This window comes from Talpa occidentalis, unplaced genomic scaffold, assembly GCF_014898055.3.
Source record: "Talpa occidentalis isolate TD23 unplaced genomic scaffold, MPIMG_talOcc4v2.1 talOcc4.13, whole genome shotgun sequence".
Lineage (NCBI taxonomy): Eukaryota > Metazoa > Chordata > Mammalia > Eulipotyphla > Talpidae > Talpa > Talpa occidentalis.
Genome location: NW_023601322.1, coordinates 93,263,048 through 93,335,136, shown reverse-complemented (window position 1 = coordinate 93,335,136; position 72,089 = coordinate 93,263,048). Strand labels below are relative to the sequence as shown.

At 39.5% G+C, this 72,089-nt stretch overlaps 1 protein-coding gene across 1 annotated transcript; it reads right to left on the bottom strand.

Moving 5' to 3' along the window:
- Positions 1-11,718: 11,718 nt before the first annotated feature.
- Positions 11,719-71,011, bottom strand: ARSJ (arylsulfatase family member J). The gene is made up of 3 exons (XM_054694544.1): positions 70,108-71,011; positions 13,234-14,591; positions 11,719-13,126 (listed from the first exon to the last, which is right to left on the bottom strand). The coding sequence occupies exons 1-3, from the start codon at positions 70,503-70,505 to the stop codon at positions 13,101-13,103; spliced, it is 1,782 nt and encodes a 593-aa protein (XP_054550519.1). The 5' UTR covers positions 70,506-71,011; the 3' UTR covers positions 11,719-13,100.
- Positions 71,012-72,089: the final 1,078 nt, after the last annotated feature.

Sequence of the window (72,089 nt, the reverse complement as noted above, 5' to 3'; positions counted from 1 at the left end):
ATTAAAGATGGTTCTAGCTCCCTGGGAGACAAATTTAGAAAAGAATTTGGGATGGGTTTCTGCTATTGACAGAAGATGACATCACCGCAGAGAAGAGAGAAGTTGCATCTGTATGCTCACAAACATTTTCAGACACTCACATCTGTTGTCTTTTAGTACTGACTTCAGGCGAAGTCAGGGAAAATAAATAGTGTATGTTCATGTCCACATTGTCTCAACTGCTATATATTTATTAGAATCACTGCTGGGTCTCATTGGTCAGGAACATTACTAGAGCTTATTTTTCTACTTGCTGTGAGGAAGATTTGTGCTGGGCGCTCTGCTCCCCACTCTTACTAACATGAGAGTCCAGACATGTGCTTGCCTGCAGTGATCCCATTTCTTTCTTTTTTAAAAAGATTTATTTATTTATACAAGAGCTGGGGTACAGACCAGAGCTGTGGGAGGGTGAGAGAATTCACCAGAGACAGAGCAGGGAGCAAAAGAGGCAGATGGACCTCTTTTGAGGGGAGCAGTGGGCAAGATAGGAGAGGTCTGCCATGCCATTGTGGATATCCCCAGCCCTTGGCTGGCCTGGATAGAACCCGCGTTGCAGAGGCTGCAGACAGCCTCACAGCATTGCGCTCAACCTACTGCGCCATTGGGGAGGCCCATTTCTGTTATATTTCTTTCAAGACCAGGTAACACAATGTCTTCCGAGTCTACCACATTCCACAGAAGACAGCACTAATTTATAGAAAGTTCTTGCTTATTTTGAGCTGAAATTTGACTTTCAGTAATTTGATTGTTAGTCCCAAGTTTGCTTTACAGTGTCACCGTAAAAGCTGTTTAATTTATTCACAAACTCTAATGAATTTAAGCTAATGCCTCATAATGCATTTAACATTATGTTTTAATAAATCTTTTAGTAATTGCACTTCTATTATTAACCATAATAATATAAAATACTTCTATTATTTGTAGAAATAATAATATCCTGTTATTTGTAATTATGCACATATCATATCATATATTTGTAGACAAGAACAGTAATTTTTCTTGGTTGTGAGGTTCACCAAGCTGAGAATAAGTGTAAGATATGAAAGTAGAAGAGAGGTTAAACTCATTATTCCATTGATTTGATACTTTTTATTGTTAATCTGCTATTTGGAGCATAAGGAGGACACAAGACTCAGGTGATACAAGCAGTGCATCAAAGCCTAGGGAATTAGTGACAGTTATTTTTAAACACTATGATTTGTAAAAAATTGATTTTGCCTTTTGCTATCTGCTTTGATTTAGTCCAGACTATTCTTATAGAAAATGAAACTCTTGTCTAAGAGTACATCATTTTCCTAAAAAGTTTTCATATGTCTCATCTTGAAAATAAAATGCCTGGACCAATACAACAGAATGCATTTCTTGTTTTTCCTTGTAAAGCCAAATTTTGTATTATTTCATGGTGTCACATGAAGTCTCTATGCATATATTTTTTAATGTATCAAGATTGGTTGTGTGATCCAAAGAAAGTGAGTAAAAAAGGTGGAGTGACTGACATTTTTATGAAATAGGCATTCTCTCTCTTTTCACATGCCATTATATGAGTTTCATTTGGTAAGATGTGTTTAATTTCTTACTAGTGGAGAATTTCACAGCTGACATCTGTTGCGAATTTAAGGGGGAACTGGGTGAGTGGATTTAGAATTGCAAATTCCACCTTATGAGTCATTATTTATAAGATCCACTCTTGGCTTTAAGGCTACTTCAAGGTGCTCAAAAATTAAATAATAATAGTAACATTATTAATAATAAATTTTCTGTAATAAAGAGATGTTAGACCATTTGAACAAGGGTTGAAATTTATGTGTTCAGGTTCCTTCACTCTGAAACTGAGAAAATAGGTTTTGCAAGTTAGATTTTGGAAATTTACATTTTATTTTGTTTTTTTTTTTTTTTTTTTTTTTTTTATAGAGGCATGCTTTATTTATTTATTTATTTGTTTGTTTGTTTTGTTTATACATGCACTGGGTACAGTCAGAAGCGCGGGAGGGTGAGAGAATTCACCAGAGCCAGAGCGGGGAGCAGAGCAGGCAGAAGGACCGAAGTACACTGCTGAGGGGAGCAGCGGGCGGCAGGAGAGGTCTGCGCGCCATGTGGGACCCTCCTCCAGTGGCCGGGGAGCAGCCGGGGATCGAACCGGCGCCACAGAGGCTGCGGGCAGCTTCGCAACCCAGTGCTCAACCGCTGCGCCACCGGGGAGGCCCGGAAATTTACATTTTATACATTAGTAGTGGATGCAATATTTTCTAGGGTAAGAGAAAAGACAGGCATTGATAGGGAAAATTTTCAAGGATTTCTTGGCAGTATTTCATGAGTGTGTGCAGCATCTGAATTAGCCAAGGAAATGCCTTGGCTGCTTACAAAGGAATTTTAAAGATAAATGTCAAAAGAGAGAGATGCTTTAAAGGGCAAACAAATTATGGGAACAGATTAGTGTTATTAACAAGTGATAAAGAAATTAGAACATTTTCATTCTGACAAAAAGACCTCCGAGACTTATATTTAACAATTGTAATGGAAACAGAATAATTCTTGGTAGAAAAATGGTTTAAAACCATGTTTAGAAGGGAAATGAGGAATTACATGAAATTTATTGAAACGATTACTTTTGATTTTAATAAAGTGGTTAGCTGAAATTTATGTAACTCAGCAAATGCCTATTATTTCTTTAAATTTATCAGTCAACTTATGACAATCTAGAATAATTCACAGTGTAGTGTACTAACATTGTCCCATAACAGCATGGAAGGTAATTCAGCAAATGCATCAATGTTCAAAGTTAGTAGGATATAATTTAACAAGCTACTTCTTGGTTGCAAGGATTAATGTAGTTTGTTAGAAAATGGTCACTCATCATACTGTTCATCATACTGTTCATTTAAATCTGACATCAATTTTACTTACAAAAATGATAATCAAGATATTGAGAATTCAGGCAAATAGAAATAATCAAATATTAACAACTCACAAAATAGAGCCTTCGTTCTTGTTTTATTGTGCAGAGTATAATGTGAATCTACTTAGAATTAACGTCTTGTCCATATATGCCTTTTCCTCTAGGAAATAAAGCTAGGCACATTTTTGAGCTGCAAATACATTTTTAAAATGTGTATCTGCTGTATTTAGTTCTAAGAACTATAATTCAACCTCTGTGTATATGCATAAAGGTACCTCTGAATCTGGTAATAGTGAGCAAAGTTCTCTATCACTGAAATGTGATCACTATCTTTATAGGTAAGCAGACTTTTTAAAACACAGGTGCACAGAACTAACAGAAGTCAGTGTTGAATGGCAATAAGTGTGGTTAGGTTTTAGAGCTAATACACAAATTATATTTATTGAAAGAGAGGAAAGATAAGAATGACAAAGACAAAGAAGCCAAAGAGGAGAAAGAGGCAGATAAACAAGGAGAGGAAATACTGGTGGGCATGGACTGAACAAGACAGAAATAGAAGAAATTTCATCACTGAAAAGTGAAGAAGTGGGAGGGATTCTAGGGGATTGCATATTTTCTCAGTAGCATATCCTCTAACCAGAAAACCATATATGAAGTACCCCTGGTTGTTCTTTTTTTTAAAAAAAAAATTCCAAATTTACATTTATTAGTGACTTTGATTGGAATTGAGTTAGATGTACTTACTGGGCATAAATCAATTGTGTATTAAATGCACATGTAGATTTGATTATAGTCACCATTCACATTGTGTCGGTTTCATGATTTAATGTAAAGATATTGGATTTAAGTCATTAAAATGCAAGACACTCTGCTAGGTACAGTATACAGTAATAGCGTCCCTTAATACCCTCCCCCATGGGTTCTTGGAAACTGAGATTAAGCAAAATGACGTACAACAAATATCAATTTTACCAACGGTAAATTAATATAAGAGTTAGTTTCCTATATCGTATTTCGGGTCATGAAAGTATCCCTAAAATAGTTAAGTTGTATGCTGCTAATTGCCCAGGGTGGGGAGCACTTAGATGCCACCAAATGGAGGGCTAGTCAACACTCAGGTCCACTCCATGCAAACCGGGTGTTCAGTCAGCGCGGTTCTGATTGGTGGAAAATTTGTCTAGTGGTGACTGTTCAAATTTTGATCCTAGATGGTTGGTGTGGGCTCATTTAGCTTGAGCTCCTTCCTGGGGGTGCCTATGTCTTAGCATGGTTGGGCATGTCTGGATATGCTTGGGGCTGAACCCTCACTAGCCTCCTGTCTCATTTATACGTGTGTGTGCATGCATACACACACACACATCTCTGAAAGTGGTAGTATTGGTGAGAAGCATAACACCAATACAAAAAAGTATACAAATCAGAGGTGAATGGCTCAATGAATTTTAACCAAGTGAGCACACTCCAATAAGCAGAACCAGGTAGAAACAGTAACAGAACTGCCCCACTTGTGCCTCTTCCAGGAATCTTTCAACACTTCTCTATGGAATAACATTTTTTTACAGGACTGTGATACTGTGATATAATAAGAAGTATATATTTTAGTATTCCTCCTGGTTCCTGGCCAGAGCTCCTAAAACCTTTATGATCTCCTAAGTGAGAAGAACCATGGGAACATCTTTTGTTATACTATTTGGTTTTTGTCCCTAGCTCCTGAAATAGCTGCAGAGCCATAAAGGTGGAAGATGAATCCTCTCTTCCTAACAACGCCCTTTCTAAAACACTGGAGCTTAGTTAACAAGAGGAGTTCAGGAAAGCCCCCAAGGATGAGGCTGGTGCATGAGGGATGCAACCACACTCAGAGGGTTGAAATTTTCAGCCCCACTCTCTGGCCTCTGGGAAGGAGCGAGGGACTAGTGGCTGAGTTAAACTCTAATGGGCAGTGGCTTAGTTGATCACGTATAAGTAACGTGGCTTCCATCAATAACCTGAAGTGAAAGGATTCAGAAGCCGGCTGTTGACACCTCGAGGCACTAGGAGGCACAGTGCACGCGGGCCTTGCAACCCTTCCCTGACCTTGCTCTAGGCAGGTATCTCATCTGGCTTTGCCTGAGCACTGAACCAGTTGGATCTACGGCAGTTTGTGTCAGAATCAAGTTTAATGGTAGAATGCCCAGGGCCTCCCTGGTGGCGCAGGCAGTTGAGTGCAGCACTGTGAAGCTGTCCGCAGCCTCTGCAGCGCAGGTTCAATCCCAGCCGGCCGGCAAGAATCCCACATGGTGGGACGGACCTCTCCTGTCTCTCCCGCTACTCCCCTCAGCAGTGTATTTTGTCAGTCTGCCTGTTCTGCTCCCCGCTCTGTCTCTGGTGAATCCTCTCACCCTCCCGTGCATCTGGCCTGTACCACAGCATTTGTATAAATAAAAAATAAATCTTAAAAAAGAAAAGGTAGAATGCCCAGTTAGTGTCCATCAAGAATTGGAGAATTGCTTAAAGTGGAAAATGCAACTTCTGGTGTCATAAGTATTGGTAATAGAGTAGAACAGAATTCTTTCTTTTTTATGAATATACCACCATTTATTCATTCTGCTATGGAGGGATAGCTAGGGGCTTTCTGTGCTGGACTACTATGAATAGTTATGTGCTAAGTACACCCTTTGCATGACTCTTGGTGAATCTATGTAAACATTCTCTTGGGTTTAAACCTAGGAATCAATTTTCTGGGTCATAAGGATATATATGTTCAATTTCCATGAGTACAACAAAAAGTTTCTAGCACCGTTGTATCTATTTACGCTCTCACCAACACAGCTCCCCAATTGCTCCACATCCTCACCAACATTTGATTTTGCCCTTTGTTCATAGTCTCTCTGGTGGATGGGGAGTGGTTTTGCATTTCAATTTTAATTTGCATTTTCTTAATGCCTTTTGAGCACATTTTCATGCATATACTGGCTATTTGGGTATCATATCTTGTGGGGGATCTCTTTACATTTTCTTATTGATTTAATATATGCCCATTATTTTATTTATATATATATATATGATATTTGATTCATTATATGGTCTGGAAAAAGACCTTTCATTAAGTTATATTTATTATAAATATTTTTCCCCAACTGTGACTTGCATTTTATAGCTTTATGGAGGGATAACATACAGTTTGTCAATTCTAAGTATATATAATACATTGATTTTTAGTACTTTATGCAGTTGTGAAATCAACCCTGCAATTCAGTTTTAAAATACACCCTTCACTGCAGAAGGTTCCTCATATTCATTTGCTGTTACTCCTTGCTTCAACCTCTAGTCACAAGGAACCCATGCTCCGTGTCAGGAAGTGAATATGTTCTTGATTCTCTAAAGTAAGGGTTTTAAAGTGAACATTGTTTAAAGGATAAAACATGGAAGGTGAAGAACGGTATTAGGCCTAGGACCACTGACTCTCATTCCCAGAGCAGGGACACTTACCTCTCCTGGAGCCAAATGCTGCGTGACACGGGATACAGACCTTTCCTTTTCTCTTTCCAAGAGAATTTATACCTGGACAATAGGAACTGACCAAGGAGCAACGGTTTCTCTTTCCCTCTGAAGGGAGGAAAGCAGTTATCCTGATCCTATAAAAACCCCAGATTTGTAATTTCAGAGCTCCTCTCTTTGATGCAATTGCTGGACGAGTTTAGTCCTGAACATGACATCACCTGCAGGAAACTGGAGCAGACATGGCTGTGATAATAATGCGCTGGATATCTGGCAAATGCGCTGGATAATAATTCTGGATATCTGCTCCAGAATCTGCATGGTGCTTTCGGTGTAATGAGCAAGAGTACACATATCAGTTTTGCTGACAAGGATGGCACGTCCCCGTCGATCCGGCTGTCTCAAGGTTTGGGAGTGGGCTCAGGACTTGTCACCACGTGATGAGGAACATTACACACCCCTCTATATTGGGGACCATCAAGAGGGGTTCAAATGTTGATAATCTGTGGGAAATGGGTGTCTATGTGGCCAGTTCTGTAGCAGCAGGGCAGGTGGGATGTAGGCGTGAATAATACAGGTGCCAAGATTACAAAAAGTGTGGCCATGGTTGCGTGTGAGAGGACAGGAACAAATAGCCTGAACGTGGCGCTGCTGCTGGGCAGTGCAGAGACATGGAGGCAGAGGGCAAACACCGGGACAAATCTCTCTGCTCAGCACGCTCGCCCAGTCTGTCCAGCAGGAACTCCTTCCAGCAGGAAGAAAACAGCTCCCCCAGACATTTCTAATTTTTGAGAAGCTAGTTACCTCTTAGGGCTCCGAGCAAAAGTTGAAAGAGAAACAAGTTTAATACAAAGGCTATTTTATTTTTGCATCTACATGGGACACTTCAGAGGAAAATGAAGCCTTACAGAAGTAACTGAAGCCCACAACTCACATGCTGGGTAAGCGGGTTGTGAAAATAGAACGAGACAAAGGGGTTTAAACTTGGGCAGTGAATCATGGAGAAGGGTTGCAAGGCCCGCGTGCACTGTGCCTCCAAGGGCCTCGAGGTGTCAACAGCCGGCTTCTGAATCCCTTCGCTTCAGGTTATTGATGGAAGCTGCGTTACTGACACGTGATCAACTAAGCCACTGCCCATTAGGGTTTAACTCAGCCACTAGTCCCTCGCTCCTTCCCAGAGGCCAGAGAGTGGGGCTGAAAATTTCAACCCTCTGAGTGTGGTTGCATCCCTCATGCACCAGCCTCATCCTTGGGGGCTTTCCAGAACTCCTCTTGTTAACTAAGCTCCAGTGTTTTAGAGAGGGCGTTGTTAGGAAGAGAGGATTCATCTTTCACCTTTATGGCTCTGCAGCTATTTCAGGAGCTAGGGACAAAAACCAAATAGTATAACAAAAGATGTTCCTATGGTTCTTCTCACTTAGGAGATCATAAAGGTTTTAGGAGCTCTGGCCAGGAACCAGAAGTAATCATGGATTGGGTTAACAGGTTTGCTTGTATAGATTTTTTTGGCTTCAGCTTCCTTCCTCAGGTGATAAGACGTCTTCCTCTTTCAGGTACAGGGACAACAGCGTTCACATTGGAGTTTTATCTCCTACTTTTGGGGCGGGGGACCCAGAATGACCCTCTTGCATTACCATTTTCAAATGCCTTTAACACAATCAAAATAATCAATATACCATGGTGTATTTTGGGGTGACATGCTCTGAACCCTTACATTTTCTTGCTACTAACTGTGAGTGTATAGTTATATGCTTATAATTCCCTAACTTTTGGGTGCTAATGGGGACTGATTATTCCCATCAGGAAAAGCTGAAAATACAGACATGTTAGTGGGATGTGAATTACAGACAGAAAGAATATCAATGATGGATGAGTCAAGTCATTATTTTTTGCTTAAAAGGAGTCTCAGGAATCTCGGATGATAGTGACAAGTGAAAAAACAGTTTCAAATACAAAATAAAATGATTTTCCTTTTAAACTTTGTATATAAAAAAATCCTTCTCATAGTGTTTATAAGGGTCAACTGAAAGTATTCTCCAGTCATTTACAATTCTCAAGCATGAAGGAACTTTAATTCTTAAAGTATTGTTTCTAGAAATGCAATGCAAATGATAATGAAAATTGGATTTGGATTTTTATTTTGAAAGACAAATTTCTCCATTATTTGGTTCATGATGATTATGATCCCAATTATGATTATCAAGGCATTTCAATAAGGAGTGGATATTTAGACATTCCCACAGAACCAATATTTTTTGCTTCATTTTAGTTGGAGTTGATTTTATTCAAAATTTCATAAGCCAACTGACAAAGTATATAATAGGATTGTAGTGAATTTATGAGGCAGGAAAGTTCAAATCACAGCAATGAAATGAAAATTTAGGTATGCATGTTCAAATCTGCCTAAATCCCAAAGGGTAATATTTCGTGTTCTGCAATTAATAATGGTGTATCTATGCAGGGGGTCAATGAACTTTATAGAGATGCTACAATCAATAAAATGCTGAAGAAAAACATACCTTTAAAGAAGCAGAATTCCTGATCTGCCACATTGTTGAGATTTGTAATAAAATACCCAAGGATGTGAGGTATAGTCCATTTGGCTTCATAATTCTATGAAGGCATAGAGGTTTATTTGTTATTTCTACATTTCCCTTTCACAACTTGCTACCAAAAAAAAGGTCAAAATTTAAGTCCCCCATCTCTCTTTTCTAAAAACAGCCACTTAAGTTAATATATTTTGTATAGTCAAATAGTGTTACAATATCTCAGGACTGCCCTGTTAGGAAAAAAGAGAGGGATAAAATTCACTCTTAATTTTGTACAATGGTTGCTTGGCTTTGGGTGTAACCATTTTGTTCCTGTAACTATGCATGTTTAGAGTTAGTTTTTTACAGTGCTGGTTATTTCTTCATTTCATGTCATTGCCACTTCATTATAACCAAAAGTCTCAGGGATGATTAATTCCAACTTTTAGCAGTGGAATTCTTATACAGGAATGGAAAATAGGAATCCAGGCAACTCTAGAGGAATGTATGGGATTATGTGATTATTTATTCAAAAAATGTACTGAGCCTCTGACTAAGAGCCAGGAATTGTTTTATATGCTGGCAATACAAATGTAGATGGAGCAGACATAAATCACTTTAATTATGGAGCTTGGTGGAATGAGACAGAGAATACAGAAATATGTAAGTAAAATATGAAATATATTAAAGAGTGACAAGTGTTGTGGAGGAAGACAAATGAGGAAGGTTCCTGGTGGTTGGGTTATGGCTGTGTCTCCTAGGAGATGTGTCCACTACCCAGACACAGGCCCCGACCGACCCCTGCGTCGATCATTACGTATAGCACGTAGCAAGCTACAGAGATAAACCTGCTTTGACAGAATCCTTCTCTCATCCTGATCTACTCTTTCCTCCCACACTACTCTAAATTGTGGGTAATTAACTTATTAGTTATATTATTTTCTACTTACTCGGCTAGCACGTAACCTGCACAAGGGTAAGAATTTTTATCCATTTTGTGCATTCAGAGGTTCCAAGCACCTAGAACATAGCCTGAAAAATAGTAAGATTTAGTAAATATTTGTAGAATGAATTTTAATAAGTAATTTGTGCTTAACAGGAAACAATAAGGTATTAACTAATGACATAGGATTTTATTTGCTACTTTGGTCAGCCGGTGTATTCGTATTGACCACACACACTGATTACTCCTGACAGTCTCAAAATTTGTACAATCAAGAATCTCATGGATAAAATACTTAAGAAGCAAATCCCGATGCCAAATTCATGTGCCTTGGAATAGCAAGTGATAACAGTTATTAACTGTATTCTTGTTTAGCTTTCAGTGGCTCAGTTTGTCAAAGAATGTTAAAAGGGGCCTGGTCAAGAAAACATGACATTTACTCAGTTTTTAGAAAAGCGTGAAAGACTTTCACGTGGAGGTGAAACAATTCCTTTTGACAGACTTGGGAAGCTGTTTTCCTTGAGTGAAAGGCAACACAAAGTTTAGTTTTTCCTTTGAATAAAATGTTTTATCGCTGTTCATACCCAGGACACACAGTCAACTCCACACATTCTTTTCTGACAAAGCTAGTGGTATGTTTATTTTTCAATCCAGGAGTTTCCTCTGTTATCCAAATAAAAGGATCAGAGGTTGAAAAGAGGTTTACACTTGAAAGAGCCACAGACAGCTCTACAAATGCAACTGGAGAACCACCATTTAGGAGAATGACATTGAGAACAAATGACCAAAATTAACATAGTTTTAATGATCAGTGCATAACAGTCCAGTGCTCAGTGCTTTCCTTCCTGGCCACCTTGAAATACCTAGGGGTTTGCTGTCAGCATTTTGAAAACTCTCTGTTCATTATTTATATATGACTGCTACTTTGGATTTTAGTTTCTTTAGGGTAAGACACAGATGTCTTAAATCACAGCCGACACAGCACCACGCACAGGTGGCAGGTACTCTTCTTAAGACTGTGAATAACATCTGCGAAGCTGATTCCAGGTAGAAAACTGGGGCTAACCTATTTTCATTGAGAAAGTACTTTATAGGGAACTTCAAATTACACCATATTGCATAATACCTGCTGGGCTCAAATGTGAGTAAATTCCTAGGAATTTGTGTTGCTAGGAACTTCCCAAGTTTATATGGACATTTTTAAAATCTGTTGCACTGAACCCTCTTCCTGGGCATTGCGTATAGGGAAGGGTTTGATGGTGCAATACGTTAGAAATTAGTAAACAGTATAAAATTTTCCTCCTGTTAGAGATTTACAAGACAAAGCAGGATTTTAAAAAAAAAAAAAAAACCTCAAAGAAAATCTGCATTACAGTGTACCCTTTAACTATAGCTCAAAATTATTTTTTCTTAGAATTTTTTAGTGTAATGATGCTCTACTTTTTGACTTGTAAGATACTATCTATTGGTCACATCATTATATTTTGGGCCCCCAAGAAAGCAAAACACTGACAGTAGGCCTTTGATTGTTAAGAACGATGTAAATACACAACTGACAAAACACAAACTTCAGGAAATAATACTTTATCCTAGAGAATAAAATGGAAGTATGTATTCTAAAGTGAAATCATAAAATTTAGAAATTTTAATCATTTTGCCCATCTGTATATAAATGCTTCTGCACAAGTTCATAAACTATGACAGGCAGGCCTTCTTTTGAATTCTGATGGAGATGCACTTAATTGCATGTTGCCATGCCACCTCGCATATTTGGTTAGCACAGTTGGGAATTCACACATCGTTCTCTAGCAACCTATGATTTTTTTTTAAAAGCAAACTATGAGAACTCGAGTCTTCTGCATCAGAAGGAACACCCATCACGGCTTGTCGGTGACCCGTGATCATCCTCATGACAGATCATTCTTCCTTACTCCTCCTCATGGTACTTGAGTGTGTGAGTTCTCACTAGATGTTTAACTACACCAGGAAGGATCGGAATTTTTATTCCTCTGTATCGCCCCATTTTTTCCACTATTTATAAGAACAGGGTCATTATAAAGGTCAGTTATTAACAAGAGAACATTTTCCTCATGCGACAGCCAATTGGAAGCGTCTCTTATTTGTAAAGTTCCTACAACAGTAGGAACTATTGTTGTCAGGAAACATAACCTTCAGTAGCCTCTCTGTAAAGAGTTTTGCTGAGGTGAATAAAAGAGTTTTAACTAGGAGTCCAATCACAAATGCAACACTAAACTTGCTAGTATCATAAAATAAGTCATTTTAATAAAGATACATAAATAAAATGCTTTTGATAGAAGCAATAAAGTTGTCTCTCGACTGTACAAACATTGAATTTCCAACTATTATTTAAAGCATATATTTATCTTAGTACATTCAAAATAATGGTTGAACAATGATCATCATTTTTTTCTGATTTTCTTTTTATAGTCCATGAATTCATAGAGCATTACAGTCATTTAAAGTATTACAGTGCTTGGTAACCTTGAAGATATGAAATAAATCTCTTCTAATGCTATGTATAAAATAAAAATAAAATAATTAAAAGTCATTTGCAAAACTTTTATGAAGGCAAAATAATTAATCTTTTTTTCCGTAAAAATAAATTACGCACTTCGTACTGAAACATCATTCTGTTAAAGCCTTTAGAAAACAGGTACATTCATGCTTTGGCTGTGTGCTCACTCGTATTTGCCATCCCCTCATGCGTGATAAAATGAGGTACAAGCTGTTCGCATGTGAGAAAAACAGCTTATTTTCACAGGAAAGGAAATGATACATGAAATAGAATTAATTAAAAGAGTCAAGTGTCCTATGATCGAAACATAGAAATTCATTAAGAAAATACATTTTTCAAGGTCTTTATGGTGTCACAAACTCTGACTACATTTTATCCAAGAAGGGAGTTTTTAATCAAGCTATCCTGAAATTTCCATCAAACTAGGATGTTCATCCATTGCAGGTCATGGTCCCCGGTTATAATTTAAAGCATAGATTTGGTCGACTGACTGAAGAACAAGGTTGCACTCGATACTGACCACCTTCTGTGCAGGAGCAGGAGAGAGAGCAGCTCTTCCTCCTCTCGGCGTGGCTGGCTCGAGGCATCTTTGGCAGGTGCAGCTCGGGGTTCCGGGCGGGCAGGTGGCAGAACCACTGCTGGCACAACAGGAGAAAGAGTCCGATGCTCATGGTGGGGATATTATTGAGCCAAATTTGCTGTTTTACCTAGAAAACAGATGAAAGACTAAGAACCAATTAAAGTTTAACCAAACAGGAAAAAACTATTTGCCCTGAACCAGGTATGACACCCCCGCGACAACTGGGGAACCAACCTGCTTTCTGCTGTTTCTTCTTGGTCTTACTTTTCTTCTGCTTTTTCTCAGCCTTATTTTTGCGTGGCCTCTTTTTCTGGTTCTCTTCTTTATACCATGGTCCCCAGACTCCTCCGTTGAGCCGAGGGTTACTTCTGGGGTCTTTGGGGGGGTACCTGACAGGCACTGCGGTTTTGTTGAACTGGGAGAGCCTCCGGAGGAGCTGCTTCACGATCCCGGGGTACCTGCTGGACAGGTCCACTCTCTCGTACGGGTCTGCTGTGATGTTGAAGAGCCACACCGTCTTGCCAGTGGACAGGGTAATCCGCTCGTTGTGCCACCGGTTGGGCCCCAGGTTGCTGAAGGACTGAGGGGGAACCCAGTCGCTGTAGCCGGGGTTTCCAGTGAGCAGTTTCCAGTGCTGTACCCTGATGGCTGACTGGATGGCCGTGTTCCAGATCCCATAGCCTGCTGCCCAGGAGCCATTTTTAGCCTTGGTGTAAATGGGGTCAATATTGTGCAAGATATCCATGCGGGGGGAGCGAAGGCCTTCACTGATGGTCTCCCAGATGTCGTAGCCATCCAGCTGGATGTCTTCATCAATCTGCCCTTCGGCCAGTGAAATCAGAGTGGGGTACCAGTCCGTGATGTGCACAAGCTCTTTACACACTGTGCCCTTGTTTTTCAGAAGTGGGCTGTGCACAAAGCCAACAGCCCGGACGCCTCCTTCCCAGTACGTTCCCTTGCTGCCTCTGAGAGGCCAGTTACTCCCTCCTGCCGTGGGCTGGCCACCATTATCTGAGGAGTAGATGATAATGCTGTTGTTATAGAAACCATACCTCTGCAGAGCCAGGGTCACATTGTTGATCGCTTCGTCTAAGCAGGAGAGCATGGCGGCATACCTCCGCCTGTTTATGTTGATAATGGACCGGTAGTGTTCAAAATACTTGCCAGGGGCTTGCAGTGGTGAGTGAACCGCTTGGTAGGCAATATATAAAAATATGGGCTTCCTGGGGTCATGGGACGCTAAGATCTGCTGCACTCTCTGGGTGTACATCTGTGTGGAGTAAATGCCATTGTCATAGTCCCAGGCCGCGCTGTCATTCTCGTACAAGTCATAGCCACACATGCCGGGACTATCACATTTGTAGTGTGTGTAATAATCACCACTGCCCAAGAGGGAGCCAAAAAAGGTGTCAAATCCTCTCTTGGTGGGCATGCATTCTCTTCTATAAAAACCCAGATGCCACTTGCCAACCATATGTGTTGAATATCCGACCTCCTTCAGCTTCTGAGGTAGGGTTGCATTGTCCAGAGGTAAACAGTTGGGTTGGGTAGGTCTAATGATAGAATGCTGAAGGCCGGTGTGGATCTGATACCTTTGCAAAAGAGTGAAAGTTTTATCAGTACGGAATTAAAGCAATATTCTACAGGAAGCAACGATTCTTTACTCAATAATGTTTCTATGAAGACAAACTGCACCCCCTATAAAATATCACTGATTCAGCATTTCTACCAAAGACTTGAAAGTCGTACCTTCATTAATTTTGTATTTAATATATGACATATACTTGACTAAGTCTGTACTTTTGAAACTAAGATTTCACTAGTCACCTCAAGTATTTTTTAAAGTTTTGGCAACAGAATTAATTTGGACAAACAATCTTCTAATTAATTATATGACATAGAAAACAAACAAGAGAAAAGAAAGGATATAAATCTCAGAGTACTGCTATTGTTATTCATGGTCTAGGGAACTCACTTTAGCTCCTAAATCATTTTCTACCATTATTATTTTGAGTTAATTCTGAAGTACTAAAATATATATACAAAAATCTCCTTTTTCATTGTCAAACTATATTTTACTTTTAGTCCCCAACTAGTACTTCTCTGTTAAGAGAAAAAAAAAAAAGTGTTTGATTCACAATACATTACAGTTGAGAAAAACTTTTACAGTAGATGTTTTAGCTGGTCAAAGGAGAAATTAAACTTTCCATCAAAATAGCAGAAAATGAGGTCTTTCATATGTTTTTCAGTGTTCCTTTTAAAGGAAAATTACATTCATTTTTGATATCCTTAAAAAGACTTGGGGACCCTTTCTATATATTAAAATTAAGTGGATGTTAATTCCTCACAATATTCTTCTTATAAGATTGTTTTGCCAGGGGCCTCCCAGGTGGCGCAGCAGTTGAGTGCTGGGTTGCGAAGCTGCCCGCAGCCTCTGCAGCGCCAGTTCGATCCCCGGCCACCAGGCGAAGGTCCCACATGGTGCGCAGACCTCTCCTGCTGCCCTCTGCTCCCCTCAGCAGAGTACTTCGTCAGTCTGCCTACTCTGCTCTGCTCTCCGCTCTGCCTCTGGTGAATTCTCTCACCCTCCCACGCTTCTGACTGTACCCAGTGCTTGTATAAATAAATAAATAAATCTTTAAAAAAAAAAAAAAAAAAACATTGTTTTGCCAGGGCTTTTTGCTCAGAAGTGTATGAATTTTTAATTGGGTCAAGATGTGCCTATTACTTTATGACATTTTAAGAGTATCTACTGTTATTATATAAATAACTAAAAGAATCTATATAGTTACTTACAAGATTCTATACTTTATATATGCTCAAAAAACTTTTTAAATAGAAAACTCAAAAATTCTTAAGAAATAAAGGTTGTAGAGAGGGTCGGCGTAAATATGAAAATATTCTTGGAAGTAAATTACAAGTGTAATATCCAAAAACAAATTTGTTTTTTTCCAAATTAATTTACACTGAAAAGCCAACATATCATCTATACCTCAGGTAAACAGTTCAATTTTTTTTAAATGTTCAAATGAGAGTACACACTGGAGTGTCAGCTGCAGGAATGTCCTGCTGGTCTGTCAGAGCTTAGTGCTACATGGTCCCTTGTGGTGACATAGTGTTCACACTGTCCTGTCCACTCTGAGGACCTCTCAGCTGTCCAGGCTGCACAACAATCCCAGGCATGGTCAAGTATGATGCAATCAACCTCAGAGAAGCATCATTTAGCACCCAATGCAGAAGATGGTGTTATAGTCCTTGATAACTTTTGGTCCAGTCTGAACTTAAACCATTCACTGAGAAGCCATTAACTCTGTAGAAGTAGTTGGCAAATCAGCAATATTGTCATTGTCAATGCTGAGGAAATTTCAGAAAGGAGAGCCCTATATGGATAAGAATTTGGGGAGGGGTTCATAGGTGCGAACTATTAACTAAACAATTGTTCTGTGCAGAAAATGTAAATGGCCAGGGTGTCTATTCAAGTCATTCAACAGCAGACATAATTCAAGTCTTTCTAATTAAATTGGACATTTTCTCTCCTCATACTAAAGACAAAGGGATCAAGAAGTGTAAACTACAGGAAATGTTCACACACATTAGAGTAGCAAAGAAGAGGTCTGCAGCTTTCAGGAAATCTAGTGTTAGTAGATAAATAAGAAATTTCTACTAATCAATTCAGCTTTCTGTTTGCACCAAATAGAACGGCTTCATATTGGAACTCGCCACCAATAAACAAAAAGTCTGGCAGCAGATTACAACAGAAGGGAGATTTTCAGGGAAGTTCTTGTGTAAGTGAGTTTGAACCTCTGGTGCCAAATGGGAGAGTGTTTGGGGTAGAATTTGGCATGTGAGTTAAGAGTCCAAGTTTGGGGGTCGGATAGACAGGGATTTGAATCTGTTCCAACGCTTATGAGCTGTGTGCCTTTTGGCAATACTTAACCCCTCTGATCCCCAGTTTCATTATCTATAAAACAGGCCAGGAAACGCACATATCAACACATATCCTGAGGACTCTGAGGTTAAGAGGAGGAGGGAGGGATGGGGACAGGGATCCAGGGGATGGTGGGCGGAGAAGGGAAGTCAATTGTTTGCGTATCAGTTATTTAAGACTGAAAATGGATCTGGGATGTTGGCTATATCAGATTATAAATTGAATAAAAAGTCAAAGAGAAAAATGGAAGCTCAAATGCTAGTAAGATGTTACATTATGGAAAAGGTACTGTGCAAAGGCTATTTTTGAGAAGTAATATCCTACTCTATGCTAACTGGAACATATGTGAAATGCAGTATTCAATATTTAAGCACATACTCCCAATAAATATGTATTTATTTATGACTCACACACATGTGCAACTGTACTAACTTACGAATGTGAAAAAACATAATAGAACAAAATAGCGATTTAAAATGATGAGATTAAAGACAATATAAATAGAATTTCTGGTATTTCTTCCTGTATCCTAATGAATTATCCTGTGTTGCCCTGGGTTCTTGTGCTCCAATTTGACCACTGGCATAAAAAGTAGGCTGTAGAGACATGACAAATGGAACACAGAGGTTGCCTGGAAGATGATTAATGCAGTGTAGCTCAAAGACGATGGTGGCTTGGACTACCATCTAGTGGCAGGACAAACGGCAATAAGTGGATAATCCAGGATCAATGCCTCTTTTGGGTTTATGACTGGAGGGCTCAGTGGATGATGGGAGGGTGGTGGGAGAGGAAATGAAAAAAATCAAGAATGACTTTCAGATCTGTGGTTTGTCCACACTGGTGAGTGGTGGGCATTCAGCTGATCTCTGTTTCATTCCAAAGTATACAATGGGACTAATGGAAAAGAGTACACAGAGGCAGATTTCAATTTAATGCAAAAAGGGAGGTTCTGAAAAAGAAAAGAGAAGAAACAACCTCCCACAAAATAGATTGAATGATCATCTGTAAAAGATATGCCTCTTAGGTTCCTTCTTACTCTAGGAATCCACGGGTCAGGGACCCTGGGTGAATATTTTCATAAAGAAATGCAACCTCAGGGGCCTCTCTGGTGGCACAAGGGGTTAAGATGCAACCTATGAAACTATTCACAGCCTCTGCAACACGAGTTAGACCCCTGGCCAGGGAGGTGACCCACATGGCGCAGCAGACCTCTCCTGTCTTGCCTGCTGCTCCCCTCAGCAGTGTATTTCACTCAATCTGACTGTTTTTTTTTTTAAAGATTTATTTATTTTTATACAAGATCTGGGGTACAGGCCAGAGGCACAGGAGGGTGAGAGAATTCACCAGAGACAGAGCAGGGAACAGAACAGGCAGACAACCGAAATATACTGCTGAGGGGAGCAGTAGGCACGACAGGAGAGGTCTGCCATACCTCAATCTGCCTGTTCTGTTCCCCATTCTGTCTCTGCTGAATCCTGTCACTGCCTCCCCAACACCTCTGGCCTGTACCCCAGTTCTTATATGCATAAATAAATGAATCTTAAAAAAAAAAAGAAATGCAACCTCAGAGCAGTTTTACAAAATCAGGTTTATATTATTACATTTAGGTATTTGATAAAGAAGTTTTCACCACGTGTCACTAGATGTTTAACAACATTCTTTACATAATATAAAGGTAACTTTAAAAATAGCTTTTCCACATAATATTTTGTGAATGTTGTCATCTCATTGGCTCAAAAATAAGCTAACTTTGAAATTCAGTGGCTTTTTTAGTCACTTTTTGGCTACCATTAAAGAAAATCCCACAGGAACAATAGCAAAGCTAGAGTGGATGCCAAATTTATTAAAATCAATAGTTATTATTCTCACTTTCCCATCAAGAAAAAGAAAAAAATGTGAGTTGTGCCGTTAGTGTAGCAGTTTCTATATTCTCCTTTGTCTAATACATGAATATTGTTTTAATACAATTACATATTTAATGCATCCTTATAAATATGAGATATTTATAGGGATAAAATAAGAATCTAATAGATTCATGCAGACTCTGAACTTCAGAATGGTTAGAGAACGCAAAATCACCCAGTGGTGCAGTAGAAATTGATATTTTATTTTATTTATTTATTTAATTATTTATTTATAAATATTTATTTATTTGTTTATACAAGCACTGGGTACAGTGAGAAGCGCGGGAGGGTGAGAGAATTCACCAGAGCCAGAGGGGAGAGCAGAGTAGACAGACTGACGAAGTACACTGCTGAGGGGAGCAGCGGGCGGCAGGAGAGGTCTGCGCGCCATGTGGGACCCTCGCCGGCGGCCGGGGATCGAACCGGCACTGCAGAGACTCTGGGCAGCTTCGCAACCCAGCGCTCAACTGCTGCGCCACCAGGGAAGCTCTAGAAATTGATATTTCAAAGGGAAGGATGCAGGTGCAAGAGATTATAGCTTACAAGTCATACATCATGCAGGTAAATTTCAGGTTAGAAAAATAGTATTAATTTTCGATATTCTGAAAGGTGTGTCTTTATCACTTCCTTCCAAAAACTCTTGTTTCAAAGACTGTAATTCTAATTATAGACCTCAGTTTCATCTTTCAGTTAACTAAATCTTCTGACAGGGGTAGATGTAGGGGAGGGGTGTCACAACAAATCTATACCTAGATTTCTACCTCATGAATAGGTGCTCATTCATGAAATGGAAAACCAGGTATAGTTTTAAAAATAAATTACTTAGTTGACACTTCTTCACCTACAATGGGCCAGATACCACTAGGTTTGGGTGTTTCTAGCCTAGCAGGATAGACAGACAGAGAATTAAATGCCACACCAGAGACAGGGTCTCCAATAGCACTTAGAAGGGCCCTGTTTGATATGTACATTCACAAGGACAGCTGGGTGAACATGGAAAAACAGATTATTTCTTTTTTTGTATTTATTGAAAATATTTTTGTTGGTTTACAACACTGTATGTGATTCAAAAATATAGACTCACACTGCCCTTACATGTATGCTACCACTCTACACCCACCACCCAGGTACCCACAGTCCCCCATCATACTCCATTTGCTTGCTCCACACTTTGCTCTCTCTCCTTCACTTCTACAAGCATCAATTCTACAGCTATATTTCTAGGTTATGTTATTGGTTTGGTTCTGTCTGACGTTTAGTTTTGTTTCTTAGTATTCCACATGTAAGTGAAACCACTTATATGCTTTTCTTTCCTTCTGGCTTATTTCGCTTAGCATAATCCCCTTCCAGTTCCATCACGTTGCCACAAATGGCTGTGTATTATTTCATCGTGTATATAAGTTACATCATCTTAAACCACTCATCAAGGCAGCAGGCACAAAAGGACAGATTCACAAGGGAACCTCAGTCTGAGTTGATTTGTGAAGCAGTTGTCGTACAGGTGAAGAGCTGAAGAGAAGGCAAAGAGAGTGTTTCACTAAGAGGAGCAGACTGTTCAAAATCAAAAAGAGAGCTAGGGTTTGACCCTCCATGGATTAATAACTCAGAATATTAGTGAGATTCACACATGTCTTGACAGCAGTTGAGACTACAGAGATAAGTAGGTACCAAATTACAGAGTTGTGTCACAGCATATAGGATACCCAGATTTTTGTACTCGATGTAATACTCAAAGGAAGCCACAGAAATACATTTGAAAAGAGAATAACACAATAGAAGGTTTGCATTAGAAAAACCACTCTGATTTTAGTATGAAGGGTGGATTGTAGCAAACTAAGACATATGCAGAGAAATTTGCCCTAATCTAAAAGATAGATGATGCCACTTAAAACTGAGATGGGTGGTAGTGAGAATGGGTGGTGATTAGCCTTTAGAATGAGGGACATTCGATAGGGTTGCAGACAGTAAGTGAAGTCAGAGAGAGAAAGACAGAAGCTGCATGTTCTAGCTTACATGTGGAACCTAAAACAAATAAAGATGGGTGGTTACTAGGCAATAGAGGGGATTTTTTAAGGGGAAAAATGGGTGAAAGGGATCAAAAGGCACAAACTTCCAGTTATAAGACAAATAAAGCATGGGACATGATGTATAGCATGGCAACTATGGATGTTAATATTGTATTGGGTGCATGAAAGTTGCTCAGAAAGTAGGAAAAAAAAAATAGTCCAAAGTGTCTGCTCTGAATAGCTGGGTGAAAGGAAGATTTGTGCAATAAATTAACAAATCCAGGAAGAGGAATAGGAATTAAGGGGAGGGTGATGAATCCTGCCTGCGTTTAGTCGGGGCACACCTGTAAGATATCTATCAGAGTGTGTGTAGGATGAAATAACTTAAAGAGTTGAGATCCATTAGCAAATAGGTGGTAGATGAGTTCATGGCAGTACATGAAACTATTTAAAGACAGACTGGACACTGAAGGGGGCTGGGGTGGTGGTGGAGGGGAAGCAGGGCAAAGACCTACCAGGAAATATCACCATGTAGGAGAAAAGACACAGGTTCCTGTGAAAGAATAGTGCATGAGAGATTTAGAGAGTCCATCATATCATACACTGTAGAGAAGACAAGGAAGGTGAGAATTGTAAAGCATCAACTGGACTTGGCAATAAGCATGTATGACCTGACGAATCATAGTTTAGTAGAATGGTGTGCGGAGGAATCTAGATTTTAGTGTGCTCAGTCATGGATGGGGAGTGAAAAAGCATAAATGGTGAGAAGAGACTATTTCGAGATATAAAGATAAAAAAAGAGAATTGTACACTTGTGAGTGCTGATGTGGAGTGTTTGTGAAGTATTGTTGGGTGAAGGGACAGCTGGGAATATTTTTTAAAAGTTTTATAAAAATGTGAGACTCTCACGAGGATAGCCATTCATTGCTCTATCTGTATCATCTTGATCAATACATGGTTCTTAATAAAACAGCAGTACATATTTGTTGAATGAAGGAATGAATATATGAATGAATGACAGTGTACATATATTCATAGAGAGAGAATGAGTAAGATGAAATTTAAAGAAAAGCTGTTAGACATGATTATTTCCAGGACAAATGATTGTGGGAAAAGTGGGAGCTTTTACTTTTTGTTATATAAATTTATGTATATAGGGGCCTCCCCTGGTGGCACAGTGGTTGAGCTCTGGGCTGGGAAGCTTCCCGCAGCCTCTGCAGAGCTGGTTCAATCCCCGGCTGCTGGCGAGGGTCCCACATGGTGCGCAGACCTCTCCTGCTGGGCCCACTTCTCCCCTCAGCGGTGTATTTCGTCAATCTGCCTGTTCTGTTCCCTGCTCTGGCTCTGGTGAATTCTCTCACCCTCCCACGCTTCTGACTGTACCCAGTGCTTGTATAAATAAATAAATAAATAAAATAAAAAAATTATGTATAAATGAAATTTACATGAACAGATCTCAAAAAAGCTGGCTTATTCTTATTATGTAAAATACTGATTTTACCAAGGCAATTAATTTTTTAAAATGAAAACAACAACAAAAATCACAAAAGACCTTAAATGCCAAATAAAGCAGACGTATATATCCAACCAAGGAATGTTCTTCCTAACAGGGCTACCTTCTCAAGAGACCACCTTTAGACCAGAAGAAAGGGAATAGGATGAGCTCCATGAGTTCTGTAATTATCCCCTCAAATCTAGAGAAAATGTTCCTTTAGTATTAAACAAAAGGATTTGTTGCCAAGTAGCTTTTAAAATTCCTTTCTTTGAAGACCTACCACTTGTCCCTGTAATTTTCCTGCTCATCCACAATACGTTAATATTTTTACATCACTGATCAGATGTTCTTGGTCTCATTAGAAACCTGGCTAAAAAATCACATTAAATCTCTTTCTGGAAATTTCATTTGTAGTCACTGTTTTCCCTCATGGTTTCTTTCTTATTTGCAATGATTCCTATGAAGATTTACACTTTCTATACACCACTAAAAAAAAAAAAAAGACATAAAATAGAAATTAAAAACTGCCAAGCATCTCTAAACGCATGTTCATTCATCATTAATAGATTTCCCAGCTGTAGAATTATTTATTTACACAGTAAAATTTAAGAGGAAACTCTAGAGATGTGTTAAAATGATTTAATTTACAGGGGCTGTTTCAAAGACAAATAGTTCATAAAGAGGAGCATCCCCCTACTGTGAAAATAAAATTTCAATTTTCCTCGCTATCCTAACCACTACCACAGAGTATTATTCAATCAACTTTTTAAATGTGAAAATGTAATCTCTATTCTAAACGGAGAGGTATTGAGAGGTCTAGGCCAGACTGGAGCTAAATTTCAAGCTACATTTCACGTTACCAGTTTTGTTCCAGAAACAGAAAACATTAAGGAAACTATCTTTAATATCTTATTGTTATTAGTAAAAAATCTCAAAGTAAGATATAGATTCTGAAAGACAAATTTAAAAATCCTTTTACTTATTTTGAAAATATAATCTCTCACTTTCGTCTGCCATCCATCCATCATCTTTCAATTATTCCCCTAGGGATAGGAGGTAGAATTAAGAAGGCAGACATTTTCCTTGGAATTCTACTTTCATGAAAGAAAAAATTATGAAGTGCTCAAGATTTAGGTTTACCAGGGGGCTTCTCATGGAATTAGCCCAACAAAAAAGTATTAACATTCTTACATTCTTAAGCAGAACTACAGAATTATTTCCTCTTAACTTACCCTGCAGTGCTGGTTCGATCCCTGCAGGTGTCAGAGCAACCCACATGGCACGCAGACCTCTCCTGCCTTGCCCGCTGCTCCCCTCAGCAGTGTACTTCGTCAGTCTGCTTGTTCTGCTCCCCGCTCTGTCTCTGGTGGATTCGCTCACCCTCCCGCACTTCTGACTGTACCCAGTGCTTGTATAAATAAATAAATAAAATCTTTTTAAGAAAAAAAAAAACAAACTATCTTTCAGATACCTGGTATCTTTTCATCTGAAATGAGGCATACATAAGTGAAAATATTTTTTTTTGTCAAGCTCATGTGGAACATAATCAATATCTTAGCTGTGGGCCATGTGAAACAAACTGAAACTCAGGACGGTTACTAGAGAAAAGGATGGCATTCTCCAGGGAAAATCCCCAGACTCAATTTAACAAAAACTGCATTTATTATATTACAACCTGACCATATTCTAGGCACTGTACTGTGGGGGAGCATAAAGGATGTTGAAAGCTTATGATAAACAAGTTTCCAATGTTTGGGCCAGGTTGTGATATCCTTTGTATCAAAAGAAGAAAATAATTATGTTTTAGACAAAGTTTAAAAGAGAATGGCTTATTCCTCAAGACAACTGGGTTTACTGCACTTTCAGTAAATTTGCATTATTTTAAGGCATATTTATAATTCTATGTTATAAAGCAGTTTCAACAAGGATAATGAGTGTTATTGAGCAAAACCTGCCTTAATTGGTACAGCCAATTTCTCAAGGCCAGTCTCATCCATTTTCATGCAGGCATCATTAGAAATAGAACACAGGCACCAACTGACATATACGAAATAATTTTTTTTCCCTAAATGATAAATTCAAAGATTTCTACCTGTGACCTTGCCCTTCTCTTGGTGGCTTTTCTAAATTCTAATAATGACTATTAATTCTGAATCCAGATATTCAACTATTTTAATAGTTTAGAATTATGAAAATGCAGTATTAACAAGCGGTGCTGACACAGAAGGATGTGGAACTGTTCTTTTATAATCAGAAGTGTTGAATTTTATAAATAACATTAAATGAGAGAAATAAAATAGCAAATAAAACTGAATTCTCTGCCCTAATGATTATTATAGATCACCTTTGTACAGCACATGTACAGTAGTAGCATGGTGATATTTTACATAATTTTTTTCATACAATTTTCTCCTTTCTGTAGAAAATGCCCAGAACATTCTTTATGTCATTCTCAAATTTTAAGCACAGATGAACTATTTCATCATAGATAATAATAATTATTTTTGAAAATAATTTTTTTTAAAAAATGGAAGTGAAAAAGGAAAATAAATATGTCACAAAGATCTCCAGTAGATAAAACCTATTGCCCTGACAAAACAACATAGGGAAGGAAATTCACACTGGCAGCATCAGTAACTTGCAGTAACTCACACTATCTAACTTCAGGACAGTTAACGTTCATCCTTCTTGTTTCAGGGAAGTAGCTTCCTCTTTCCTGACTTCACTGGATATGCAAAGCAGTTGGGTAGCACTCTGATAATAGAGATAATATTTTTTTCCCCATGGAAGTTATCCAAAAATTACCAGTGAAGGGAAAAGTAATCATTATAAGGGCAGAGGACCTACTGAGGAGAGGGTTTGCTGCTGGTAGGCTGTCAAGGGCATGACTGGATGGTTCCGAGGATTTGCTTCACTGCTCCCTGACAAGTGTTCTCTGTCTTTTCTGCAAAAGGTTTGCCCTGTGGATGTCAGGGGCGGGCTTGGGGAGTGGAAGGGAGTGGGTGTGGGGGCGGGTGTTGGGGAGGGGCAAACTTGCCTCAACATCCCCAAGGAGGCGACCACCCATTTCTGGTGGAAAATGTGTACTTTCTGTGTTAAAAATAAGGTTGGTGGAGGGGTTAGTAGAGGTCTTCCTTTCTCTATGAACATCTGCTCAATCTTTACATCACAGGAAGTTTTCCAGTACCTACTGTGGAAACAAGCCAGCCTTTGCTGTGCTCAGAAAAGTCCACAATACAATCTTGGGCCTCCTCTGGTGATGCAGGCAGTTGAGTGCAGCACTGTGAAGCTGCCCGCAGCCTCTGCAGCATGTGTTTGATCCCGGCCTGCAGGCAAGATACCCACATGGCACAGCAGACCTCTCCTGCCGCGCCTGCTACTCCCCTCGGCAGTGTATTTCGTCAGTCTGCCTGTTCTGTTCCCCGCTCTGTCTCTGGTGAGTCCTCTCACCCTCCTGTGCATCTGGCCTGTGCCCTGGTTCTTGAATCAATAAATCTTTATTGATTCAAGAAAAGTCCACAATCTTAGGAAACAAAATTCCTCAATGTGATTTCTGATTCTAGTGGCCTGAGTCTCTTCATATGTGCAAGAGATATTAGTAATAGTAATACTGCAATTCCATAGGATTTTTTTTCCTTGTTTTTGGTTAGGATGAAATAAAATCTATAAATCATTTTAAATTGTACAATTTTATGAAAATGTCATTTATAACTATTTATGACCATTTTCTCTCCACTTTTCCTTTTCTTATCCAAGGTTCTGTCAACTTGCTTCATTCTCCTCCCTCTCGCTCTGCTGTGTGCAAATGAAACCAAAACCAAACCAAAGCAAAATGAGATACCACCCTTGGGCTAGGAACTATTATCTTGCCTGTTCTCTTTCTTATTGCTGGTCAAATTGGAATTTGCAAATGCCAAATTGAAGCTTAGCCCATGGAGTTACTTCTTTCTCATTATACTCAGCCTGTGAAACCAGAGTGTAGAAAGAAAAATGATAAACTTTAAACTAGAAGTCAGCTTTGGTGAAAACGAAGAGAAACTAAGGGAAACCATGGTATTTGATAACAAGCCTTGAGAAAAGAGAATCTTGTGGACACACGTCCTCGGTAGAAATGACTGATTATGACTCATTCCAGGAACAGAAGGAAGGACACAGAAACCGGGTGGCTGGGGGTCAGTGGTGTGTGTACAGGATTTAGGTAAGGTTCTTTCCGTTTATACACACCCTTTTCCTTATTATCTTGAAAGACAAAGCATCTACTTAATGTTTACTGAGAAGGGACAAGATGACCTCAGAGTTATTCACCTGAAATGACACAATCTGCCACAATCTGCCAGGACTGTAACTTTTAACCAAGAAGGTGGGCGTATGGTCAGGAAGACCACAGTGCAGGTTTTCTAATATCCAGCAGACCGGGTAAAGGAGGAGTCAGAGTCCTCAGTGGTTTTTGCAGGTCTTTCATTGGGATTTACCCAGTACACAGCAGGCAGGGGGGCTGGGGGGCCAAGAGGCTGGCAGGCCTCCCAGCCCCCAGCAAATCTTCACTGTATCTGGGCTCTCCGGTGATCTCTGCGTCTGCTTCTTTGCTTCTCTCTCGGCTTCTCTTTTGGCTTCTGCTGGCATCCCCGTGACGCCGCCCTTAAAAAGCCCAGTCTCAGCCCAGGTGAATCCCATCTACCTTTGCCCACACCCTATTCCAGGTGCCGCCATCAGGCCTGCATTCAGGACCGCAAGGATCCACCATCCATCCTGATGGCGGGAGGGCAGAAGAGCCTGACATTTTTCCTTACCCTACAGTGGGTTAATCACAAAGCTTATTAAACAGGTTTGTCCATCCAGGCTACCGAAGAAGTCACCAGTTTAGTGATGATTAACCTAGGGATAATCTCACTAATCTTGTGTTGTTTAAACTCACATATCATAGCGCTTCTTCTTAGGGAAAGCTACACTCACTAAGTTAGGTGAGTCTGACTTTCCAGTCAACAAACTACTAACAAAGACTGCACTCAGCAGTTTCTAACCAAACCCAACATAAGATTTCATCTTTCACGAAGGTCACAAGCAGACAGCCTGGTGACTACAACTAGGAAAGGCAAACCTAGGAGACTGCTTCATAAGGTGATGACTCTATACAAATAGACAAATGGCAATGAATTCCCAAAGAGCTTAAAGAGTTAGCCAGGGCAGACACCACACTGGAACAGCAAGTACAAAGAAGTTTTCTTTAGTTTTGCACTGGCCCCATTCAAGTGTGAAAGAGAGCAAAACAGTAACAAAAGAAATGTCCAGCCAGGGAAGAATCTTAAATAAGGCAGAAGACCTCTCTCTACTTCTCTTTCTTCAGAGCAGCCCTTTGCTTAAGTAACCTCATGTCCTATTCAATGAGGCTACATCAGAAAAGTAGTGAGCTGATGTGAAATTAAAGACTCACATCAAATCAAATATTGTTATTCGATTTTAAATAATTTAAGTATTAAGAGTTTGCAATTAATAAAGAAATGTACCTTAACACTTCATTTTTCTTACTAGAAATATAAACAGGATTATTAATAAACATGCTAATTATTCCTTCATGATTAGCTATTGTTCTATGTTTAATTATGGCATGTGAAACATATTATCATCCCATTGCTCTGTCATTATGCTTTTACTTTTTATGAATATACTAGTCCCCGAAATAATGGGAGATTCAACTACCATCAATCATTGTTTATTTTCACCAAAGGTAAAATAATAATATTTAGAGCAATCTTCATACTTTTATTCATATATTAGAGAAAATAGGAAAGTGGCATTTGAAAATAATTAGATAGTGCCATGCAGCCTTAGAACACCATGAAACAATGTAATATTAATATGGAACATGGGATTAATATTAATATGGAAACAATGTAATATTAATATGGAGTTGATAAAGTCTACCTGGGAATTTATTGAGTATGTCTGTTTTGCTTGATTACATAAAAGCAATTTACTTAATTTCCTTCCAATGTATTGTATGATTGGAATCATGTATGCAGGACATGACTCATTGTACTGCGTACAAAAATGTTGAGCAAATTAAGTGATGGCTAATTTTATGTCAACCTGGCTATGCCATGGCTCAAACATTCTAGAGGTTTTTGTGCATATGATTTTTAAAAATACTATTAACATTTAAATCAGCAGACTTGAGTGAAGTAGATTACCTTCCATACCTTCGGGGGGTCATATTCTAATCAGCTGAAGGCCTTAATAGACTATTGACCTCTGAAGAAGAGGGAATCTAGCCTGTACCTTCAGACCTGAATGGCAGCACCAACTCTTGTCTGTGCTTCTAGCCTACCGGCAGATTTTAGCCTCATTAACCTCCACAATTGCATGAGCCAGTTATCTCCAGAGTGTATATACTGTGTTAGTTCTGATTCCCTGGAGATCATTGACTAATACAAACTCTTACTTGGAATAATGAAAGATACTCAAAAAAGTACCCTAGAGATTAATTCTTCTGAAATGGTAACAGCATTTCTTCAATTTTCAGGGAAAAATAATATAGAGGCTGAATTTTGGAGAAAAGAGATTTTAAACCTTCAGTCTTGTATAGAGTGGAGTGAGTGGAATTAAATGTATTCTTGAAAAGAAAATATTATGGCAAGAAATAAGAAAGTCGTAAAGAGTTTCATTTCAGGATGAAAGTTATAGACAAGTTTCTCTAGTTAACATTAGATTCTCTCTATTCATTAAAAGTATAAGCTGGAAAACTGTTTTCTTACTCTTCTTTCACTTTCTTCTGAGAATACCTAGGCTGAACTAGTTGTAGAGCTAACCAGCATCTGTGGCATGCACCTGTGGACATCCTATTACATTGTCCCTATTTAAAAGCAGGGGAGGTGACAGAATATGGTGATTTAGAATTAGGTTTTTGAATTGTGCTCTTCAACATGGAAGCAACTAGTCATATTGACCTATTTATATTAAAAGTAATTAAGTTAAAAAATTAATAAGCAGCATCTCAGTTATATTAGTCACATTTCAAATTATCAATAGTCACATATAGCTAGTGGTTACCATATTGGAGCACAGCTACAGACTGATTATACTACTAGGTGAAAGTCCTTCTGAACTTCTCTAGAGTAAGACAGACTAGATTCAAATTTTACTGCCAGAGCTTATCACTAATGTGAAGTTGACTTCTCTGTACATTTAGTTTCTGCATACGTAATATGATAATAAGAGCAGAATTTATCATGTAGGGTTGTTTTAAGAAATGTTGTAATACATGTAAAGTATGTGGCAATTTTGAAGCATTCAATGATTATTAGACTGCTAGTAATATTACAACAGCCTCCAATTCTAAAGTGCACATTTTTTATAACAGTTCTAAGACTAAAAAGTATTTTTTAATTAACTTACCCATCTATATGTTTTTTATAATATATTGGGTTCTCTGCTATAAATGACATCTTATAATCAATAAAATACTAAATATATTCCCAGAGCAATGCATATGGTTGAAATTTGGATATCAAAGTCATATAAAATTCTAAAATCACCATAAGAAATAAATTAGACAGGAACATTGAGATGAATAGCTGGAAATAAAGATAATTTGTTTTTATTTTATGTCATAACTATAACACTTCAAATTTATGTCCTTACTCTTCATATAATGAAATACATGAAGCATATATTTACTTTTGTTTGCTTAAAGGGGAAAGATTTTTTAATATTTTTTTTATTTTTTACATCATTGTTCATTTTTAAACAATATTTGCGTCCGCCCCACCCTTTATAATTCTTTTTCATTTTATGACTTTTCTGATCCCTCCTTTCCTATCTACCTTCCTCCCTTTCTCTCTTCCCTACAATGTGCTACTTGAACAAATGTAAGAAAGACAGCACCTTTTTCAAGGATTATAGAGCCAACTAATATATGCTAAGGTAAATGTCCATGCAATTTCAATTCAGTGTGTTCTCTGCTCAAATAGGGGTAATGCCAGTGTGATATGGGAATGCAAATGATGGCAGTTCGAGAAAGTTCAAGGACATATCCCTGGAGATTTATTTGTTTGTTTATTTATTTATTTATTTATTTATTTATTTATTTATTTATTTATTTATTTTGTCTTAACCAACAGAAATTTATTTTTCTCATAGTTCTGGAGGCTGTACATTCAAAATCAAGGTGCCAATGGGGTTGTTTCTATTGAAACTTACATATTAAATAAACTAGCAACAACAAATGTTGGCGAGGACGTGGAGAAAAAGGAACTCCCCTGCACTGCTGGGCCAACCACTATGGAAAGCTCTGTGGAGATTCCTCAACTTACTAAAGATAGAGCTTCCATAGGATCCAGCAATTCCACTCCTAGGTATTTACCCAAAGGACACAGAAACATCCATTCCAAAGAGCCACCTGCACCCCTATGTTGATAGCAGCACTATTTACAATAGCTAAGCTTTGGAAACAGCCCAAATGCCCAAAAATAGATGCCTGGAGATATATTTAGGCTGAGATCTGAACATCGAACAGAAAGGTGAAGAAGAGTGGGAAAGAAGCTTCCAAGCAGAGGCTAATGATGTGAACAGGCATGATGGTGGAATTTTCAGTAGTTCAGTATGGTAGTCAAGAGCAGGCTGAGGATGTGAGGGAATTGGTCTGTACGGTAAAAGATTTGATAAACCTAGCTAACTGATCATGACTTTGCCATCAAACTTTATAGTTTTCAAGATGTTCTAGCTTTCAAGTTGTAGGAACGAGAGAGTACATCTACTAAGGAATAGGATGCATCAAATTTCAGCCAACTGGACTTGGGAGAGACAGGTATAGAGCTGGTGCGGTCTACAAAGGGCAGAACTAGGCAGTTAAGACATGCCACAAGGGGGAATGAAATAGCAGAAGTACTGAAATAGAAAGTGGAAGCTCTAGAAGTGAACTTGACATGTTCCACTCCACAATGTCTGGATTATCAGATGGAATTCCACAGAATGAGATGAGCGTCACCACAAACAATACAGTGTGGACTGTGTGTGGGGGTATGTGAGAGCAGCAGCCTCATCCGTGCTGGAGAAAGACAATGATGTGCGCTGGGAGAAAGAAAGCACAAAATCACCATGGAGGGAACACTGGTGGAGACATCAAGTGTTAATTACCAATGGCATTAACACGTAGGTAGAACGGTGCCATGGGCCATGCTTCTCATGCTGTCTGACAAGGCCTGGGCATGAGGAAAGTTTCTGAAAAGTCAGAAACCTCCATAGTTGGCTCCTGCTACTTCCTTTCATTTGTGGCAGTTACTGAAACCATGGAAATTTTCTATAAGCTTTAGAATAACACAGTGAGTGTTGGCCTCAGTGCCAGTTTCGGTAATGCACACCTCTGTAGTTTGAAAAACTGTACCTTCCAACATGATTGATAATGAAATGGTTTCCAATAATTCTCCATGTCCTCTGATCTGTAATTCAGTTACCATGAGAAACATTGAGTTTTCTAACAAATCTCACTTGATAGAATTGATGGAACCGAGGCTGGTATAAGTCCCCACTAGAAAAGGCCCTAGTTGCCCCGGGAGGTGAAATGGTCCGAGAGAAACACAACCACATATTGTTCCCATGGTACCGGGACCCTTTGGTTCTATACAGAAAATATAAAGTCGCCCTCTATTTTACAATGCCTGCTTAGCTTTGTTTTAGTTACCTAGCTTGACTGCATAAATCAAGTTGCATATAGCACCTGTTTCTATTTTCTGAATAACATATACCACCTAGAGAAATAATGTAACCAAGTTAATGTAACCAAGTGACCAAGTTAATCATAGATTAGGAAAATTAAAAAAAGGTCTGTGCACTGTTAATGATCATTAATAATTTCTGAAACAATGTAAAAGTAAAATCAATCATGATTGCATGATGTAATGATCGAATAACAATTTCTGATGTATAAATAAAGCTCTGCTGAGACGCTCAGTGGGAGATGTCTGCACCCTGATCAAGTGTCAGGTCTCCTAACTACCTCATCTACCTCATCTCCCTCCTCTCCTTATCCCTCCATTTCGCTTAAGCCGTCCCGTCTTTGTGGATACCTGGCCCCGGTCAGAGCTGGACTCCGGCAGAATGGAAGGTGTAAGTCAGAACAAGGACAGAAGTCAGAAGGCCAGTCTTTGTTTTTGCATCTCAGAGACTGCTCTGTCATTTGGGGGCCCAAGTTATTGGACTCTTTCACCTGCCCGGTTCCTGAGACAGGCTTATCTCCATAGCAAAGGGGCAAGTGCTTGGTAAGTGGTTTTCACACTAGATATGATGTGTCAACCCCAAAGCAGGTACAGTACAGAAAAAAAAGTGTAAGTGTTTTATCATTCTTATAAAATTTCTGTTTCAGGGATATTAGTTCTTATAATGTATATTAAATATTATTTTATATGTAATGTATGACATGGAATACACACACACAGAGATACACACGTGCATATGCAGAAGATATATTGGGGACATCTGCTAATTTTTCAATTCAAAGTTGTTTGTGACCAAATTTTGGAAACCATAAAACGTAAGGATCATATTGTGCATTTTCACCAGTTCTAGCTTCACTAACCAGTGTTTGCTAATAATTTGGCTCTTATTCAAGCAGAGAATGAATGTATCAGCTATGTCACCACAGAAACATGCTATACCAAAAGACAATTTGATTTGTACATTAATAAATAAGTAATCTGGTGTAATTCTGTATCTGTGCTTCTTGCTACTAAGAACATTTCTAAGGAAAAGATCAAATTTTTAATGCAGTGGCTATAAATTCAAATACCAAAGCCTGAGTCCTGTAAACTTAAAAGGTAACCATTACCTCATTAAATGTCAACAATTTAGTACTGGAGCCTCCCCAGTGGTGCAGCGGGTTGAGCAAAGAGGCTGGCTGTGCCCAGTCTCTGCAGCGCAGGTTCGATTTCTGGCGGACCAGGGAGATACCCACATGGTGTGGCAGACCTCTCCTGACTCGCCTGCTGTTCCCCTCAGCAGTGTATTTCAGTCCATCTGCCTGTTCTGCTCCCCACTCTGTCTCTGGTGAATCCTCTCATCCTCCTGCACCTCTAGCCTGTACCCCAGGTCTTGTATAAAAATAAATGAATCTTTAAAAAAAACAATTTAGTAGTGCTTTGTAATCTGATTTTTCAAAATAGTTCACACATGTTTCCAAATCTACTAACTGTAGTCGGTAGAAGTGCACGTAAATATGCATGAAAATAAATACTGTGGATGGCTTAGTTTCCTTTGCTGTTGCCCATCTTTAACATTTTGAATAAGAACAAAAGAGTAAGAACGAATTTTTCCTCGTCATTTATGATTCTACTCTACTCTTATACCTACCACGATCTACCATTAAGCGAAAAGTGGAGGAGAAAGAATCAATGAGATAACTGAAACAACTAAGCAGAGAGAAGGAGGCCAAATGAGCTGTGACATTGGTGGGAGTAGAGAGGAAAGTGCTGAGTGAAGGCAGTCAGAGGAGAGAGACAAAAATGGGATGGTGCTGCTCATATGTGAAATATAAGGGAAACAAAACAAAGGGTCAGACAAAACAAATAAAACGCAAGCTCTAGAAATATGACTGTAGAACTGAGGCTACCAGAAGGTGAGGATGAGGGGAAAGCCAAGTTTGGGGGGGTGCTATGGTGGGTGCCATGGTGGTGGGTGGATTGTGGTGACATGCATCTAAAGAAGAGTGATCCTCTGTCTCTGAATCATGTACAGGATGACCTCAATCAAATAAATGAATAAATAAATAAGTTAATAAATGAAAGGTATAGCCATTGTTTCCACACCTCAAAAAAAGATAAATGTGCTTTTCCCTGGTCCATTTCTCATTTTATTATGTTACTAAAACTTACTTAAAATAAGTGTTCCCAAGAAACTATTTTTATCTAACCATAATTAAAAATAATCTGTAGATTATTTTTGAATGGGGACAAGTTAAACATGCTTCTTCCCTGGGGAAGCATTGCATCCAAGCAAGAACTCAAGTCAAGGGGCTCAGGATTTCTGCAAGAAAACAAGTAATAATTGTAACAAGATTGAAACAAAAATTAGAATTGAGTTGGAAAGCAGGGAGTATCTGGATGGAGCAGAAATTTAAGTGCAATTTAATGTCTGAATCTAAAAAGAGTGAAAGATAAGCACAGGAGTGATGGTGCCATCAATCCCAAACAGATAAGAATGAAGAGTATGAGTAACAAATAAGAAACCCAGAAGGTAAGTGGCCATCACAGCTTCAAAATCAACAACAAAGAGAATTTACCAGAAAGTCAGAAGAAAAGGATACAAGGAACGAAGAAGAAGAAAAATATCTCAGAAACTTACACAATGTGATATTCCTTAGACAGCTGGAAATAAGCTCATTTCCATTCCTAAGCAGGCCATTTCAGGTACAAATGTGTTTTTAAATAATTAAAGCTGGTACATAAACCAGAAAATTGGTTCACTCAGAGCACTAAGTCCCTGTCATATAATTACGATAAAGCTAAATTTTATTAGTGAAGTTTAGACTCTGGGGAACTGGAAGGAAATACGGGCAAGAGGAAATTATCAATAAATCACATCATGTGAAACTCCAGATTTTCCCAAGCAGTCAATGGGAACATGTACATGGATTCCTGGAATCATAGTATCAGCCTAGATCTCACAAAACTCATTAATCCATTCTCTAAACAAGACTTTTGTTTCATAATCTAAGAATCAGCTTAGGCTAAATTTTTACTGAATGTCATCAATCTGAAAGTGATCCAAGGCAGAATTTTCTAGCAAAAGTTAATACTCCATTCTTATGAATACTCCACCTTTCTACTCGTGAACATCAAAACCACTGCTTCTCTTGTTAGGTATACTTCTTTTCTTCGAGTATTCTGAGCTCTGCAAGCTGCCAGGGAGTCCCTCCACACTTCCAGCAAGTCCCCACCTCTTCGCACACTCAGTGCTGATCTTATTTTGTCTTTATTTCTAGTCACTTCCCAGACCACATGTTCCTAACTCTACTCCTCCCCAGCATCCTGTATCCCTGGAGCTCTCCTAATCCATGTAACCAACATGTATCAAGCAATTTCTGTAAGACACAATTTTGGATGTCCTGACAAATCCCAAGCTACATTAAGCAACAAAGAGCTAAGTAACAAAGATAAGACATAGATAGAAATTTATGCAAAACAGAAACTTCTGTGACTGTTCTGAAGGGGAGGAAATTAATTCTGCCTGGACAGAGAGAAGCAGGAGGGAAGCTTCTCATATGCTGATGGTTTACAATTTACTGGCGGGTAGAGTCTGAGTTGTGTGTTCTATTCCATACACACAATGACTTGAAGATGTCACTTTAAAGGTTATCGAATGAATAAGTGAATGAATTTTGTGAGTGCCTGTGCCTAGACTGCACGTGCATTAAAAAAAGAGAGATTGCAGGGGCGGGGAGAGGAAGGATTAGGGTCAAAATAAGGGGGGTGGTGTGCAATTGCATGGGGTATACAACCAAAATGAAAATGCACACATTGTGCAAAAATGAAAAATGATGTAAGAATTATATAAAATAAAATATTAAGAAAAAAAGAGAGATTGTACCTACAACCTTAAAAAAAAGAGGCCATCGAGGACATGTGCATGCAGAGGTAGACACTGGTGGATAGATGTGTCCCAAAGGCGAATCTTGTTTGGCCAGCAAAAACAAAAACAAAAAAACCAAAAAAAAACAAACCCCCCCCCCAAAAAAAAAAAAGTTGAAGAACATTTGGAAAACACACCTAGTTTTCATTGTACAGGTGCTTTGCACCCTTCACACAGAAGCACTTGAATTTGTAACTTTTGTTGAAGTTTCTATTTTGCATAAATTTCTATCTATGTCTTATCTTTGTTACTTAACCCTTTGTTGCTTAATGCAGCTTGGGATTTGTCAGGACATCCAAAATTGTGTCCTCCGTTTTCTGATACTTAGCAAAGTAAGGGATGACTAAAGCAATAACGAAGGTTAAATGTTAAATAGCACACTCTATCAAATCAACCTGCTTATTTCATTTTGCAGGTCAAAAATTTGCTACTCATAGGGCTATGACTTTTCCCCTGTTTGCTGCTTGCTAGAACTAGGACTAAGTTTCATGTGGGTGGGGACCATTCTGCAGTTGTCATCACTGATCGTGGTGCACCCCCAGGGCCTGGTACACAGCATGCTCAGTACCCTAGACATGTTTTCATGCAGTGCTGTGGTAGAAGGGGCAAGGGAATGAAGTTAACTATGACACAGGGAGAAAGCTGCCCGAAAAATGGACAATGTTACTTGCTGAATATTCACAGCTTAAGTAATAGTGGATGCTATGGGGGAGTTAAACACTCAAACTCACTCAAGAAACAGAAAAAAAAAAAAACATCATGTGTTTAGTTCATAAAATGAAGACAATGCTTTGATGGTTCCTACAATAATTCAGAAACTGAAAAATACTTTTTCATTAAACATAAAGAATTGATTAGCAAATACATAAACAGAAAAAAATTTTAATAGGATGAGAAATAGTGGACTAATTTTTAAAAAATACTATGGTTTCTACTTTGCATACTACGCAAACAACGTAACCACAAAATTAATTTTTAAAATGAAAAAACAGAACTCATTCTTTTAGAATTAGATATACTGCAGGCTTTCTTAATCTCAAAATAATTGGAAGGATCTTATTTATTAATCACAGAGGTGAAATTATTTTATTACAGCCTTAACACAAAACCATTTTTATTTTGCTGTTCATAAAAACAGAATCATAATGAAGTCAAATAAAAAAATAAACACCTCTAAGAATGCATAAGTATTTGGCTATTTCAAATGAAATATTATGTTTTTAATATCTTCTGCTCATATATTCACATCTCCAATTTTAGCTACATTGCATTGAAATTTGTGAACATGAGATTATTACTGCATCAAAGTAATATTATTGCATCATAAAAGCATTTTCTTCCTTCTCCTTTTTAAACTTACCTCTCTAAGAATTATTTTCCCCTGCAGTATAAAAATAATGTATTCTGTGGTTATTGGGATAAGTAACTTAAAATAAAGGCAGTGTAAGTTACTTCTATTTTTCCAGGTTTGGTAAAACGAAATAAAAAGTGAGCCAGACTTGATTCCTCCAGTTTTCTGTATTTTTTGTTCACTGTTTTCATATTTGCTTCTGTTATGCTTTCCTAGAACTGGAAACATTAGGGACTGTGCTTATTCTCCAAAATTAGTGTGAAAAGATGTTCTAAACGTAATCAATATCTTCCAACATCTCGCAAATCACTGTGTAAACAGAAGGCACGCACACAGACAAGTTTCACACAGAGAAGACCCTCTGCACATTAGTGGTATTTTAAGCATACAGAAAATCGCCTGAAAGAAAAGAATGAGAAAATAATTTACATATGTCATATTTTAGAGAGGATCAGCATCTCTCCTGAAAAAAATCAAGAAAGGTGGTATTTTATATATATATGTGTGCATATATATATATATATCAATCTTGTTAAATTTATAAACTTGCTTCAATCATAAAAATTCTCAGGATACTGTAATAACAGCTAAAAGTTATTTTGTAATTGTGTGTGTGTTGTGCATATCTATTATACATGCATATACGGTATATATATAAAATACATATATAATATATATACACACACAGTGTCTGGTAACATTTAATAAGGTTAAGTAAGCTCCCACTCCTTGTCCAGAAGAAAGGTTTGGGAGGCTTGAAGAGTTAAGGGAAATTGATAAGTTGCTAGGGGAAGCCGTAAGACTAAGATTACTCTGACCATGAAATGTGAAGCAGGCCAGGACCCATCAAAAGTCAATGCCCAAGGATAGACATAGCAGCACATAACTGTCCAGGCTGGCACCCCAAGTTAGAAAGCCCATGAAAACAGGTTCTAAAAGAGTTTCAACCCCTTCTTTCAAAAAAAAAAAGATTTGCTTATTTATGCATACAAGAACTGGGTTACAGGCTAGAAGTGTTGGGGGTGAGAGGATTCACCAGAGACAGAGTGGGGAACAGAACAGGCAGACTGACAAAACACACTGCTGAGGGGAGCAGCAGGGAGACAGGAGAGGTCTGCTGTGCCATGTCAGTAGCTCCCTGGCTGGGGATCGAACTTGTGCTGCAGTGGCTGCGGAGAGCTTCAGAGGTTGCCTCTTAACCCCTTGAGCCACCAGGGAGGCCTTCAACCCCTTCTTGATGCACAGACCTCTCCTGTCTCGCCCCCTGCTCCCTTGCGATATTTCAAAAAATCAGCCTTATCTGTTCTCCACTCTGTCACTGGTGAACAATTTCACTTCCATGCGTCTGGTCTCACCCTGAGATTACATCACACACACACACACACACACACACACACACACACACGAGCATGCACACAAACACATCAGTAAGTATAATTTATATGTTTAATATGCCAAATGCACCAAATTTTACTTTAATTTACATAAATTTACATTTCTTCTTGACTTTAATAATATTAATAATAACACATAGATAATATCCTATATTTACATAAATCATGGGCTTTATTTTTACACTCATTATTACAGTTGAGCTCAGCGGGTGCCATGAAGAAACATGCAATATTATTATTACTTCGGTGACTTGAATTATAGCTGTTTCATTTTCCCGCAGAGTGCTTTCTAATTCTTACTTTCTCTTCCTAAACTTATTTACTTGTTTCAATCATAAAAATTCTCAGGATACTGTAAGAACAGTTAAAAGTTATTTTTGCAATTTGCAAGTTAATATAATCAACTCAGCACCCATTAGAAAAATAAAATAAGTCCTAGAGATGTCATGTACTTCATGGTGACAATAGCATATTGATATATATTTATTACTCCATTTTGCTGATGCCTTACCTCTAATAGGTGAAGATAGATATGTAGATATATTTTCTTTCAGTAGAACGACCATCACCCCTTGAAATGAGCAAAGACATCTGAGTCAGTTGTTCAAAGTTGTTTGAAATTTAATTTTAGCCATATTGTTTATTTAAAAGTCTCTTCTATTTTTCATTTCTTTTCCAAATCTGATTCCAATAAGATTGCTAATTTACTGGTTATCACTCATAGTTGTGACCATCTTCTTAAAGTCTTATTTTAATTAGGACACAGGTAACATATAACATTATTTTAGGTGCATGATTGAGTATTTGTGTGTGTGTATTGAGAAGTGATTGCCACAGTAATAGTAAACAAATAACATCTTTCTCTAGACATGAGAACTTTTAAGATCTACTCTTGTAGCAACTTTTGCCAGTTCTTGTATGCATAAATAAGTAAATCTTTTTTTTTTTTTTTTTGAAAGAAGGGGTTGAAACTCTTTTAGAACCTGTTTTCATGGGCTTTCTAACTTGGGGTGCCAGCCTGGACAGTTATGTGCTGCTATGTCTTTCCTTGGGCATTGATTTTGATGGGTCCTGGCCTGCTTCACATTTCATGGTCAGAGTAATCTTAGTCACCGGGGGAGGCCCTAGCATGTGGCTTTTATCCTCATGGCCTCAAGAGGGCTGCTGTGCCTCCAGGCATTACATCTCTGTTCCAGTCATTAACAAGGCAAGTAATCAAGTGCTTTCTCTTAGAGAGGTTTTTTTATTATTTTTGTTTAGAAGACTTTTCTCCCCTCTCCCATATGTACTTCACCTTTTAGAGGTGAGGCATCAGCAATATGAGGCATAAACAATATTTGATGATTCACTAAAAACACTGACGAATATCACTTCTCATAAATTCCATTAAGTAGGGGCCTCTCTGATGGCTTAGGGGTTAAGTCTCAGCACTATCACCAGTATGACCTAAGTTTGATCCAGGGCAGGGAACTAGCCCACATACCATGCAGCAGACCTGTCTCATCTGCTGCTCCCCTCAGCAGTGTATTTCAGTGGATCCGCATGTTCTGCTCCCCATTCTGTCTCTCACAGGCCCCCTCCTGGCACTTATAGTCTACACTGTGCTGTTTTTTTTTTGTTTGTTTTTGTGGGACCCTCACCGGTGCCCGGGGAATGAACAGGCGCTGCAGAGGCTGTGGGCAGCTTCGCAGCCCAGGGCTCAACAGCTGCGCCACCAGGGGAGGCCCTGTCCTGGTTTTTCTATGCATAAATAAATCTTTTTTAAAAAATTCCATGAACTAGTGGAAAACTCTGGATTTTTTTTTTGTCAGTAAGATACGCTATAAAACATTGATATAAATTTTCAAATTGTGATATTTAGGTATTTAATTGTGATGCACACGCAAAAAACAGATGCCCTCTTGATTTGGCTGAGAACAAACTGTTAACTATTAAGTAAAGACATTCGATGGTGTTATTTAACAAGTTGCTTAATAAATACGTTTTGGGGTTCACTTAGCTTAAGCTTATACTTTCCTTGGAAAAATATAATATGGTAAAAAGTAATACCAAATTAATCTGAATACAGAGCATGTGGAAAGTGTGCTTGTTGTCTTTAAACTTTCTGTCTAATGAAAGTATATTAAAATTCAGAATTTTATTTATTATGCCATGAAGAAGTGTTGGAGCTCACAACATGCTGTCCCCCAAATGACACCTTAGTATACAACATATCTAAAACAGAAAGAGTTCGAGAAATTTGCAGACACAGAAGGTGAATTTAACACCACATACCTACCAAGCTAAAGCTTCCCTCCCTGTCCCAGGAGGGTTATAAAGTGTCCTTATGACCAGAGAAAGAGAACTTTCGACTCAGACGACTGTGCACACAAACCTAATCATTCTTTACCATTCACTATCTTGTCACTTCTTCACCAATTTATTGTTCCTTTGTCAGAAAGGTGTAAGAGCTGTCTGCTCTGGTTTCTTCCTCAAGTTCATTCTCTGGTGAAGGCTCCTGTATGCCTGTAAAAACTCAATACAATTTGTGTGCTTTTTTCCCCTGTAATTCTGTCTTATGTCAGTTTGATTCTTACATCCAGCCAGCGTCTCAAGAGAGTTGTGTAGAATTTTTTCTCCCCTACAGAAGCAATATGCTTGTGAGTTATTTATGACTTCATTCTGCGCTCTTTTACTTGAGTCTCAATAGGGAGTTTTTTGAAATTTATAGTCTTTCATAATTATAGATCCATCAACAGGAAGTTTTATTTATTGTAAAACCAAAAACATGGTAATTATGTCTTCATAGCAGTTGCAAGTACTATATTCTAGGATTTTTTTTCCCCCAAGCATACTGTTACAGTTATCCTTAGAGCCTTGACTTTTATTAGTTCTCACTGATTTTATCTATCTGTGTCTGGCCAATTATATTTAAGATGTATATCCCAGAGCACATATTTGGAAACATGACAACTGTCTTATACAGGGATGGAAAGAAAATGGGACCATCCTCTGCCGTGGATGAGCTGGATGTGGCTAGGTCACATCATCTTCTAGATTTTTTGGACGGTGTATAGCTTTGCTCTCTGAATTTTCTGTATTTCTCCACTGCAACAGATGCTCAGAAAGTTTCATAAAATCCACCTTTAAGAAATGTGCTATCTTTTATCTAGCATGATTTTTCTGCTTTGAACTGAAGAAACAGCAAATACCAGAGATCATCCTCTCCCTTGAGGCTTGACTTTCACCAAAGGACAAACGTGGCCATGGAGAACAGTTGGGCCTGCATGCACTGTGACCTGCCACTTCTGGAGCAAGTTCACATCTGCACATACCGACTAACGGTGGCACCCGGGGAATCTCTCACACCGCGATTTACCAAGGTCCTTCAAAGTGCAAATAAAAAACAGATGGGATGATGTGCACAGCACCGTGTTACTGAGGATTTAACCTTCTTCTTTATGCCTCATACTTACCCCATGGTAAGCACAGGCACCAACTATTACTTAGATACCAGCATCACTCTAAACGAAGAAGCGAAGGCATGAGGAGATGAAGCCAATGGTCTCATCACTGACAATGCACTTTTGAAATCTGTGCTCGATTCCTTATGGATCACATAAACTCTTCTTCCACCCACACCCATTCTTACAGTGGCTTGCAGTCTCTCCTCCAGTGATGAGCATGCTACACAGATGCAAACCACATGATTTCTCAAGAAATAGAAAGATGTTCTAATGGAATGTCCTGAAAAGTCATTCCACGGGGCGAGAAATACTGGGCTGTCTGGAAGGGGAATCCTGTCTATGAAATCACCGTTTTCATTTTCCTGCCTCTGAAGTGACGTCAGCTGTCCAGCACTGCCCAGAAGAAAATTATCACAGAGAAGAAAGGACTTGCTAGTCCACCCCCTCCCAGGCCTGCCATGCTCCCCACAACCCTGCCTCCTCCTGCCCCCTGGTGGTGGCTTTCTGGCCAGTTCAAGGGGAAGCTGCTCCTAGCCCAGCAGATCTAGGACGCTGCAGCAGATGAGCGTGGGACCTGGCAGTGGGTTCATTTGGTAATAAGGTGACAAGTTCAAGAGAAACGTAGGAACGGGACACTGGATTGTTCTGCTGAGAAACAGCTATCAGAAAAATCTTGAAAGGAAGAGAGAGAGGGATAGGAAGCAAGGGAGGGAGAGAGAGTGATATCAACCTAGCTTCGAAAGATTTGCAAATTCTCAAGGCATGTAAATTCATCTGGGCCCTGGAATGTGAATATCAAAACACATCAGTTCCTTATGCTAAAGTAATTGGGTTCTCCTTATTTTTATAGCCACGGACTCTAAAGGCTTGTTGAGTAACAGGCTGTGCTTTTCAGATTGTAAGTAGGCATCGGGATGGCAACGATTTTTTGTCTCTGCAGTCTGTTGTGAGACGGAAGCTATTCTGTCAGGAATCCGCAAGCAGCGGCAGCACTGGCACGCTGGCTCAGGCGTGACAGCTGTGATTCTGTCTGCGGCACCTCCTTGTCCAACTCTCTTACAAGTTTGGGAGGAAGCACTGGAGAATAAAATGAAAAAAAAAAGAGCGTAGATTTCTACATTTGAAGAAACAAATATAAAAGAGGGGAAGGCACAAGAATACTGAAAGTTACCAATTTATGAAAAAGATACTCGAAATTCAGAACAGTAAAGCTATAACAAAAAACAACTTGCTTCTCAGTCCAACAGTTGATTCTAGAATATTCTCAGTGGTGGGAAGTTCAATTTCTCACCAGATAGCTCACTTTACTTAGGAAGAATTGACTAATGAAAGGTTCTCATTTGGATTGATCCATGTTTTTACTTTGGTCTGGAAACCAAAGAAATGCAGAATCACCTCCACACGATAGTTCTTTAAATATGTGAAGGCAGTCACCGGCTTTTGAGTTGTCTCGGCTATTCCAGCCAATTCTCATGCTCTGTGGTTGCCAGATCTCCTTGGCACCCACTTCAGTTTGTCAATGTCCCTCTTAAAATCTGGCACTTCAAACTGAACCTAATACTCCAGATGTGGTCTGAGCAGGACAAGGATCAGCTGGACCATCCCCCACCTTGATCCGAAGTCCACACTCAATTAGTGCTCACATCAGCTGATCTGGCTGCTCAACACACTGTTGGCACAGGGTGAGCTTGTGGGCAGCTAAAATCCGTTCTTTTTTCACATGAACTTTTCTTAACTGGGTTCCCTGCATCTTGTAGACGAGCAGTTTAACTTGTGAACAGACAGAATATTCCATTTCCTGTTACTCATTCTTTCTGCCATTTATCAACCTGAAGATAAGGGATTTTGTCACTCAAATACGTTATTTATTTTTCTCCTATGATTTTTGCAAATACATATTTTTATCTGAAAAATGTGTTAAAGATTTTGAGGGGCCAACACTAACTCAGAACAAAGTCTGATAACATGGTACCGGAGTCCTGCTGCCAGGCAAACCTTGATTTTCTTTTTACTTGCTATTTAGTCTATTTTTTGATTCAGAAGAATTTGTTCTATAAACTGTTGAAACCTAGATAGAGTATATCTATAACCTCTCCTAATGTCGGCATGCGAAAAGAAAGTGAAATCATATTTTGGGGACATGATTTCTTCTCAATGAACCCAAGGCAGCATCTAACGATTACTAATTCCTCTGCTAACTTACTGAATGACAACCATCAATTGCTTAGTCAAGTAGGATTTTTCATCAGCTCACCATAATCAATTAATCAGTCTTATTTCTACAATCCAGACTTTTCTGCTTTTAAGATGGAGACATCAAACATGTCCTAACACATTTTCAATATTACGATACTCTTGCTTTTCATGAGGCTTTAATGAGCACTTGAAATTTTTTTCATATTAATGTCCAAATTATGGATGAAATTTCATGCATTGTGGATTCTCAATTCAGCAAACTGTCCTGACAATCTCTTTTCCCCCCTCTGACCAACTTAGAGGGATCTTTATTTTAATTAGGGTAAGTGTTTAACAACATTGTATAGGACTTAGAAGTATAGGATCACACCTCCTCAGATGCATGTCCTCATACCATACCCACCACCAAGGCACCCAGAGTCCCCCACTATAGCCCCTGCTTTCCTACCTTCCTTTCCTCCTCTTGTACTCTCAATTCTACAGTTAGATGTTCAGGATTCACTATTGCTTTGGTTTTGTCTGACCCTTGTTTTATTTCTGTATATGAGTGAAACATATGAGTGAAACAATTCAGTCTCTGCCTTTCTTATTTCACTTTGCATCATCTCCAGTTCTAGCCATGTTGAAGCAAACAGCAAGAGTTCATCATTTTTTAAAATAGCTGAGTAGTACTTCATTGTGTATATATCACACATTTTTTCCTAATCCCCTCCTTTGTCCTTGGGCACTTAGGTGGTTTCCATAACTTGGCTATTATAAATAGGGCTGCAGTGAACAATTTCTTACCAAGTAATCAAGTGCTTTAGCACAAGGGTAAGCCCTTAGATGAGGTAGCACTGAAAACAGTCACTAGAGGGCAATAGAGAGCCGAGAAATTGGTACTGGACAGAGGGACAGACAGCTGGTTAGATGGCCCAAGAGTTGCATAGCTCAAGAAGGCCAGTCCACTGCAGGAGAGCTTATCCAAAAATTCCAGTTGAGATATGGTTCACATAAGAACTGGGTTAGAACCAGGTTCCTGATCACGATGGATCTGCTGGTTAGCACTCAGTTAGAGGATACAGCAATGACAATATTTTTTAAGAAGTCTGACAGCAATGTTAGAAAACAACCTTGACATCAGCAGTCTTAGTGTCATGGCTGAAGTCTGTATTCAAAACTAAGCTCAAAATAGCAGAGATTCAGCAATTATAGCTATAGTTCAATGAGGGTCTACTGTAGTACCAGCAACTAACCATAATACCAATAATATCTTATATTAAACTTTGCAAAGTAATAGCAGCCTTCTTTCATTAAGAGGTAACTGAGTTTTCAGGAATTTAAGTGGCAGAACTGGGGTCTAGATAAAAGTGTGTTGAGCTCCAGAGCATGCACTCCCAATGTGGGGAGAGTACAGAGGACCCTGATTTAGTAATGAAAATCCTAGGGGTAGGCACAGCAGACCTCTCCTGTCTCGCCCGCTGCTCCCCTCAGCAGTGTATTTCAGTAGATCTGTTTGTTCTGCTCCCCACTCTATCTCTGGTGAATCCTCTCATCCCTCCCTGCCCTGCACCCCACTTCTGGATTACACCCCAGTTCTTGTATGCATGAATAAATAATAAATAAATCTTTTTTTTTTTAAACAAGCAAGCAAACAAACAAACCCCAGGAATAGAAGCTTGTGAGAATATGCTCTAAAGACCTGGTCTTCTCCCTTACAAAGTCATAGACAGACACATCTTATCGTGGGCTTCTTTGCCAGAACTCATATAGCTACAGTTATATTCACAGAACTATAGCTATGAAGGAGCTATAATCACTCCATCATAGTTTGAAGTTTATTCTGTTTTATAAAGAGGATGGAAACAAAATCCATTCTATTAAAACACTATTTTCTTGAAAGTCTTGAAGCAAACACAGTTTGTAAACATAATAGATGACTTTTTTTGTTGTTCTATGAATTCAACATAAACTTAGTGCAATGAAAACTCTCAGTAACAATTTGAATTTCAAATGGGACCTCTACCTGTGATCCCAAATATTGGCCATGTAGATGGAGCACCAGATTAATCTAGTGAAAACGCATCCTAATTAATTAAGGGGGGACAAACATAAAGGGGCATAACAAATTTTCAATTTTAGTATCTAAAAAGAATTTTGAGATAAGATCATCAGTGGTTGCATAATTGAAGGATTTTTAAAAAATGCTGAATGTTAAATAACTTAGAAGTCAAGATATAGTAGTCCGGGGAAAAAAGACTCCAAGGTAGCAGAAGAGATGACAAGTTGTGAGGACAAAGATGTGTGACCTGTGTTTGCATATAACTGTTTGAAGAAATATGAAATTCAAAAGACACTACTTCTGAATATATTAGAAAGCAGCATTCTAGAACAAGCTGTAGGAGTAAGTAAATGAAAATATGTCTTTACAGCTTTACTGTTCTGAGTTTCTAATGACTTTCTCAGCACAGAAACAATTAAAATAATACATGGCCACCAGGATCCAATGTAGTGTTTTTGATGAGACAGTTTCCTAAGTTACAGTGTCTCATGGGATAGGGGCACATTACTAATACGTATGGAATTTATTTGAAGTCTATTAACAAGGGTCTCCATCTTCTTTGCCTCCCTTTTTCCAGTATACATAATAAAAAAAACCTTGCAATTGATAAAATATTTTCCCTTGAATTAATACATAATATTTCCATGGTAGCGTTCTCTCATTTTAAAAATATATAAACTTCAAGGATTAAGATATAGAACAAAATTTCAAGTTTCTGGAGCAGAAACCCATAATTCATATTACATGCTTATGCTCTCCTCCTTTACGAGGGTACAGATTTTAAATGCTTGTAAAATAAATGAAATGTCTGCTTCAAATTCTTCTTCAAACAAGTATCTAGGAAAGTCTGAGTTTCAACAATGAAAAACATGTTGCTTTACTGCATTTAAAATGAGCTTTTAGGGCCTTCCTGGTGGCCCAGGCAGTTGAGCTCAGCACTGTGAATCTGTCCGCAGCCTCTGCAGTGCCAGTTCCATCCCCGCTGGCCACGGAGATGCCCACATGGCATGGCAGACCTCTCCTGTCTCGCCCGCTGCTCCCCTCAGCATTGTATTTTGTCAGTCGGCCTGTTCTGTTCCCTGCTCTGTCTCTGGTGAGTCCTCTCACCCATTCGTGCCTCTAGCCTGTACCCCAGTTCTTATATAAATATATTAATCCTTAAAAATAAAAAAATAAAATGAGAATTTACTGTAAAAGTCCACACCTTTTTCTTTAATTCTCCCTGTATAAACTGTCCCATAGCATTTCCAGTTATTACAGGCATTTCTGATGTGCCGGTATTACCGATAGGTGGATATCTGGCTCGTAGCAGAGAGACAGCTGAAGCCTGCTCAGACCGGGCAGCCATCCACCAAAGGCCCACTTGCTGAAAATAGAGCAATGCCTTTTGAATGTGTGCTGTTTCTAAAATGTTCATGGACATTCAGCACCTATATCTCAGCAGCTACATGTCTGGATCCTCTTAGAAGCAATTTCCAATTTGTTCTCAGGAAGCAAACCTTCCCCTTGACTCTCTCTCTGTGCACTTATCTGTCTTGTGCTATTTGCAACCCTTTTTCTTCCCCTACAAACAGAACTATGTGCTTTTTTATCCCTGTTTCAATTTCTTAACTGTTCCTTTAGCATATGTGAGCACAGAGCATCTGTTTCCAAGTCCATGCCAGATGGATGAAATTAATTATTGGGGAAATCTGATGAAAGAGAGAGCAAGGTACTTTTCACACCGGCAGGAGATTCTGCAGAATTAGAAGACAAACTGACAAATGGAGACACTCACAGTTGGTCAGGAGTAACCAAGGCCACTTCTCAGAGTTTTGCCAGTGGTTCTGCATGTATCTACTTTGACGAAATCCCCGGGCAGTTATGGCAGATACACAGCACTTACCTCCCCCCAAATCTCATCAAAATCTCTCAAAGTTCTGAGTAGCTAAAACAAGAATGCCATGTTTTAAATACTGTGAAAGACAATTGTGTAATTTTAATAGAAACAAAGGATACAATTAGCAAGTCTCTTTTTAAAATAGGTTTTGATCTTTCCAGAGGCCAAAATAAATGGACTCTGGTCGTCATGGAAACTGTCGATGTGTTTGGTGCCTTTATGAAGGGCCCGTAAGTGACCTCTGAGCTGCCTGTTTTAGATGCTGCCTTAACTCCCAGCTCTTCCCCAGTGGACCAAGATCAGGGAGAAGGCCCCACTTGCCAGCTGGCCTGGATTAGGTAAGTAAGCCCTGCATGCAGGCTGTCATGAGGTGTGGTGGTATTCCCTATTTCTGAACTCTTGGCTTGTGTCTGGAGCAGAGGCGGGAAGTCTGACTAGGAAGTGGGAGGGGGGTCACTGCATTTGTGCACATGCATGAACCCATTTGTAGCACAGGCTTGTCTGTGGATCAACATTTGCTTCTGCGGACCAGCTCTCGTGACCTAGCCAGACTCCGTTCCATACTGGGAGGTAATTTCCCTTATGCTGTAGATAGCAACTCTGCCTTATACAGCATGACTTAGGTACAGAGAGCTAAAAATTCATTTCGAACATTTGAACATTTAGATCATGTCGTATGTCTACTCAAAACCCCAGTGGCAAGCCGTCATCCTTGGGTTAAGTCCCAAAGTCCTTACTAAGTCTGTCTCTGACCCCTGCCATTGCCTCTGAATTCACTTCCTCTGATACTCTGCCCATTCGCTCCACACCAGCCCACTGACTGGTCCTCACACGAGTCCAGCTCCAGGCTAGCACCTCTGCCCCGGTGGTGCCCTCAGCTCAGCTTGCTCTTCACTTCACCCAGGAGACTCAAATGTCTCCTCCTCACATAGAAGTGGGCGATTCCTCTCATTCTTTTTTTTCCTTAAGTTGCCTTATTTTCTTCATAGTATTTACTACTTTTGTATCATATTTTCATTAAATATGTGTTAAGTACAGAAGCACCACTTTTATAGATTGAAAATACTCAACTATCAGGAACTTAAATCACACCACCTACTAGATATACATGTAGTCAATGTATTGTTCTTCACGGATGTATTTTGTCTTTATGTGAAAACATGTCATGTAAATCCACTTCAATTAGGTAAAAAAGCAATGCTGGGTGAGTTATTCTATTCTATACCATCCTGCTTGTTTTATAACTCAGGAGATCTGCTATTGTCACAAATGCTCTTTTAGCATTTAAATGCATTAACAAAAATGCATTTATTAGATATTTATACAAATATATCTACATCAGTCATTATATTGCTCATGAAAACTAAAGTGCTTTGCTAACATTTACTTTACACTGAGCTTTCAGCATATGTGTAATCCAGTCCTGATGACACAGAAAAACACTCCACAGAAATAAAAGGTCAGGAAATAAAGGCTAAGGAATGAATTAAGTCATTTTTAGTTATGAAAATAATAGCTTATAGTAAGTATTCTCATTCCACTGAGTATGAGGCAAGACTGAAGAAGCCGAAGTAGGATTTAAACTTGATTATGAAGGGGAATTTTCCTGCTTATGTGGACAAAAAGAACCATGAATTTTTGTAAACCAAAGATGGCTCTGGAGTTCTCTAGATTTTTTTTTAATGAAAATTACCCTTTGGGGATTGTTTAACTGCCATGTAACTCTAACTTTACACAAGCAAATGAACTCTATTCAAAACAGTTACAGAACGAGGTAAAACTCATTCCTGAAATGCTCCAGGACAATAACACATCATCTTACCAGAAGACAAAGTAGGTAACTCAACCACTCTTCTTTGTATCCTGATTTTAACCAGAAAACAACATATTTAGGAAATATGAAAAATAATCTTCCTCTTTATAGAAAATAAAATGTACATTTTTTTTTTTTAAACAGTAAGGACACATTTTGATTTTAAAAGATTTGACTCAGAATTTATGGTAGAGTGAAACAGTAACTGTTTTTTTCACGGGATAAATTAACAAACTTGAATAGATATAAAATATTTGGAAAATGCACAGCACAATTTATGCTTCTTTGCCACCTCTATCCTAACAGTAGTTGTTCAGCTTACAGTCCGATAACTTTTTTTTCCCTTTCTATTCTCCTTGCCTTTGTATTTCCAAATGATTTAGGCTGCTCTCTAATTCACCTGCAACAAGATATAATTTAAACTATAACCAAGTATTCATTGAATCCCATTTCTTAGCCATGACAGAATGAATGGTAGATAGGAAAACTTAGCAAAACACACATATACTGAAATATATTACTTTCCCAAACCAGCATTGGATAAGTTGAATATTTATTGAGCTCTATGCTGAATTTAACAACAACATTTAAAATATGGTATGTGATTTCTTTGTCTAAAAAAGAAGAAGAATATTGCTGAGGATAGCACTTATAATTTTGAGAGAAAGTGAGGTAAAGCCTACTCATACAATGAAAAGAAAAATTATGAACATGCAATTGAAAGAAAAATTATTAAGATCCAAATTATTCATAATAATAAGCTTCACATTCTTATAGGTATAGTTAATATATTGTTTGTTTAGAACATAAAGACTTATTAATCAGGGCCTCCGCTGGTGGCGCAGCGGTTGAGCACTGGGCTGCGAAGATCCTGCAGCCTCTGCAGCGCTGGTTCCATCCCTAGCTGCCAGCAAGGGTTCCACATGGTGCTGCAGACCTCTCCTTTTGCGCCCGCTGCTCCCCTCAGCATTGTATTTTGTCAGTCTGCCTGTTCTGTTCCCTGCTCTGGCTCTGGTGAATTCTCTCACCCTCCCGTGCTTCTGACTGTACTCAGTGCTTGTATAAATAAATAAATAAATCTTGAAAAAAATAAAAAGACTTATTAATCATCTAATGGAAGAAAAAGGAAATCTAAGACATTAAAAGCAAAATATGAAACAGCATTACACACAAGCTAACTCTAATGAAACATACATTCACTTAATACATCTCTATTGCCTATTTACTCTATATGCCAGGTAGTTTCAGAGATGGGGCAAATAGAGAATTAAAAAAAAACCAAGGACTGTGCTTTTGAAGAGTCCAGTATGCAATGGACAACATGGGGAAGAGGACTACAGTGCTCCCAAGTGTAAATAAGATATGCAAATAAAAAATGAGAAACACAACGGGAGGAATAAGCACAGGAAGTACAATCCGATCAGAGTTCTGAAGGGAAACCATACACACCAGATGAGAAAAGAGAGTTTGCAAAAATCCAAAAGAGTGTGAGAAAGAAGTAAGTTAAACGGTAACAAGAGTTCCCAGGTACTTGAAGAGGTGGCGAGACAGGACTGTGCTAAGACCCTGAGAGAGGCTAGTCACGAAGGGGCTTTCGTGCAAAGAAGTGGGCTCCACATTATCAAGAGCACCACCGTTGGACCTCCCTTGGTGGCGCAGCGGTTGACCACTGGGCTGCGAAGTTGCCCGCAGCCTCGGCAGCGCCGGTTCGATCCCTGGCCTCCAGAGAAGGCCCCACATGGCGCACAGACTGATCCTGCTGTGCCCTCTGCTCCCCTCAGCAGTATACTTCATTAGTCTGCCTGTTCTGTTCCCCACTCTGGCTCTGGTGAATTCTTTCACCCTCCCACGCTTCTGACTGTACCCAGTACTTGTATAAATAAATAAATCTTTAAAAAAAAAATAGAGCACCACCAAAATGCAGGTGAGAAAGACAATCCCAGCAGCTTCATGGAGGAAATATGGTGGCAGGGAAGGATGAATCTGGTGGGAACGGACATCTCACAGGTGACTGAATGGACCACACAAACCTACATATTTATGTCTGCGGTCCTAAATCACAGAGCACATCCACTTTAGAATAATCAATGTTCTTAATAACTACGGAAGCCCGTAATTATGAGATGTTTTTAAGGCAAGACTAGGCTGGACAGGAGGGCCTTCGATGGTGGCTTTACATAGTAAGTTAATAGCCATAAAGGCTTCAGGTGATGTCTGAGGGCTTGGGATGCTGACAGTTCTTTTATATTCAACCCTCCACAAGGTATTCCTATTACTTTATTCATGTTTTTATTAGCATCCTCAAACATCATGATTTTTCTTTCCTTTTCAATAATTCCACACACCTCTCAAGAAAAGTGAATACAAAAACACATCCTTTGTGCCTACACAGCTAACACACAATATATTTTATTGTAAATGCAATAAGATGTAAAATAGGCTATTCATTTGAGGCTGGCAGAAGATCTTTAAAGTCCTTCTGCCACAAATGTGACCCCTAGCTTCAATGTTGGGACAACAAAGCCCCACATCCCCATGCACTGTTCTGCTGTTGAACACAAAATCCTCATCACAAATGCATAGCATATGTTTTCACAGTTCACTGATGTGTCTGTATATTAAACACAATGGTTTACTTCTCTTGTGCTTCTTGAGAAAAAAAAAAAAAAAAAGCAACCAATTTGTATAAAAGAATCCAGATTGTATATCTGAGAAAAAACTTAAACGTCAGAATTTTATCAACAGGATTTAAGGACATCTTTTAGTTTTATGATATAATGACATTCTTAAAGTTTTTCTGAACAGATAACAACTGGGCCAAGCACACAGATCTAAGACATCCTGTCTGGTCACATCTAAGTGAGGACTCAGCCATCACTCTCTACTTTCCATGCTAAGGTGCCCCAGAGATACAGCCTCACACTGAATGACACACACCAGTGCAGCACATCTTATTAAATTTGCATGTTGTTTTGGGAACCTTTTGAAAAGAAACTGTAAGTCAGCATATGGAAAGTTATAAATGTGGCCCAAGTCTGCCTGAAATCTAATTAATGATGCCTTCCAGCTGTTGCCACTGCCTGAAGCCTCTATTTTCTCTTATTCTCTCCTTTCTAATACATGGTGGAAAAGACAGTGGCACAGCAGTTCTGATGCAACCTGAGCTGAGTGAGGCCGCCTGGCAACTGGCTGAATGTGCATAAAACATTGCACTATGAAAATTCAGTCTAATTGGAGAGAGAGTGATAGCAGCAAAATTAGTGCTAAATGTAAAAGTGAAATGCAAAAAAAAAAAAAAAAAAAAAAAAGCGAAATGTAGAACCAGTGGCAGGAACAGTGTTATCATCCAATGACTAAGTCTGATGTTTCCCTGTGTATAGGGAAATTAAGGAACTATTTATTATTTTCCTATTCATCCAAAGTTCCCCAATCCAGACACCTATGATTATCTAAGAGGGTCTTTAAACCATTAGATTTGATAAATATTAGGCCACATATCATAGATTTGCTATTTTTTTCCCTCTAAGGATATAACCTGAATATTTTGCCTTTAGCTGCTACATATACAAAAACAGATACAGAACAGAGCTTTAGACATAGAGGATTTAGGAAAAAAGCAAAACCCTGATTGGCATCTTCAAGGATAAATAAGATTCCAACAGGCTGGACGAGGGGAAGGTAGTACAAATTTATCTCACTCATTTGTTTGACCATTTACTTTCCGCTTTATTCCCTGTGCTTTCTGCTGTCCCTTTACTGACAAATGCAAGCACAAACCTCTCTATCTTTGAAAATACCCTCTTTGAACCTGCTACTTTCTGAATCCCCATGGGGTCTCTCCTTTGCCTTTGTTTTAAGGCCAAGCCCCTCACACAAGTCACCCCCCTACTCACTTTATTTCTACTCCCCTGGTCTTTTTAACAACCTCTCCAGAATCAAAGCCACTTGTGTTCTGGAAGTAGGGATAAAAATGATGTCTTTCTTCTTAAAATAGCGACTTAAAAGCACCATAAAAATTTTCATGGTAACTGCGACTGTCCATAAAGAATATGTCTTTTCAGGCAAATGTTAAATGAAGTTTAAACGTTAAATCTGCCTCAAACTGAGGCTGATAATTTTCTCAATGTCTGGTGCAGAACATAAATCTCAGAAGTCAACAGCACACTATGGGAGTAAGTCATTTCTATTTACCCTCTGTCCAGTGTTCTGTCCCATTAACAGCTTTACCTACACATGCATTCCATTTCTGGAAAAAAAAAATCTCGGGTTTAGTATTTCAAAAGCAGACTAGTTCTAACCAAGTGAATCAGTTCCCTAGTATTGAATCATTCTGACCAAACATGAGTCAGAGTAATAAAGCTCTCTGAGACACTTTGCTATTAGAACATTCGGGACATATGTGAACCTGTGAACAATTTCACATCCTTGAGGGAGAAATAATTTTTAGCTTTATGACAGGCCAAGGTAAGAAATAGCACTTCACTGTTTGCATGAATCTGAATCTCAGCAATTAGTATGTTTGCTATCATTTTATATTTGTGTGGCTACCATGATTACAAGTAGCATAAAACAAGTAGCATAAAACAAAAATTGTACAGACAGTGCCTATTTTTTGCTTTATATGTATTTAGTGACATCTGGGTTTGTGTTCTCTCCTGGGTTTTTGTTCCCTTTTCCATTTTATTGTTATTGTTATTGTTATTATGTTTTCCATTTCTCATTTGAACAGCTACCTATTGATTTCCCTGCTGTAGAATTAGAGAATTAATAACAAGGCAGTAGAGATTATGGTATGCATTTTATAGTATATCCATTATATACTTAATATCTGTATTAAATATTATATACTTAACATGCATTTTTTAAAAGATTTATTTATTTATGCACACAAGAACTGGGGCACAGGCCAGAGGCGCGGGGGTTGAGAGCATTCACCAGAGATAGAGCAGGGGGCAGAACAGGAGGATCGACCGAAATATACTGCTGAGGGGAGCAGCGGGCAAGTCAGGAGAGGTCTGCCACGCCACATGGGTAGCTCCCTGGCTGGGGCTCGAACTCGTGCTGCAGAGGCTGTGGACAGCTTCACAGGCTGTGTCTTAACCCCTGCGCCACCAGGGAGGCCCTACTTTCATCTCTTTTATATACTCGGTTTTTCTGGAAAAGAATACATTTGAATAAAAAGTTCCACAGTAAATAGGAATTTGTAAATCAAAGAACAAATTTCAAGTCCAACAAGGAAAAAGACCAATTTACTTGTGGCAGACAAACACGAGAACTGGTCAGCTGTCTGAGGAAGAGTCACAGGAGAAGCTCCCCTTGCCCCCCACAGGCTGTAGAAGTGATACTAATCCCTGCTCCAATACAAGGGCAGGGAGGGCTCCACATGCTGGAAATGAAGTCGCAGTTATATGACTCGACACAAGGCCTGGTTACGGTTTCCCACAAAGAATTAAAATTAAGGGGCTTAGACAAGGAATTTGAAATTGTCAAAGATTTTTTAGCATCCACATTCTTTAAGAAATACATAATTAGGGCCTCCCCTGGTGGCGCAGCAGATGAGCACTGGGCTGTGAAGCTGCCTGCAGCGTCTGCAGCTCCGGTTCGATCCCGGCCACCAGCGAGGGTCCCACATGGCGTGACAGACCTCTCCTATCACCCGCTGCTCCCCTCAGCAGTGTATTTCATCACTCTGCCTGTTTTGTCTCCGCTCTGGCTCTGGTGAATTCTCTTACCCTCCCACACTTCTGGCTGTACCCAGTGCTTGTATAAATAAATAAATAAATCTTAAAAAAAAAAAAAAAAGCAAATAGCAATTACATCTACCAAATTGCTCAGGAAAGAAATTTAAAAAAAAAAAAAAAGAAAGAAAAAAAATACATAATTAAAATTTTTTTCACGTCAGTAAGCATTTTTTTTTTCTTTTTGTTAGCAGCGTTTGGCGTTTGTCCTTAAAATCCAGGTAAGGGAAAATATGTGTTATATTAGATGGAGATTGGAACTTTTGATAATACTACTTGGGGTTAACTAAGGTGAACGTATTGAAACAAACATTTGTCTCAATAAAGCTTTTATGTGTCTGCACAGCTGTTAACTCCTTGGCCCAGAAAACCACAGCAAAAGCCAACAGTAATAGAGTTTGCTCATGGTGGTTCATAATCTGTTTTGGGAGAGCTGTCCGAAGTTGAAGAATGACAAAAATGAGATCATCAAGGTGGAAATGATTTTTTGAAATGACTGTTTTCTATAAGTAAGTATTTTATTTTTAGTAATCATACATTGAGAAACAAAGAAGCATATCTCAAATCAATTATCTTTCGTCAGAAGTCCGAAAAATCCTAAGTTTAAGCATACAGGTGCAGAGCCAGGGCCCAGATACTGTGGTCCCGACATTAATCCAAGAGAAGAGGAGAAATGTATGTGTGTGTGTGTGTATGCTTGTGCACGCATTTACACACTTGATGTTTGAGCTGTCTGAATTAGCAGTATTTTGGGTGTGACAGAAACAGAATGAAGCTGAATTTATGCATTACCTCTTTTTTTTTTAAATATTTACTTATTTATACAAACACTGGGTACAGTCAGAAGCGCAGGAGGGTGAGAGAATCCACCAGAGGCAGAGCGGGGAGCAGAACAGGCAGACTGACGAAGTACACTGCTGAGGGGAGCAGCGGGCGGCAGGAGAGGTCTGCGCGCCATGTGGGACCCTCGCCCAGCGGCCGGGGATCGAACCGACACTGCAGAGGCTGCGGGCAGCTTCGCAACCCAGCACTCAACTGCTGCGCCACCAGGGAGGCCCACATTAGCTCTTTTGTTGGTTTTCTTTTTCCCACCAATCTCCTATGCACCTTGGATGTTCTAGTAAGGTGCAGGGTGTGCACCTATAAACCTGAGGTGTTAAAGTGATAGGAACGAGAAATTCACCCAGGGGATACCATCCCGAAACCTGCAGGCCAGGCAGCCAGCCTTACCCAGTCAGCGTGCCCTTCTCCACATTCACAGCTGCTTGGTCTTATTTTGAAATATTAGCATGTGGCTGCGCCAGAACTCAAATCCGCTCTTTCCCCCCGAAATGCACTGCTAAATGGACCACGTGCATGTGTTACTGCAATCCCTCAGAAGACAAACCACAAGGAGTCAGGCAAAGAAGAAAGGGCGAGACAAAGGTTATTATGTATGAGAGGGATGTAAAGTATAAATTGTGACTTCCTAAGAGGTTCCACAGTCACTTTATAGACTTGAGCAAGCACATTTTTCTTTCCTCATAATAGAGCAAATGACCTTGAAGTTATCCTCAAACTGTCTTCTGCTTCAGGACTTGTGTGTAGTCCATCACAATAGCTTTTCTGCTCTATGTGTGGAGTAGTCTCAGAATCCACCCCTTTCCACCACCCCTTTCCACACCCCATATTGTCACACACAGGTTAATGTGATGGTCTCTCTACCAAGACTCAAGACCTCCAGCTCTCACGCTCACCTCTACCACCGGTCCTCAAGCCCATGCCAAAGCAAGTCTGTGAGAGCGTTAGTTAGGTCGCATAGACCCTCTGCCCAAAGTCACTGGTGCCCATTTTCTTCAATGTGGGGGGGTGGTGGATGGGAGAGAGAGGGGGGAGCTGGGGGTTCAGTTGCTGCTTCCCTGCCTGCTGGTCTGCCTGTGAGTCTGGCCCCCTGATTTAGCATTAATGGCACATTAGAGATACCAAAGGCTTCAAAATTCTCTTTTTGTCTGCTCGAATCAACAATGAACCTGCCTGGTCTGGGAGGGATGCACAGCACCCTCATGCTTCTCTCCCCCTCTCTTGCCCACATCCTCTCTCTGATCCAGCCTGGTTGGACTGGCCTCACGCTAGTACCTGAATACACCAGGGGTGCTCTTGTCACAGGGCCGATGCACTTCCTGTGTGCTCTGCCTGCAGCTGGGACACACACATCTCTCTCCTTTACCTCCTCTCTCAGTGACTCTTCCTCTGAGCGCCACAATATTCCCTCTTAACCCTGCGGTTCCATGCTCTTGACTGTTACATTTTCTTTCACAGAGACTCTCTAGCACACTATTTTATTTATTTGTGTCTCCTTGCACTAGAACATGATGTTCATGAGAACAGGGATTTTTTTTTGTAGTTTTTGTAAACTGATATGTTTCCCAGTGCTTAGAATAAGATCTAGCAGAGTCGATGCTCAATATTGAATGGATGAATGGATAAATAATGAAGGAATTTCAGGGAGATAAAAACAAGACACCTAATTAAACCAAGGGTGTTTACCTGAGGAATCCATTAACTCAGAATGGGAAGGTTCATGAAGGTGTACATGGGAGTCTGATAGAATAATAAAGGGGGCACTTTCTTCCTTTAGAACTTCTAAGGTTCTTTGTCCAACCATGGGCATCTCTTATATAAACTTGAGGAAGAAAAATATTCACCTGCATCCCAGATTTGTGGTGAAGATTAAATGGCATAATATTTTGTCTCAAAATGTTATCATTTTAAGTAAGGTTTAAAAAAATGTTTTTTGTTTGTTTGTTTGGTGATTTTGACATCTGAGATCATTCAGAGCCACATCAGAAAAGAGAGCTGGAAAGTTCCACAGATTTACATCACTGGATTATTTTAGCAAATCTCAGACCATTGATCCAAATGACCCAATTTTCTGTTAAAGGCACATGATGGCAATGGAATCCCTAGCTAATTCAGACTAACTACAAGATGCTAGAAAATTAGGAGATAGACATACTCATCCTGAGCTGGATGCAAATAAGATCAACTCATTGTTTATTGATTTAATGAAGATCCCCAATAAATGTCCTTTTCCTTCAAGTTGGCATCATGGGAGGAAGGTTTTAAATAAAAGAGCCGGGTGCTGAAATGTTATCTCCTGCTCTGTTTAATTTCATGATTCAGTTCTCAGACATTCACTTGCTTTCTGCTCTTAAGCCAATTGCTCTGCCCAAAATAGTAATCCTTTTATCATTTGTCTTATGAGACAGCAGGAGCATGTTAATAGAGACGCTGTCTCCTCCAAGACTCAGCTCGATGTGACCTGAATCAAGCTTCCAGTCGCAGCGAGTATGAGAAAAAACACATGAGTCACTTGTGTTTGCCACTTGGCTAGAACTTAAATTAGTTTTGCACATTGTAAGTGTAAAGTAAGTAGTAAAAAATTGCAAGAAATACACCCAGTAATAAGAAGCCACAGACCGTTAATGAACAAAACTGCATTGCAGTGTATTCAGAGTGGGCCCTGATCAGCAGCTTTATCATCACCAGGCAGTTTTCTTGAAATTCAAAATCTCAAGCCTCCCCCCAGAACTTCTGAAACAAAATTTCTAGGGGTGGAGGGCCCAAAGTAATGAGTGTTCTAACAAGTTCTATAGGCAATTGTAATGTGCTGCACTATTATATATAACTTAACAGCTTCAATGTCTAGTATTTAGAAGGTTTAAAAGGTTGTGAAGATATATATTTACAAAAAATTCTTTAAATTTTTTAAAGTTGAGCCTCCCTGGTGGCTTAGGGATTAAGCCTCACTGCTATCTTTGCCATGGCATGAGTTCGATCCCCGGCCAGGGAGTTACCCACATGGCGCAGGAGACCTCTTCTGTCTCACCCACTGCTCTCCTCAGCAGTGTGATTCAGCCAATCTGCCTCTTCTGCTCCCCACTCTGTCTCTGGCGAATCCTCTCACCAGCTCCCCCAGCCCTGCATGCATACCCCAGTTCTTCTATGCAAAAAAAAAAAAAAAAAAAAAAATCAAAGTCATATACTGTATAGAAACTTGATAATTGTTACTTTAAAACACAGTAATAGAAACAGAATTGGACTTACATATTTTAAATGTTCATGGGCCTCCTTTACTTCTTTATTTCATCCTCAATATGAGAAAGTGTAGTTTGATGAATAAATATTTTTACAAATTCTGAAAGATAAACTCACCACGTCATCCTTCATTTATATATCAAATGAAAAACAAGAACTTATTCCAGTTTCCTAAATTATATGAGAAAGTCAGTTTCAAAATGAGTTTCTGGTTTTCAGAATACCTCTATTTATTTAGCCAGCTGTTGCTTTACTTGAATAATGTATTTATTGATATCTACTATAAAGATCCAACCCAAGACTGTCAACCATCTGAGTAATGCAGAAGAAAACATACTTTGCTGGGCTGGAACTCTAGTCTTATTTCTTACCACAGGATCTCGGCCAAGATACTTGAATTTTGTGGTCTTGATTTCCTCACATGTAAAATGTAAGTAACAATAATTACCTGTGAGTTATGAGACTTAGAAAATATATAAAGATACAGATGGATTAGAGAATGTACATTACAGAATTTTATTTATAGCGTATATAATATATACTTTAACACTTGTTAGGGGCCAAGCAAATATGACAACTCTACTCCCAAGATGCTTTTCTTCAACTAAATCTTGTAACTAGGAAAATGTATGATTATATTAGACTTACAGCAGATAATCAAGCTAAAATGAAAGGGAAAAAAAAACAGATAAAGTTACATGGCGGAAAGGACATTTTTGATCATTACGCTGTTTCTATTTTAAAAGGTGAGCTCTTGTGAGAAGTTTATAGTTTAGTGTATTATTGGGGCTTAGGAGGAAAGACGTAAATAATTAATGAAAATATAGTATGAAATATGTGGATTATGAGATACGGGTATGCAGAAGAGGCTGTAGGAACAGAGGAAAATGCATTAGCCTCCGCCTGGTATGGGTGAGAAAACAGTAGAGCAGGACTGGAAGGGAGACCAGGGGCTGGAGGGTCTGCCAGGAGGTGATGGTTTTTACCCAAGGGAGAATGAAGAACATTCCAGCAAAAGGAATCCTGCTGAAAAGGAATCAGAGGGGACTGGGGGTTTCGTCCCTGTGAGAAAATCCAAGTGCCCTGGCAGAGATAATCCAAAGGTACAAATAGGGAAGTGTTATCAGACTAAACCAGAGCTTATCAGAGGCCAGATTAGGAAGGTCCTTGTATGGAATGCTTGGGAACTGGGCTTTAACCTACAGGTAATGACAGCTTTGAAAGCATTTCAAGCAGGGGAGTGGTATGACTTGCACTGTTGTAGAAATTTCACTTAGGTTTATTCTAGTGTGAGTTCAGATGCTGTAGGCAATGTGATTATTTAGGAAGGTATTGAAATAGCAGTCATAGAGCACATGAAATTCCAATTCCCATGGAGATCAGAGCAATGCCTTAATTCAAAACTATTGTAGACCTACTGAGCGGTAGCCCCAGGGGTGAGCTGGCATCCAAAGACAAATAAGATATATGAATGATATCCAGTACAGTGCTTTAAAATGATTGTTGACTAAAGAAATTTGAAGTCGTTAATCGCTGGTCTTTTTGTTTACTTATTTTCAATTCCCATCTAGATTGTACTCATAATTTCACTTTAAATATTCATCACTTTCCCTTGTCACAAGACTTAGTGAGGCTCCAAGTATGACAACCAACAACCATACACACACTTTTCAAGTGCAGACACTTAAAAAATATATACCTCCAATCACCTTCCTGGACAACTTAGAACTATAGTAGCATGTGAAAAATCTTAGTGGATAAAATATATTGAAAATAAGACAGGGGGGCCTCCCCTGGTGGCACAGGCTCAGGTTGAGCACAGCACTGTGAAGCTGTCCACAGCCTCTGCAGCACGTGTTCAATCCTGGCCGGCCAGGGAGCTACCCACATGGCGTGGCAGACCTCTCCTGCCATGCCCACTGCTCCCCTCAGCAGTGCTTTCAGTCTGTCTGCTTGTTCTGCTCCCTGCTGTCTCCGATGAATCTTCTTACCCTCCCACACATCTGGCCTGTATCCTGGCTCTTGTATGCATGAATAAATAAATGTTTAAAAAAATAAGACAGGGGCCTCCCTGGTGGTGCAAGGGGTCAAGATACAGCACCATGAAGTTATCTGCAGCCATGGTGCAGCAGACCTCTCCTGTCTTGCCCGCTGCTCCCCTCAGCAGTATATTTCAGTCAATCCATCTGTTCTGCTCCCCACTCTGTCTCTGGTGAATCCTCTCAACCCCCACATCTCTGGCCAGTACCCCAGTTCTTGTATGCATAAATAAATACATCTTTTAAAAACTAATAAAAATTAGAGATACAGGCTTTCATATTAATTCATTGTACTTAAAGATTGAAGTTGGAAAATAAATGATTATCCCACAGAAAAATCTTAAAAAGAACAAGTAGTTGGATATTTTAAAGTTTGCACATGATAAAAATTAAAGAAATGTAACTCTTAAAGGGATTTTTACTTAAAGGCTATATGATATAGTATGTAAAATTTAGTATTTTTACATATATTACTTTTATTGATTGGTAGAATAACCAGTGAGACTGGTAAGGTAAATATTGTCATTATTTCTATCCTACAGATAAAATCATGGAAGCTAAATAGATTAAGGACTCATTCAGGATTATAGTCACGAGTTTGTTGAATTCAGATTTCATCACTGTAAATTCTATTCTATTTCTGTTCTGTAGCATTGCCTGCCTGAGAGAAATATATAACCATTTCTTCATCTATTCCTTCCTTCATTCTTTATACATGTACTTAGTGCCTTTAGTACAAAGCACTAGGCTGGGAGCTGTGAGATTTATGGAAATAATTAATCAGAGTCTCTCTGCTTACTAGACCAGCAAGGCAGGTAAAAGATTCAATAACAGTGGTGAACAAGGTGGAAAATTGTGCCTAATAAGATAGTAATAGAAAGAATTACAAAAGGTTGTCATTGGGATAAATGATTTCTGACTAAGGAGTCATGGAAAGCTGTATAGGAAAGATGGTATTTTCGCTGAGTCTTTATGAGTGGTTGACATTTGGGCAGAGAGATAGGATGTGAATTTCAGGGAGTGGAAACACTATGTGCAAAAGATGGAGAACAATCAAGTAGGAGATGTGCTCAAGAAATAGTGAATCATTCCTTTCTCTAGAGTTTGAAGGTACAGAGAGGAAGATAAGGAGCATCAAAATATATAAAGCAATTTTTATAAAGCTGAGAAAGCATTTGATGAGATTCAACATCCATTTATATTAAAAACACTAAAAAAAGGGATAGATGGAATACATCTCAACATACTAAAGGCCATATAAAACAAATTAACAGTTAACTTCATTTTTAAAGGGGGAAACTGAATATTTTCCAGTAAGATCTAGTACAAGACAAGGATCTCCACTTTCATTACCACCGCTCAAGTCCTAGCTACAGCAATTAGGGAAGAGAAAGACATAAAGAAAAAGAAAGAGGGAAAGAAGTAAAATTATCATCATTTGCAAGTGAAATGACATCATAGAAAACCCTAAAGACTCCACTAAGAAATGAATTAAAGCAGGGCCTCCCTGGTGGCACAGTGAGTTGAGCGCAGTGCTGCAAAGCTGTCTGCAGCCTCTGCAGCGTGGGTTCAATCCCAGTTGGCTGGGAAGATACCCACATGGTGAGGCAGACCTCTCCTGTCCTCCCCTCAGCAGTGTATTTCAGTCAGTCTGCCTGTTCTGTTCCCCACTCTGTCTCTGATGAATCCTCTCACCTTCCCACACCTCTGGCCTGTACCCTGGTTCTTGTATAAATAAATAAAATAAGTAAATCTTTAAGAAAATGAATTAAAGCACTAACTCAGTTCAATAAAGAAGCATGTTAAAAGTCAAAATACAAAAATCAGTTATGTTCCTATATGCAAACAATGAGCAAGAAGATGAAGCTATCAAGAAAACAATCTCATTTACAACTATATTAAAAGGAATTAAATACCCAAGAGTAAACTTAACAAAGGAGATGAAGTGTCTATACAATGAAAACTATAAGAAACTGTTAAAAGAAGAAGACATAAAGAAATGGAAAGATATTTCCCGCTCATGGATTGGAAGAGTTGACATATCCTCTTACCCATGGTCATCAGTTGAAGGACATGCAGTTGACTCAGATAACACTGAGGATCTGCTGTATTTTTTTAGGGTTTTTCAACTCAAGGGTAAATGTTCATTGGTGATTTCATTTCTAGAAATAATACTCTGCAAGCTCCTGGGAGACACAGTCCCTGTTGCCTGCATCCCTCTGCAGCCCACAGAGAAGGCGGACATGGCTCTACTTCCCCGGGGCCAGTCCTGCCCCAGAACTTCTGACCGGGGTCTGTAGGTACACGCTACGCTGCTGCAGTGGTTGCTGATGGACAGCCAGGAGGCCCAGCTCGACCCATCTCCAGAAAAAGCCTATCATTGAGATGGACATTTATCATTTCCTAAGTGATCATCCGGAAAAATTGCCAGCCCTGTCTGAGTGTTCACCATAGCTCTAAACTTCCCCAGGTGTCTGCTTTCACCCCAATTCTAATCTCCAGATGACTTTCGCCCAGTTTTCAGAAGTTCCAGTTAGGCCACTTTTACCAAAGACCTCCATTAGCATCCATTTTCTCTAACTGAAAGAAATCCAAAGAGGATTTCCATTCTCAGGGCAAAAAAGTGAAAGGGGATTCTCCGATTTTAAGACAGAAGCTGAAAAGGGGGGTTGTGACAGGCATTCTGAGCAGCAGCAGCACCCCAAGACATGAGAGCTGCCCACCCAAGCTCCTTCCCCACAAATGACTCTATTCAGGATGGGTATTTCTCTTATCCTTCCTACTTTTACTTTGTGTTATTTCAGGGTTTATACTTAATTTGGCATGAATTGTTTGGTTATTTTGTGGGTCTGGGAACACTCGGAACTTTTCCATGTTAGTGAATGCTAATTGCCTGTTTACTTTATGTCATTCGGGTGAGGAAAGAATTCACAGGAATTCCTACATGTGGGTAGCAGGGGAAATATGTGTATTATCTCTGCACATCCTCTACCCTGATTTAATCCCTCTTGCCTTCCAAACTCTTTCCAAGGAGCCTTTTGTTACTGAAAGGCTGTCATTAGAAAATCCTCTGTGACTTCATCTCTTGCCTGGGCATTCCCTACACCTTCTTGCTCCAGCTCATAGCTGTCTATCCCTGCTATACTCTCTGCTTGGGGCTGGTCTTTCATTCATACTGCAATTACCAAAGAGCTGGAAACAAGGGTAGGTGTGTGTCTAGCCTTCACCAGCACTTTGAGACAATGCTGACTTCTGTCTCCTTTAAAAAGCAAGACAACACACTCCAGACCCATTACCATGCTTTTTAGAGCCCTCTGCCTGACCTGGGCTCTGTCCTCACCCATCTTCAGTAGGAAAGGATCCCAGCTCCTGGCTCATTCACTGTCCTAGGCACTACACTCTTTGTTCCTAATTATTTCGATATTTACTGAATTGATGCATTAATATCTTGTTCTTCTGATACCTTGCATCCTCACTTCCAAAGATGTTTTCTTTCATCCCACCCTATCATTTCCCCAAACTATACTACATACACAATTTTGATTCCAAGTATCCATCTTTACAGTTTTCCACGTTTGTTGAAGTGTCCTCAACCAACTGTTCCCTAGAGAACATAAGCCCCTTATTTTCTAGCCCTTTCCCTGCCAAATTTAGAGTCCAAATCCACGATTCCACTCTAGTCACTTGGCAAAGCACTAAATCTAGTTAAAACTACCACTTCAGTGGTGCTTCTTCGACATACAAACACCTGAGCATGGCAGAAGACCACCAAACACGATGAGGGGCACTATTTACATTTGTGACCAGAAATCTCCAGTAGGCTCTCCTGGCAGTTCAGTGTTTTTATAGAATTGTCCTACTTCACTTTCTCACTTTCCTAGAAGAATATTTTCTCTGTGTCTTTAAACATTACATCCTCTTTCTCAGCTAATGATTTCATTTGATATCTCACTTAGGAAAACGCAGATGAGAACTACCTCATATTCCCCAAATGAAATCTTCCACCTCACTTACATCTTCATATCCATATTCTCATATCCATATCCATGAATGACCTATTTAAGGATAGATAAAGCAAATTTAAAGAAAAAGTAGGAGGTCTTGCATTCCAGAAATCAGTATTTATTATAAAGTTATAGTAGTTAAGAGAAGGTAGTATTTGCAGAAGGGTAGGGAAAAAACCAATGGAATAGCTAAGCATGTAGAAACAGATCCAAATATATACATTTACCTGATTTATGAAAAAGTGACAAGGCAGGGAAGTGGAGAAAAGATGGTCTTTTTAGTAAATGGCATGGGTCAAATAGATACACACATTGAAAAAAAATCAAACCCTGACTTATGCCATACTAGAAAATTAATTCCAGGTGAATTTTACATCTAAATATAAAAATAAAGCAATATATATTTTAGAGAAAAAAAATACCACTGGCATTATCTTGATTTATTTAAAGATACATAGGACATAAAAAGAAAAAGTTAAAAAATTTGGCTACAATAAAGTTGGTACAAAAAACACTAAGAAAGTGAAAAAGCAAGCCACAGAGTAGAAGACATCTGCAGCATAAATAGCCAACAAAGGAGCAGAATACATAATCAGCTTCCGCAGATCATCAAGGAAAAACAATCACCTAGTGGGGAGACAGGCAAAAGACTTGGATAGATATTCTTAAAAGGGGATCTACCCAATAGCCATGAAAGTATGAAAAGATACTGCTGCATTGGTCATCAAGGAAACACAAATTTAAGCCGTAACGGTCTACCAATGTACCATGACCACAATTACCAAAATGAAAAAGACAATACTAAATGCTGACATAGATGTGAAGTGAACAGGACTCTCCATCCATTGGGAGTGAGAGTGAAACCTGGTAGATCCACTCTGACAAACTGTCGGGTGGTACCAACAAAAACTGAACATGCACATCCCCATATCCCAGCAAGCCCAATTCTCAACAGCTGTCCAAGGCAACGTCGCCATACATTGACCAAGAACACAAACACATGTGTGCATGGCAGTGCTATTCAAAGAGACTCGGCGCTGGAATGTGTAGTGCATGTACACAAAAGAATACTATTCGGTCATGAAAAAGACTGAACTCTATCTATAGGTAACAACATGGGGAAGTTTTACAAACATCATGGTAAGACAAAGAAGTGAAACAAGAAAGAGCACCATCTATAATTCCATTTACACGAAGTTCAGTAACATCAAAGGTGCCAGAAGTTGAGAGTGATTATCCATGATGAAAGGGGGAGGTTGTTTTAAAATACAATGATTTTTATCAAATATCCTATAACAAAGAACATTTCAAGAAGGAAAAATGAATGACAAAATAGTAAAAACACAACATTGTTGCCAAAGATATAAATTCCATTCAGATTACAGGTCTTTCCTCTTCTAAAGTCTGGATAAACTGCATGTCTCAGTTTTGAAAAATTTGTAATTCCCTTTCTGAAACCTTCACTATATTCTCTTAAGGAGAAATGATGCCATTTCTCCATGTGTTTGTTTGAAAAGTTGCAAAAAAAATTGAGAAAATGACCTTGAAATAAATAAAAATATAAGCAGTCACTTCCTTAATCAACTTTCAAGGCCAAGTTGGAGTACGTACAGAGTTGTTTCTCAAAATTCTGGGTACAGAATCTCCCCAGCCCTATTTCTCCTGGAATCTGTTACTACATTTATATAAAATGGGAATGAGAGTACATTCCTAATTTTTATTAACAGTATTTTCAGAATTCCTGGACATCACTATTGATGTATGGGTGTGGGCTCAATCTCCGACCAATTGAAGCTGAATCTTTGATTGCCTTGGAAATACACACTTTGACTAGCATGTTGTGTGATTCTTCTTTTTTTGCACTCAAACTTGAGAACTACTGTCAAGAGATAATGGCTTACTTCTTATTTATATGCACATCTCCAACACAGGGATTTGCACACAATGTATGCTTGTTGACTGTCTAATGTTTAATACTGCCAGATGGGTATGATATAAATTATTAAAGGAATATGGAATTTTTTAAAGATGTGTACACTACCAGGGGAATGATTTTACGTTCTGACTCCAACAAAATAAAAAGGGATGCAATTTTTCAAAAAAGTATAAAAAGTAGCTCCCACTTTAGTCATTTAAACTCCTTCTTTATAACACGAAGATATTTGAATTGTCCCATATTTCACAAAATAATTCAGTATATTTAGGTTTGTACTGTTCATTTTTTTTAATCTTCAGAGGATCCAGAGAATACACCCATTTGTACAAATGCCCATATTCTCTGGGCTGTTTATTAATATTAATGTTAATAGTAACTAATCAATATTAGCGCCAATACTAGGCTTCTATGATCATTTTCTTTTTTATAATCTATGTCCATTTAAAGGAAAGTTCCAGCAAATTTCTAAAAGGAATGAAAATGTCTTCGACTGTCTAGTTGAGTAGATATTTAAATCAAATCACAGTAGACACTGAAATTTTTATCTCTCAAACAGCCAAACAACTTGTTGCACTGAACAGAAAGTTTTAATATGAGAATCACTCTCACCAGAATTTTGACCACACTGAAAGAAAAGGACAGTTTACCTTTGACATAAGAGAAAAATTGGGAATTGTCCCAGGTTATACTATGGTTCATATCATTAAAGAAACAGAGAGATTAAAAGTTAAAACCTAGATATTTTATCGGTGTAAGATTATGTTTCAGAACTAAATGCTGTTTGGTGAAAAGCCTTAACTACTGTGAAAGATAAACTCGTATAATTCAGATACATATCTTTCAGCTACTCAATGTCAGCAATCTGAGTAAATCTCAGTTCTATAAATTAGTTGAAGAGGGTGAGTGAGCCTTTGTGACACATTTATTTTAAAAACAAATACAAGCATGACTGGGATTGGACATGAAGAACTCCACCTCCAGGCAACCAGACAGACTTGTTATCCTGCCAACAATTTGCTCCCTTACAATTATCAATCGCCCTTGACTTTCTGATGCCACAATTTACCTTTAAAATGACCCTAAAGTAGAGTGAGAATTTTCCCTACCTCTCTCAAGAGAGGAAATGATGTTTTTTTTTTTTTCTTTTTTTGGCAGGGATGCTAAGTTCTGACAGTTGCTGAGCAGTGGAAATCATGCTGTAAGCAAAAGTCTCTGCAAGACAGAGATTCCTACAAAATACTCTTTATTTTTCCAATGGCTACTGGCTACTCACATAGGATCCAATTCCAAGAACAACTTCACTGCAGTAAGGTTCCCTGAAACTGAAATCAAAAGATACATACACGAAACCACCAAGACTTCCTCCTACTCTGTCCACATCTCCTAGTTTCTCTCCACTGCATGTGCACATGGATTTGAGATCTAAATCAGCTACAGTGACTTATATTCTGCAGAACAAGGTAAAACTATGGAAGTAAGTGACCATCTTAAAGGAAGATTTAGCAAGTTAGCAAAGCAATGATGCTACTAACCATACTTTAGATGCTGAAGCATCCAAATAATCAGATTTTTCTTAGACTTATTTAGAAAAGTCCCAGACATGTAAGAAGTAGTAGAAAACTTCAGACAAACTTTGATTCCTGTTAAGTACTTACCATCGAATTTCTTGCATTTTGACAAAAGGACTTCATTAGTGATTCATTAAAAGAAAATTATCTACCTAAGTGCCAAACTGATCAGATCTGACACAACCTTTCATTTGTCACCTTGGCCCTCTTCTTTCTGTGATAACCTGTGGCTTTGTTAACTCCTGGGTTGACAAACTGAGATTTACAAAAAAAAAAAAATCTGTTCTGTTTTTTTCAGAGATGGTGTCCGACCATGAAATCTGATCATGTCCAAAAGTCAAAACAGATTTAGAAAAGTGACCTCTCTCGAGACCTCTGGTCGGTAAATAGTTTACAAGTCCAGTTAAAAATCTCAGTTAAAAACTCCAGTGCTCTTCATAGCAGGCTCTGAGGTCAAGCAAAACAGGACTAGACTAGTGACACGAGTTCCAAGACCATTTAATATCATTATTTAATATCATTATTTATATATTCATTAAAACGCAATACCATGTTCTAGTCATTCATTCATTTCCATATATATATATATATATTTGTTACTCTCTTGAATCAGGAGCTAGATCTTAAATACTTAAGATTTGCTCAAGGAATAAATACATGAAAGAGTAGTACTTACTTTCCAGTAATAAACTGACTCCTGGATGGTGTGCAAATAGGCTGGACATAGTAATTCTCCAGTTTAACTCCTTCTGCAGCGAGTTTGTCAAGAGTGGGTGTCCTGATCTCTGATCCGTGGTAGCCCACATCTCTAAATCCCTGATCATCTGCTAGGATGAAAATGAGATGGGGCTGGGAGGTGGTAGCTGTGCTGGGTTCTGGTCTCTCTTCAGCTTGAGGTCCAAAGGCTCCCTCTTCCTCCTCCTTCAAGCCCTGGCCCCAGGACAGGTAACCATAGGTGAGGAGGCTGAGAACCCAGAAGCCGGCCAGTGCCCCCACGGCTAGCATCTTTCCTGGGCAGACCCAGGCCTGCGCAGGTGGCGGAGGCAGAGGCCTCGCACAGCCCCTGGGGGCCATTCACTTGGGTCCCCACTGAGCGTCCAGGAGCAGAATCAGGAATGCTGCAGCTTGGATGGATGGCACAAGCATGCAAGCCAAGCCGGAGGGAGGGCCAGGCCCAGGAGCCGTGGAGGGTCTCTACCTGCAAAACACTCCTGCGCGCCTGCCTCAGCTCCCAGCAGGACTAACCACTGGAATCTTCTGGAAATTAAGGTTTAATGCAAAGCAAGGAGGAGTCGCTCTGCTCTTCTCCATCAAATTTCACTTTCTCCTCCTCCTCGTTCCCCAGAAGAGTTTCCAAAAAATAAAAATCTTGACGCCTCCACCCAAAAGTTTTCGGGAGCAAGAAAAACTAAGTAAGGAATTGAGAAACTCTGAGTGGAGACTTTTTGCGGGCAGAGGTCCCTCGACTTTGGGGAGCCAGTTTCTCCCCCTGCACGAGCACCCAGGCAGCGGGGGTCCAGTCGCCACAGCGGTCCCCTCACCTGGAAAGCGCTGGGGAGCTGCGCCACCGCGCATGGCTTCTGGGCATAGTGGACCAGCTTCTTGACCACTTTCTCCAGGTCTCCAGGCCTCGCTCTTCACCCTGGTCCTCCTCCGGGCGTCTGTCAATCTCCCCAGCAGTCAGCAGGCGGCTAAGTGAGGAAGAAAAAAAAATTTCCAAAAAGATTCCAGTTTCCCGAACTCTTTCCAGCGCTCACCATCCCTTCTCCGCGGGAACTCCAGGCAGCAGCGGTTCCCTCTCGGGCTGGAGCTCGGGGGACAGGACCAGACCTCGGGCCCTGCCCTGGGGGCCCCTCGGAGTCCAGCTCCCTGGGTATCCAGGGCGCGGGCCGGGGAAGGTGCTGCGCGCTGCCTGCGCCTCGCCAGGGAACTTGGTGCGGGCGCTGGAGTTCCCGGCCGCCTCCTCCCTCGCTCCTCTCCAGTGAATCACCGAGCGGTGCTTTCTGCCCAGCTCCCCCGGGGAGAGGGGGCGGGGAGGCCGCTTCGAGCCTTGATCTTTCCCTGCGCCTTCCCGGGAGGCCAGGGCGCAGGGAGGGGGCTTGGGGAGAGCGCGCGCGCTGGGCGCTGGGGAGCGCCGGGGAGCCGGGGGCCGCCCCGCCTGGGCACACTCCGGCCCCAGGCCCGGCTCTCCATCCCCCGAGAGGGGCCCGGGCGCACCCCGCGCTGTGGGCAGGTCTGTAAAGGAAGGGCCTTCTGGCCCGCGCCAAGGCTGAGCTCGCCAACTCTGCTGGGTTCTGGAGAGCGCGCGGGAGGAAGAGCTGGAGCAACAGAAAACTTACTAGCGGACTTTTCCTTCCGTCTGCTTTTTTTTTTTTTTTTTTGACCAGTTCCTTCCCTCCATTCCCTCCATTTTTCCTACTTTTTATCTCTGCCTCTCTTAAAAAAGAAAAAAAAAAAATCGCCCGACTGCGTGTTTCTGAGTTGAATTTCCTTTCCCTAGTGCTAGTCTTCACAGCCACTTTGCCACACTGGCTTCTATCTGCGTGAGGAGCTGAAATTGCCCTGTCCTCTGCAGCTGCCCAGCTCAGCCATGACCAAAGCATGGGCAACCTGGCAGAGCAGAGGCAGGGGTTCATCATTTCACCCTAAAGAACCCCA

Bases quoted from the DNA above. Each gene is read 5' to 3' on its own strand.
- ARSJ (XM_054694544.1), bottom strand. From the start codon at position 70,505: ATGGCCCCCAGGGGCTGTGCGAGGCCTCTGCCTCCGCCACCTGCGCAG. The intron at 14,592-70,107 runs GTAAGTACTACT...TCTTTTGCAAAG, and splicing joins AGTCAGTTTATTACTGGAAA to GTATCAGATCCACACCGGCC. The intron at 13,127-13,233 runs GTTGGTTCCCCA...TCTGTTTTCTAG, and splicing joins GAAGAAACAGCAGAAAGCAG to GTAAAACAGCAAATTTGGCT.